This window comes from Diplotaxodon limnothrissa, linkage group LG9 (genome assembly GCF_057381915.1).
Source record: "Diplotaxodon limnothrissa isolate DT_005_m linkage group LG9, D_limnothrissa_male_GT1.1, whole genome shotgun sequence".
NCBI lineage: Eukaryota > Metazoa > Chordata > Actinopteri > Cichliformes > Cichlidae > Diplotaxodon > Diplotaxodon limnothrissa.
In genome coordinates, this window is record NC_140604.1 from 5,659,000 (window position 1) to 5,731,088 (window position 72,089).

A 72,089-nucleotide genomic window follows, 5' to 3' on the forward strand; every position below is an offset into this window, starting at 1 on the left:
TATCATTTAAGGCGACTGGCAAGAGTGAAATCTTTTCTTTCTAGGCAGCACTTTGAAACCGTGATCTAGGGCTGCTCGATTATGGCAAAAATGATAATCACGATTATTTTCACTGAAATTGAGATCTCGATTATTTGACGATATTTATTTAACCCTTTAAGACCTACCATAGAACCAAGTCCGCCAGAGCTTATATTATTTTTTTACATGTTGTAGTGCCATTTGTGGGAGCATTTCAAGTTGCTATACAACTGTTATAGCCCATATTTTAATAATATGTATGCATTAAGTCCATAGTAACTACATTAATTGCAAAAAAGTGCAATAAACTACAAAACAATTGAAAATCGTTTTTGTTTTTTTAACATATATTTCTACTTGGAGAAATTTAAGAGGTTTATCCCTCAAAACTTTAAATACAAAAAAGTTGCAAAAAATAGTTTACAACAACAGGAAATTTATTTTGAGTGTCTTCATAGTTTTATTTTGGAGATACAGCAATTTTTATATATTGCAGGAAAAACGAAAAAAACAATCATATGATGCAAATTTGCAAAGAAAACAGCAGGTGCATCAAAATAAACTATTTCCAGCAGTGCAATTCGAGTTCTAAGCATCTCAGAAACTATTCAGAAAAGTCAAACATGACCAGTATAGGTTTTTAAGGCCTACAAGTAAAAAACTACATTTCCGTGAAAATGAGTCACTTCCGGTTTCGGCCAGCAAATTGCAGACATGTGATAGTTCGCGCTGACGTCTGTTTCACTGTGGGAAGTGCTACGAACAGCTGATCGGATCGGCAAAGCGTGTTTCTGGAATATTATGTTTTTGTTCCTGCAAGCGCTTTTTATGCAATTTTTGCAAAGCTTTATGTGGAAGAAAACCGTGGCCGAGGACAAGCTGATGGCATAAGATGTAAGTACAACTCCTCCGGTTTCATATGCAAAACAAATTATTGCGCTAGCTTACACGGTTCAGGTTCTACAGGGATTTAAAAATAGTTACACAAAATGGAGCGTGCTGCTCTGACTGGCTTTAAAGGGTTAACAATGACTTTAAAAAATAATATAAAATAGTGTGCAACACCACTGAAGTTTTTTTTACCTCTCTTTTCAGCCAACGGCAGTCACTCTCCTCTCCAAACAACTTCTGCTTAGCTTTCCGAGCTTCCCTCGGGTCCTCTTAATCAGCGGTCTCCGACCTTTTTTGCGCCACGGACCGGTTTATGCCCGACAATATTTTCACGGACCGGCCTTTAAGGTGTCGCGGATAAATGAGGGAGGGGCTAATAATCGGCTCAGTCATTTCTAATGATCGTTGAAAGCCCAGATCGTAATCGTGATTAAAATTCGATTAATTGAGCAGCCCTACTGTGATCCATGCTTTTATTTCTTCCCCTGTGGACTACTGTACCGCACTTTATGTGGGGGTCAGTCAGTTGTTACTCTGACATCTGTAGCTGATTCAAAATGTATATTGACAGTGCATATATAGGTGTATCATATATAAGAGACAAATGTTGTTCCTTCAGTATGTTGGCATTACTAAATTTGGCTCATTGCTTACATATATTTATAAAAAGAAAATGTACAAGCTGTGATAACTGTTACTGATAAAATGAAGAGTAGACTGATATATGAAATATTCCTTTATTGGGTGAGAAAATCGGACCATGTCATAACTGCTTTAAGTCATACAGAATAGACATCAGAGCCTTAAACAGGCTGACTTCTGCTAAATGGGTCAGAATATATAAAGCATATAAACAATTACAGCAATATGATGCAACAAACACAGCAGTGCTACTAATCCAAAATACTCAAAGCTTCATAGAACTGAAACAAACATTTATTTTTAGCTCCATTCTGCTGCTGATACATACTTTATTTTTCTGAACATTAAACTTGTTGCTGCCTTTCATAGTGTGTAACTTGAAGGCCCTGAGTACTTTCTCCCACACTGAAAACACTGGAATGATACAATTATTTGAACATTACCTAATAAGACTGATTCAGGACAGACAGTTATGTTAAACTTTCCTAGCAGTCCTTCACAAACAGGGAACAGTCTGTCTATTCTCTCCATCTGTCAGCTGCTGCTGGCTCTTCCTCCTCCTCTTCCTCACACACTGTTGAGTTTGTCCTGGTGGATCATCAGGGCTGCAAAGCCTCACAGATGATGTGCAGCAGTGGGTCCCTCAGTCTGTCCTCACTCTGGACACTTGAAGTTGTCACACATGGAAATCAAATGTGTGATAAGCTGCAGGATTCAAACACAAGTGTAACTTATAAACACATGTTCATACTTTTATTACACAATCAGAGAGAAAGAAACAGAGAGAGAGTGCAGGACAGACAGACAGGTGGAAGTCTCAGGTGTATACACTGCTACAAAACAGCACAAGAGAAGGAGGATTTAGTGTTTGTGTTACTACGAGTGCTCAACAAGAAGAGTTCCCAGTGGACACATCTGTGACTGCTGTGATTAAAGCATCTTTCTTTCAGCTTAACGAGTGAACCGTCAGCTCGTTCAAACACACGTTAAAGTCCGTTTGGCTCGACACCACCGAACAGAGGCAGCAATATAACACAGCTCACATTAACAGTGCAGTAAATCCTGCTTGTGCCGTGATATTCAGGACTGCAAACCGAGCAGCATCACTGACTTTCAGCTTGTTGTGTTTGTGGATATATGACTGACTTTAATTATCCATAAAATCATCACAATCTCTGTAAGATTAAAGTCAACTATTGAACGGCGTATATTTTGAAGTAAAGGCTTTAAAACCAAGTTAGTACAAACATCGCTAATGTCACATAACTTTCCAGACATGTGGCCAACAGTAATGTTTTAATGTTCTTCCTTATTAATCATTTGCGCATAAATAAGTAACACAATATTCAGTACTTACTTCTGAAAGTTTACTCTTCCTCCGCTCCGCTTCCGCCGTTTTTTTTCGGCAAAATTATCCACACCACCACCGCACTATGAAGTCTGGGATATGTTGGGCCATGAAGGCCCATCCTTAAAATTCAGGGAAATTTAGGACACATTTGAGGGCCGCATGTAGAGCAGCTTTTGAATTGGGACAGCCTTCGTCGTGTCGCTGTGACGTAATCGGCGTCCTGGAGCACTTCCGTTGTGTTTTGGAGTTTGCACGTGTTTTGGAGTTTGCACGTGTTTTGGAGTTTGTACATGCTTTGTCTCTAGGGGCCACCGTAGAGGACCATTGTTGTGCCATTTATCCATGACCATTCAGGAACTTTGCACAGCTATTGAAGAGGAGTGGACCAGCATTCCACAGCCCACAATCAACAACCTGATCAACTCTATGCAATGGAGGTGTGTTGCACTGCGTGAGGCAAATGGCGGCCACACCAGATACTGACTGGTTTTGCAACATCTGTAGCATTGTGCTGTGTGATTAAACTGCATATTTCAGAGTGGTCTTTTATTGTGGGCAGTCTAACCTGAGCAATATTCATGCTGTCTAATCAGCACCTTGACATGCCACACCTGTGAGGTGGGATGGATTATCTCAGCAAAGGAGAAGTTTTCACTAACACCGATTTAGACAGATTTGTGAACAATATTTGAGAGTAATGGGTCCTTCAGATCTTTAAGTTCATCTCTTGAAAAATGGGAGCAAAAACAAAAGCGTTCTTTACATTTTTGTTCGGTGTATTTTGAATGTTTTTAAGGTATAATATCCTAGTTCATATCATAGTTCACTGGGTGCAGTTTTAAAGAAATCTAGAGTTCTGTTCAGTTCAGTTCAACAGACATTATTGCAAGCTAAACTCTAATTACATTTCAGTTCTGTTGGCTGTTGGATTTTTCTCAGTGCACTATTCAGTCTTTGACCACTTCATTAGTAGCACCTGTCTAGAAAAGCAAACAGCCTGCATCTTCAAACATCCCATTATGTGGCTGCGGCTCAACACAACCAGCAACCACACAGAGTGAAGAGGTTCATTTACTGTTTTACTCAAAAAGAGCCAGATGTCTCATCTATTGGACTTTGAATAGCATATGATTGCTAAAGTCAAATCGAGGGGCTTTTAATGTCATAAAAACACTGAATCTTCTGGAATTTTCATCCCTGTATGCTCAGCTTCTGGGAAATTATATGGTATACAAAAACAAATAAGCAAGCAGTTGCTTATGTGGCCAAAACTCTTTGTCCAAAGGAGGTCAGGGCATACTGGCCATGGAAACATCAAGGGCCAGAAGCACCCACTAAAGCAGTTAATTTCAAGTGTTCACTGGGGAACACGAAACTCTACAGTGTTCACCCGAATGAACGCACCAAACATGACAAAATCACAGTTGGCATGTGAGTGCTACAGGTAGATTAGAAGGTCTATCTATCCATCCGGGTCTGGGGCCAGGTCATGGGGTAGTTCTTTTCCCTCCTGAGTAACCTGATGGTTTACCAGAATTACTTAGAAGCTGACCAGAGGTCATAGATCAATGATCAATTTGTAAGCCTATTATCAGATTTGTGGCCATATGTTCTGGATACTCAGGTAAAGAGATGAGCTACGCTGTCAGCTGATCAGTGGTGGTGAGTTGGGCCAGGTGTCGGGGGATTCTGCAAAGGCCTGATGTGCCCACAGAGTCTGGAAAAGATCCCATCGTATCTTCAACTCGACAGCATTCAGAGGAACGCTGGGGAAATCGAGTTTGAATGGACTTACATTTTACACCTTCTTAAAGTGGCTGCACGGAGTGGCATCAGCAAGGTGCTTGATACCTGCTGGTAAGGTAAGGTACCAGCAGGCCGAGCAGAGTACAGCTGTACCTGAAGCAAAAACTCATGTGTGGGTGGAGTTCAGTGAGTCTATGGAAGAAGACTTTCAGCCAACATTAGAAGTTCAAACTGGCCTAACATCATTAAGCCCTAACATTTAGATTGCACTTTTACAAGTCCAATCTCAAGTGTAACAAATAAGTTTATTCGCAATAAAACATAGAAAACCGAAAATGTTTAAACTGAGAGATTTAGTACTTTATGAACTTTTTACAGCTAATTTCATTAACTAGTAACAGGCCTATAACATGATGGGTATAAATAGATCTTTTTAGAGTGGCAGACATTCTCAGCAGTAAAGATGGGTTCACCAATCTGCCAAAAAAAAAAAACTGTATCGGTGGTTGCACTGGTTAGTGGTTAAACTATGTACATTTATTCAACCAAATTATTTCTGAAAGATACTAATCTGAAAATACTGGCTAAGCTTGCATGATTTCAACTTGCCTACTTTATCAAACCTGACAGAGGAGTTGACCTTCCTTCTCAATATCAAGGATTTCTTTGCTACATGTAGCATGTACCGCCGTTATGTATTTAAAATACAAAATATGAGTAACTGTATTACGTTACAGTTATCATTTTAAAAGGTGGTATTTAGAATACAGTTACTTTGTTGAAATGAATGAATTACACGGCGGTATTTTCCTGTGTCATAAGGCTATGCCCTCTCTATTTTTGGTTTCCACGCCGGTGGAAACCCAAACAAAACATTAAGAGGCTCTAATATCTGTGTCTCAATCTTGTGGCTCATGTCACCCCTACTTGCGGCCGCATAATGACGTGAAGAAATGTTTGTAACAATTATTCACAAAAATGATTTAATATGAAGGCAACAGGCAGACTGTTACAGACATAGCCCTAAAGAATGTAGATTCATGGGCAGTGTAGTCCGTGCAGGGAGAATGGACTGCCATACCGGTTATGTGTCTGAGTGTGAGGAGAGAGAAAAAGGAGAGTAGAAAAGTAGAGTTATCATCGAGCAGAAACGGGAGCTGGGAGCATGTAAATATAATAATAACCACTGCAGCCAAAAAGAGTGCCTGACGAGCCCAGCTGTAAGTACGCTATTAAGACTCGACTGTACACTGTGTTCGTGTCTTCCTCCGAAATAAGTTCCTCTCTCTGTCTCTCGCTAACAAAGTTGACCCAGACAACAAAGTTTTCAGCTACGAGCCCGACACGAACCCGACGTATTTGTCATGATTCGGCTGTGTGGCAGGCAGGAATTGGACCCAAACGCAAACTCACGGGCACACGGGGGATAAACTCAAAAAGCACAGCTTTATTGCTGGAAAAACAGATCACAAGTTATAGAAAACTAAACTGGGAAAAACTAAATATACAGCGCACCAGGAAACAAAGGGAGACTCACACACAGCATGAGGGAGAACACAACACTGACACAGAGAAACACAGGGCTTAAATACACTGGGAAATAACGAGGGGAATGAGACACAGAAGGGGAGCACAGCTGGGAGAAACCGGACATAACGAGACCCGAGGGAAGCGAAACTCAATACATTCACGTAGGACACAGACCTTCAGAGTAAAACAGGAAATGTAACATAGACGCAGACTTGACTAGGGGGGGCAGAGCAACTAAAAAACACAGAACAATAACAGGGAGACACAGAGGGCGGCTAACTAAATACTCAGAAAACTAAAGAGAATACAGGAAAGCCGAACTAAGACACTAGACTAAAGAATAAACTGGGGCAACAAAGAGAACTAAGATCATAATACAAAAACTCAGACACAAGAAACTCAAAACACTGGGTCACCGACCCAGGACCGTGACAGTATTAGCCAGAGGTCACTTTACTATGGTTCGGAGCCACGGACCCGTTTTATATGCGCGCGGAATAGTTTTCCATACGAGATCACTGCAAAAAGTGCAGCCTTACCCAATGTCCACCTACTCTTACTCATTTTATACTAAGATTTAAATCTAGTTGGTACTGCTATGGCAAATAACCTTCTGTAAAAGTAATAAATCACACAGCAATAGTACATTCATGTAGTTGTAAAAAGCATGATAACATATTAAGTAATCCGAAGTATTCAGAATACGTTTCTCTCACTGAGTAACGTAATCGAATACGTTACAAAATACATTTTGGGGCATGTAATCTGTAGTGGAATACATTTTAAAGGTAACCTTCCCAACACTGTATATTACTGTATGATGATAAATCACGAGCCTTATCTACTTACTAGCGCTCAGTGTCCACACAAAGTAGTAACTGGTTTCAGGGCAGTGAACCCAGAGGCAGAGGCAACTTGCCTAGCGTGCAAATTTCCCAGCAGTCTCCTGTTTTATTTCTTGTAGGTTTATTCATTTTGCATTTGCATAAACAAGCAGAAAAATCCTGCTGGTCTGTCAGCTTGTCAAGATCAAGCCTTTGTTAACGGGACATGGATATACACTGAGATTAATCGAGATTATTGACTTTTACTTTGGTTTTAATTCATGTCTATTTTTAGGTTTCAGTAGGCAAGCACTGCTTGCCTTGCTTGTCCTGACAGAATGCTACTGGCTGAAAGAAACCTTGGCATTTTCATCACCTTTACAGACTATATTTAACACAAACCACAACGTTGTACCTTAATGAAACAGATTATCACCCCTCTAAAATATCAGCCTGATTGGCCAGCAATCCTTTCATCCCACAGAAGATCTACTTGCCTTTTGTCTCAGCAGTCTTCTTGTCCTGCCTGCAGAACTCACTTCACATGAAGACATTCCCAGCATATAGCTGATTTCCAGCTGAGAAGTACAAATTCTACCCTTTCTCTGTCTCTACATGGGCTGTTTATATGTTTATTTCTTTATCACTACAGGCTCCATATCTAACGGAGTTCTACTTTGCCTAATAAAAATCACTCAGGCCAAAAATGTTGTATTTATGACCAGTCTGCACAGCAAAATCTCCAGTGTTAAATTAACACTGGAGAGTGTCTATATGGGTCCACACCTCTGAGTGTTAAATACAACACTGTTGAGTGTTAAATTAACACTTTTGACAGTGTTATATGTTTAAAAGTAACCTAGTCCGTTTTGAACACTCAACAGTGTTGCATTTAACACTCAGAGGTGTGGACCCATATAGACACTCTCCAGTGTTAATTTAAGACTGGAGATTTTGCTGTGTGCAGTATGACAGTCAAAATGACTTTAACCAACCCGGAAACAAGAGGTGGTTTAACATCCTCATGTAAGCATCATTATAAACATCATTATCGCCCCATCATTACTATCTCCATCCATTAATATCATGAATGTTTCAAGAAAAAGGGCAGCTACTGCTGTGTACTCATAATATGTCAAAACTAATCACTGCTCATTTACTATCTCATGCAGTGAATTCTAAGTGACTCCAGTATGTAGTAAATACCCTTACACAAGATTCCACAACGGGGAAAAACAGCAGTGTCCCAAGGAGTATTTCCTCTGTTAGGGAGCAGCTCTTATACTTACCTCAGCTGTAGAAGTGACTGCATGCCTGCATTAGAGGATGGCCTTAAATGCTCTAATGTTTGACAAGAATAAGTATGTAGTTATCTACATGTAAATTACAAGATCAATGGGAGTGAAAGAAGAAGCCATAATATGTCAATAGATACTCTTTATCTCATGAGAGGGCTTTTGTTGTGAAATATTTACAGGCATTTATTTTGTGACTCCTGTTTATTTTAGGATATGAAACATACCATTTTTGTTTGCATTAAAAAGAAAGCACAATCCTCTTTAACTATCAGATTTGCACAAACAACATAAGTGAAAAGTCATCTGGGTCTGACTAGGTTCTAAGATTATTTAAATTAAACCTCAGGTGAAGAACAGGGCATAACACTGTGTCATTATTTATTAAACAAAAATTAATTGAAATGGTAGAAGCAGAGTGTGAAAAAGCAGGTGCATCCATGATTGAACAGCTGAGCACTCAAAGCACAACTTGCCTGATTCACAAAAGCACTTTTTCCTATGATTTTTCTGTGTAAGTGCTTTCTATCTAACATTCACACGCACTCCGATCAATGCATTGGAGAGCAACTTGGGCCCAGTATTTTGCCCAAGGCTACTTGGCATGCTGACTGGAGGATCAGGGATCAAACTGGCAACCAGTGGGCCAACAAACAGCCTTTTAATAAGTAGATGGCCTAAAGTATTAAATAGAACAAGAGTATTAAAATTAGCTGTATGTAATGATACATACAACTAATTTTATGTGAGATGGTTATGAATATTTTTTTCACTAATGGTTAAAATGTTTTTGTTTTTTTTAAGAAATTCATAAAGTCATTACTAGTTAAGGTTAAAGGAATGCTCGGCTCAGCAGAGCTCTAACTCTTAAGAAGCTTGGCTACATTGCTGAAGAGAACACTGGGGGTTGTTCTCTTTGTAATCCTTTATAAGAAGCCATACTTGTTTACTCTTTTTCTATTTGTACTATCATTCAATTCAATTTTATTTATATAGCGCCAAATCACAACAACAGTCGCCTCAAGGTGCCTTATATTGTACAGTAAATCGTACAATAATAGATACAGAGAAAAATCCAACAATCATATAGGGAGTGCAGAATTAGAATAGAAGAATAGAATAGAATAGAATAGAATAGAATAGAATAGAATAGCCTTTATTGTCATTGTACAGAGTACAACGAAATTGGAGTGCCACTCCCTTGGTGCAAGTTTCAATAATAAATATAAATGTAAAATATAAAAAGTACAAAAAAAACAATCGTAAGTACTCAAACAATAGTATGTACAATATATACAGGATAGCAGCATTAATATAATGACAGTATGAATAGCAGCATAATATAATGACAGTGACGGTATGGAATAGGTTCAATTGTTTTTGTGCTTATTTACTACGGTGATAGCTCTGGGAAAGAAGCTATCCCTGAATCTGTTTGTCCTGGTTTTATGTTACCTGTACCGTCGGCCTGACGGTAATAGTTCAAACAGTTGGTTGCTGGGGTGAGAGTGGTCCTTGATGATATTGCCAGCTCTGCTGAGGTACCGAGAGTTTGCAGTGACCTCCAGGCTGGGCAGAGAGCAGCCAGTGATCTTCTGGGCTGTGTTGATGACCCTCTGCAGTACTTTCCTGTCTGCAGCTGAGCACCCTGCATACCATGTTGTTATGCCTTACGTTAGGATGCTCTCTATGGTGGCTCTGTAAAATGTCACCAGCAGCCTCTCCTCCAGGTTGTTCCTCCTGAGCACTCTCAGAAAGTGGAGACACTGCTGGGCCTTTTTAACCACCGCTGTAGTATTTGCAGTCCAGGAGAGGTCATCAGAGATCTGCACGCCCAGAAACCTCATGGAGTGTACCCTCTCCACACAGCTCCCGTGAATGTAAAGTGGGGCCGTGTCTGCTCTGCCCTTCCTGAAGTCCAAGATAAGTTCTTTAGTTTTCGTGGTGTTCAGTTGGAGGTTGTTAACTGAACACCACTCAGTCAGTCTGTTGACCTCATCTCTGTAGTCCGACTCATCCCCCCTTGAGATGAGTCCAACCACTGTGGTGTCATCTGCGAACTTTATGATGGTGTTTTATTATTATTAGGCAAGTTGTATTTTTGTTGTATTTCAAGTTGTATTATTAGGCAAGTTGTATTTTTGAGGAATAGTTTTATTATTGAACAACAACCATGTTCTCAATGAACCCAAAAAACTCATTAATATCAAAGCTGAATGTTTTTCGAAGTAGTTTTTAGTTTGTTTTTAGTTTTAGCTATTTTAGGGGGATATCTGTGTGTGCGGGTGACTATTACTGTGCATAATTATTAGGCAACTTAACAAAAAACAACTACAGTTGGGCAAAAAAGTATTTAGTCAGCCACCGATTGTGCAAGTTCCCCCACCTAAAATGATGACAGAGGTCAGTAATTTGCACCAGAGGTACACTTCAACTGTGAGAGACAGAATGTGAAAAAAAATGCATGAATTCACATGGTAGGATTTGTAAAGAATTTATTCGTAAATCAGGGTGGAAAATAAGTATTTGGTCAATAACAAAAACACAACTCAATACTTTGTAACATAACCTTTGTTGGCAATAACAGAGGTCAAACGTTTACTATAGGTCTTTACCAGGTTTGCACACAGTAGCTGGTATTTTGGCCCATTCCTCCATGCAGATCTTCTCGAGAGCAGTGATGTTTTGGGGCTGTCGCCGAGCAACACGGACTTTCAACTCCCGCCACAGATTTTCTATGGGGTTGAGGTCTGGAGACTGGCTAGGCCACTCCAGGACTTTCAAATGCTTCTTACGGAGCCACTCCTTTGTTGCCCGGGCAGTGTGTTTTGGATCATTGTCATGTTGGAAGACCCAGCCTCGTTTCATCTTCAAAGTTCTCACTGATGGAAGGAGGTTTTGGCTCAAAATCTCACGATACATGGCCCCATTCATTCTGTCCTTAACACGGATCAGTCGTCCTGTCCCCTTGGCAGAAAAACAGCCCCATAGCATGATGTTTCCACCCCCATGCTTCACAGTAGGTATGGTGTTCTTGGGATGCAACTCAGTATTCTTCTTCCTCCAAACACGACGAGTTGAGTTTATACCAAAAAGTTCTACTTTGGTTTCATCTGACCACATGACATTCTCCCAATCCTCTGCTGTATCATCCATGTGCTCTCTGGCAAACTTCAGACGGGCCTGGACATGCACTGGCTTCAGCAGCGGAACACGTCTGGCACTGCGGGATTTGATTCCCTGCCGTTGTAGTGTGTTACTGATGGTGACCTTTGTTACTTTGGTCCCAGCTCTCTGCGGGTCATTCACCAGGTCCCCCCGTGTGGTTCTGGGATCTTTGCTCACCGTTCTCATGATCATTTTGACCCCACGGGATGAGATCTTGCGTGGAGCCCCAGATCGAGGGAGATTATCAGTGGTCTTGTATGTCTTCCATTTTCTGATGATTGCTCCCACAGTTGATTTTTTCACACCAAGCTGCTTGCCTATTGTAGATTCACTCTTCCCAGTCTGGTGCAGGTCTACAATACTTTTCCTGGTGTCCTTCGAAAGCTCTTTGGTCTTGGCCATGGCGGAGTTTGGAGTCTGACTGTTTGAGGCTATGGACAGGTGTCTTTTATACAGATGATGAGTTCAAACAGGTGCCATTCATACAGGTAACGAGTGGGGAACAGAAAAGCTTCTTACAGAAGACGTTACAGGTCTGTGAGAGCCAGAGATTTTCCTTGTTTGAGGTGACCAAATACTTATTTTCCACCCTAATTTATGAATAAATTCTTTACAAATCCTACCATGTGGATTCATGGATTTTTTTTTCACATTCTGTCTCTCACAGTTGAAGTGTACCTCTGGTGCAAATTACTGACCTCTGTCATCATTTTAAGTGGGGGAACTTGCACAATCGGTGGCTGACTAAATACTTTTTTGCCCCACTGTATGTACCCATTTCAATTATTTATTTTTACCAGTGACACCAATATAACATCTCCACATTCACAAATATACATTTCTGACATTCAAAAACAAAACAAAAACAAATCAGCGACCAATATAGCCACCTTTCTTTGCAAGGACACTCAAAAGCCATCCATGGATTCTGCCAGTGTTTTGATCTGTTCACCATCAACATTGCGTGCAGCAGCAACCACAGCCTCCCAGACACTGTTCAGAGAGGTGTACTGTTTTCCCTCCTTGTAAATCTCACATTTGATGATGGACCACAGGTTCTCAATGGGGTTCAGATCAGGTGAACAAGGAGGCCATGTCATTAGTTTTTCTTCTTTTATACCCTTTCTTGCCAGCCACGCTGTGGAGTACTTGGACGCGTGTGATGGAGCATTGTCCTGCATGAAAATCATGTTTTTCTTGAAGGATGCAGACTTCTTCCTGTACCACTGCTTGAAGAAGGTGTCTTCCAGAAACTGGCAGTAGGACTGGGAGTTGAGCTTGACTCCATCCTCAACCCGAAAAGGCCCCACAAGCTCATCTTTGATGATACCAGCCCAAACCAGTACTCCACCTCCACCTTGCTGGCGTCTGAGTCGGACTGGAGCTCTCTGCCCTTTACCAATCCAGCCACGGGCCCATCCATCTGGCCCATCAAGACTCACTCTCATTTCATCAGTCCATAAAACCTTAGAAAAACCAGTCTTGAGATATTTCTTGGCCCAGTCTTGACGTTTCAGCTTGTGTGTCTTGTTCAGTGGTGGTCGTCTTTCAGCCTTTCTTACCTTGGCCATATCTCTGAGTATTGCACACCTTGTGCTTTTGGGCACTCCAGTGATGTTGCAGCTCTGAAATATGGCCAAACTGGTGGCAAGTGGCATCTTGGCAGCTGCACGCTTGACTTTTCTCAGTTCATGGGCAGTTATTTTGCACCTTGGTTTTTCCACACGCTTCTTGCGACCCTGTTGACTATTTTGAATGAAACGCTTGATTGTTCGATGATCACGCTTCAGAAGCTTGTCTGTGTCTTGTCTGTGTTGTGTGTGTAAGGTCGGGGGGCGGGTTCATTCCACTGCAGGGCAACCTGCCACTGCATGTGGCGAATAAAATTTGAACTTGAACTTGAAATTCTTGAGACCACTTTATTCACTATAAATGACTTGTTGGCTATAGAATGATCATTCGTGAATTTCATATGCTTGTGGGTGGATAATCCACAGTAGAAGGCTGGGGCAGACAGTGCAGAAGCTACAAGTACACTCCAGATCATTGAACACAAAGGCTAGTCTCACATTTACAAACAAACATCACAATGCTCTCCGAGAACTGAGGATTGACAAGAATATGGACAAGAATCTACCAGAAAATCCTGGAGAAAAATGTCAGCCATCAGTTTATGCTCTGAAGCTCAAGCACACTCGGCTCAAATGGCTCAAATGAACATTGTCATGAATCGCTGTGTGGCAGGCAGGATAAAGGATCCAAAGGCAGGATTCAGAACACGGAAGAATAAACGGAAAGAGGCAGCTTTATTGTGCTATAAAAACTCGGATGCCAAAATGCAGGGAACAGAGCACATAAACTGGGAACTAGGGAACTAACTTGGAAACGGAGACCTAAGAGACTAGAGACCAAGAAACTAACAAATTACACTTTAACCGGGAACACAGAATCAAACCCTAAGAACTAGAACTCAGAAAATACTAAAGAACTAAGGAGCTATCTCCAAAGGTTGATTCTGATCATCTGGACGTAGCGTTTTCAGTAGGAGAAACGTTTCATCACTTATCTAAGTGACTTCTTCAGTCTCAGCTGACTGCAGGTTTTCCCAATCTTATAAACAGTACATTTGCACAATGACTGAAACCAGCCCACTGAAGGAACAACTAAGGAGCTAGGAATACTTGAGACAGAAACCAAAACTAAATAGCAATGACACATCATGAAATCAATGATTAATAACAAAAACCACAAAACATGACAAATATGGCTCGAAAAAATAACCAAACAAAATGAATGCTCTAGAAAGGGCTATTCAAAGTCCAGAATTAAATCTGATTGAGATGCTTTGGCATGACCTTAAATAGAACATTCATACTGAGTTAAATAAATTCTACAAAGAAAAATGGGCCAAAATTCCTCTACATCGATGTGAAAGACTGATGTGAGTTATTGCAACATGCTTGATTGCACTTCTTATTGTTAAAGATGGCATAGCCAGGTATTCGATTCGGGGGGAAACCTTTTCACACAGGGCCAGAAAGAGTTGACCTTTTGTCCATTAATCAGTGAAATTATCAGTTAAAACTCACCTGCTCTTCAGCAACATACACTTTTATCATGGCCAATGCAAAACATGCATAAACCTTCACTGAGTACATCCATGACAAAACACCTAACTCTAAACACATATGTTTTCTATTCATTTCTGTTATGTATTTAGTAAAATCAGTTTATAGTTTGTGGTACTACTTTCTGTTACAAAGTAGAGAACACAAAGTGTGGTGTATGTGCGCATTGATATGCCTGCGCTTTTCCTTAGACTGGTTATTAAAGTAAATTACTACAACTAAAGAAGGCGTCGTTACTTACCAGTTAAGTTATAAGAGAGAATATAACAGACTGGCGACGAGGATTAAAACGGATCCCCGATGTGCATTGGACGACAGAGAGGGGGAAATCCTTGTGAAAGTGGCCAAAAAGACACGAAAAAGGTTAGGGCCAAAACAACTAACCCTCCGTGTGGATGCTAGCTCACCTGCCTGGCTAAAGAGAGGACGTGAGTAACATCAATTCTTTTAAGTGAAGGACGCTTATAAAAATACCGAGAAAATGTCAGGAGGCGTTGGACAAATGGACGTTTTTGATAATGGCACAGAGGATTGGACAACATATGTAGAGAGAGTTGAACAGTATTGTCGGGCTAACAAAGTAGAGGATGAGAGGAAAGTTTCTGTGTTACTGAGTGTGATGGGAGCGAAAACATACAACTTGTTGCACAGCCTCATCACACCGACCAAACCAGCTGACAAAAGTTTCAAGGAGATCACAGAAGTGCTCCAAAAACATTTCCAACCGAAGCCACTGGTTATAGCCGAACGTTTCCGATTTCATAAACGAAATCAACTAAAGAATGAGTCCACATCGGAGTACATCGCGGAACTCCGGCGGCTGTCGGAACACTGTCAGTTCGGGGAGGGGCTGTCAGATGCGCTGAGAGACCGTTTCGTCTGCGGCATGAACAAATGAAAGCACACAGAAACGACTTCTCACAGAGGATAACCTCACTTTGCACCGTGCATTAGAGATAGCGATATCGATGGAGACAGCAGCAAAAGATGCCGGAGAGCTTCAGGGAAAATGCACGGAGCCGTGTTCTGTAAATAAAATACATCCACAGCGCAATAATAAATTACCGATGTGCTTCAGATGCGGCAAAAAGTCACATGACGCTGCTAATTGCTGGTTTAAAGAGAAAGAATGCCTGCAATGTAACAAAAAGGGGCATATACAGAAAATGTGTAAATCAAAGCAGTATGATAAAAAGAAAAACAAAATGTGGAAAAGAGACAGAAAGCTGCATGAAGTAAATGAGACAGAGTCAAATGATTCTGAGGAGGATTTGGCATGCCTGGAACTGTACACAATGCAAGAGAAAGATAATGATGCAATATGGCTCACACCTAAAATACAAGGGATTGAGTTACAGATGGAACTGGACACTGGGTCTGCTCTCTCACTGGTTTCATATGAAGATTACAGAAACAAATTCCCCAATCTGAAACTGAAGCACACCTCAGTGAAACTGAAAACGTACACAGGTGAAAGAATAACTCCTCTGGGAAAACTAAAAGTGAAAGTGGAATATGAGAAAAAGAAATGCAACCTGGAACTTTATGTTCTGAAAAATGGAGGTGTGCCATTATTTGGGCGTGACTGGTTGAAAAACAGTTACATGGAAATGCAGATGGACTTTCACGTCTTCCACACATGCAACCCACTGAAGAACTGACTGATCCAGCTACTGTGTTTCACGTTACACAAATGGAACCCCTACCTGTCACAAGTGCTCAGGTGAAAAGAGAAACGAGCCGAGACACAATCTTGTCCAAAGTATACGATTTTACTGTGAATGGTTGGCCGTCCTGCACTGACACTCAGTTCTCTGCGTACTCCACCCGCAAAGACCAACTATCCGTTTACCAAGGATGTGTTATGTGGGGAACTCGTGTCATCCTGCCACCCAAACTACGTACAACGGTACTGGACTCACTGCACAATGGACATTTAGGTGTGGTTAAGATGAAATCTCTTGCTAGAAGCTATGTTTGGTGGCCAGGCCTTGACTGTGAAATAGAGAACATGGCTAAATCCTGCACTGGTTGTCAGCAGACGCTGCGTCAGCCTCAAACAGCACCTGTACACGCGTGGGAGTGGCCATCCGCTCCATGGCAACGTATTCATATAGACTGTGCTGGCCCATTTATGGACCAAATGTTCCTGGTTGTGGTTGATGCTCACTCAAAATGGCCAGAAATCTTCCCCGTAAAGCAAGCAACAGCTGCCAGCACAATCAATAGCCTTCGGTCACTGTTTGCACGCACAGGTCTGCCACAACAGCTCGTAAGCGACAATGGTCGTCAGTTTACTGGAGAGGAGTTCCAGTGTTTCCTTCGGAGTAACGGCATACGACATATCACTTCAGCTCCCCATCATCCTGCAACAAATGGACAAGCCGAACGGTTCATCCAGTCCTTCAAGCGGTCAATGAAAGCCAGTCGCACAGAGGGGAAGCCGCTACAACAGAAAATAGACAATTTCTTACTGGCTTACAGGAACGCCACTCATGCAACAACTGGACACACACCTGCAATGCTCTTCATGGGACGGAATCTGAGATCACGTCTAGATTTGCTGAAACCAGACATTCGCAAGGATGTCCAAGATAAACAGTCTTCCATGGTGGAAACAACAAGAAACAAAACTAGATTCTTCAATGTTGGACAAAAAGTTCTCGCCAGGGACTACAGAGACCCAAGTCAGAAATGGCAGCCTGGCACGATTCTGTCACGGACCGGACCACTGACATACACTGTAAATGTTGGAGCCAACTTAGTCTGGCGTAGACATGTTGATCAGATTGTAGATGCGGAAAGTCACATGGTTCCACAGCAACCTGAGAGCACATCTACACCTCAAGATTCAGAAGAGTTTGCCCTCGCTTCACCACCTGAGGTTCAGGATTTATGTGAAACTACCAATGCTCAAACACCTGAACTTCCCACACAGAGCACTATGGAGTCTGACCAAACAGGCAGACGGTACCCTGAGAGAAATCGCAGAGCACCTCAGAGACTGAACTTATAGGTTTCAAGTTAATTTTGTAGGAAAGCAGTTCAAGTTAAATTATTGGTTTACAGCATTTATCTGAAAATATTTTGATTGTTTGGTACCTATTGTGTTCATCAAAGTTGGATGGGAGGAACTGTTATGTATTTAGTGAAATCAGTTTATAGTTTGTGGTACTACTTTCTGTTACAAAGTAGAGAACACAAAGTGTGGTGTCTGTGCGCATTGATATGCCTGCGCTTTTCCTTAGACTGGTTATTAAAGTAAATTACTACAACTAAAGAAGGCGTCGTTACTTACCAGTTACGTTATAAGAGAGAATATAACAATTTCCATTGATATAGAAGAAAATAGATGTATTATCCCAAATTAGCCCAATATATGCTGTGGTCTTTATTGGGAGCAATAAAAGGTACTATGCTGGTTTTTCTCAACTAACAAACAAACAAACAAACAAACAAACATAAATATATAATGTGAGGAAGTAGCAGATTACAATCTTACATATATATAGAAGGCTTTTTTATCATGTATGCGCAAGGCCTACATCAGCCAAGACTGAGTGTAAAGAACTTCCAAAGCATTGGTTCAGCTTTGCTGATATTGCCAAGGGGCGTCCTTGACAACTGCAGGCAAGGCAAAGAGCTATGGACAGATAGCTAACACTCTGGTGAAGAGCTACAAGAGCTTTCTGAAGCCAGAAAAAAAGAAAAGCAAAACAAAAGAAAACAGACCAGAGGGTGCAGTGTTAAGTTCCTAGCTAGTTTTAGTTACATTGGTTAGAAAGCTGCTTCCATAAATTGTAAAGGTGTAATGGTAAAAACAGTCAGTAAGTGCTAAGTAATAAAATACTAGCCCTTCACTCACCAAAGCTTTGTTGGACAGTCTGTCCCAAAAAGTACAGGTGTGTCAGAAAACTCATTTAACAATACTCCGAGCAGAACGAACTGCAAAGAAATGTAGGGTGATCTTGTCAAAAGGCTTCCTGTATTTTGCTACGTAAACAGGCAAAATACCCAAGAGTTAATGTATCTTTTTGTCTCTTTCAGTGACCTGTGCAGTCACACATTTTGCTCACTCCTCTCAAAGCACATTCACTATTGCTGACTAATGTTGATAAGCGGCCCAGCTGACACTGCTTGTTTGGCTCCTGCCTCTAATTAAAAAACATCTGTGTGTCTGATTTCCTTCTGCTTTTTCCCCAACTGGCTGATCCATACTGAACTCCTGCAAGATTAAAAATGTTAAGTGGCTGGCTTGAGGTTGCCCTCATCACTTCTAGTGGTGTGGTTTCATAGAAGTAATTCACTTATTGATTCACCAATCAAAGGTGATATGTGTTGGACACCTGGGAGTTGGCAAGGTTGATCTATAGATGAGGTAAAGCTAAAATAGACACAAGTGGCTAATGCAGAAAAAAATGAGATGAGAAAAAGGAAGTTTGAATAACTGAGTCACACTGGCCTTGTTATGGTGGTGACATGACACAAAACGAAAGGTGGCATGAATATCTAATCATTTTGCAGTTGCAGCAACACGCAACCTTATGCCTCAGATTTCAGATTTGGCAGTGTTGTTTTGGGTTAAAATAAATCAATCATAATAAGTAATTTGACCTCAAATGAACTGTGAAAATGAATGTTGCCTGCAAAAAGTCGCTAAAAATCCTGATAAAAGTGGGTCAACTGCAGGTTTGTATAAGAAACAGCTAAAAATAAAGAAAGCAAATCACATTTAACACACTCGTGTATTTTAGTGTTTGCCACTAAAGAAAGTGGCGAGAGAGTAAGCAGTGAAGTGCGCTCCCTGCATGTGATGGACCGTAAACAGCAGCACAGCTCAGTTCACATGGTAAGTCCTGGCAGCGGTGCAAACTGTTCAGTTCGCTATTACCAACAAGAAAAACAATGAGCCAACAGACAGAAATGTTAATATAGCAAACCAATTTACTGTATGGGAGATTGTCACAGTGCTGTAAATATACTTTTTTCTTGGCTTTATTCAAGAAAAAAAGAGACTTTTACACGTTGACACACAATGATGAAAGTTTTAACTTTAATTTTACCGTTAAAACACGGAAGAATATCAGCTTGAACAACTAAAACAGCATCAAGTCATAACTGTTTCTTTCTACCTCAGTTCTTATATTTCTCCCGTGCTACATATAAACACACATACACATACAAAAAAAAAACAGTTACGAATGACTGCATGGTTTGTTGCTACACACGCAAACATATATTAAATCATTCATCTCTTAATCAAATATTTTTAGCAAGGGAATTAGAGTTATAATGCAAGAAAGAGGAGTGTCTACAACCAAGAAAAATAAAAACAAACTAATTTTCATGATATGTGTGAATACCTTGATATGACAGTTTAATTTCAAAGCTATATGAAGCCAGACTTTTAAAATTTATGCCATTTCTGACTTTTCATAATAGGAAAATTATCATACACATGCCTATGCAACATCACAAACACAACCCCGCATGACCAAATCTCAAGCTTTAAAAGAGTAATGGTGCCCTCTTACTGCAGGGGCTAGAAGTTGTTATACTGTCCAGTGCCCATCCGTGTCCACCCTTGACAGCTGTCATCCCTCTGTCATTGATTAGGCTGTCGTTTGCTCTGCACCAGGAGCCTGTAGATCGTTATTCACGTCGAACCTGGAAACCAGCTTCTCATTCCTGGAAGTGTCCATCACTAACTAGTTTTCAAAGATCTCGCAGCGAGACTGATCACTGCAGAGTGAGTTCGGACAGAGGACCAAAAAATAACAGTTTTTATAACATTGGAGATCTGAGATTTTTATATTTCACATTGGCGTTAATATACTGGAAACACTTTATTGAAGTGCATTGAGTCCATGTTGCTCATTGTTGTCTGCACATTGAGGGCCCGTGTGCATTATTTGTAGGAATTGGTATAAGGCGCAGTTCTTATTGTTGGGATTGGTCTACAGCAAAGTTTTGTAGGGTGATAATAATGAACATAAATAAATAAAACACAATCAGAAAAAAAATATGTCAACTTCTGACAGCAACCCTGCAATTGCCACCAATTACACCAATTACGCCTGTGAGTGCACTAGGATTTACCAGGAAAACATCAATGACAGCACGTACAAATGCACAAAGCCAGATATATAAAATGATTACAATGTGATATACAATGAGTTCAAACTTAAACTAAAATATCAAAAGTAAAAGTAACAAAAGTATCAAAAACATACATTTTCGATGAGACTGGTTATGGCTACATCAGTGAATAACAGATTATGGATGTTTTTTGGACTGAGCTGGTCTCTTTCCTTCAATATCGTCCAATATTGTTAACAACACTGGTTCATACTGCCTGCTTTCCTAAAAGACAAAGAGAGACAGATATAAATGCTGTGCATGTGTATGAGGATCTTTGTGCACCTGCACTCCATGAGACTGCAGAGATAGAGTCAATCAGTGGCAGAGAGAATCACAGCTTATTTCAGGATTTTGTGGGGTCCATAAACTGCTTGCAGATTAAGTTGAATGTTCACAGCGGACCAAAATAACCCTGAAGCTACTGGGAAATGTCCCAGTGCTCCCAATCGTCAGCGTGCCCTGTCCGTGGAAACGTCCCTACTGTGCGGTAATTCATTTAGTGCGGGAAGTGGCAATAACTCTGAGCTGCATGGATGGCAAGAGGACGATCAACTGAAAGAATAGCTCAGACTACCACAAGCACAAAAGGAAACCAAAATGAACAGAAACTAGCTCAGGTACAGGACCATGAACTGTTTGATTTCTAAACTGTAAATAATTAATGTGAGCCAGCTCCTTTTAATCTGTTTGACTTTAACATTGCGCTCGTTCTTGCTGTGTCTGTTCACATCTCCTGTGGCTTTATAAACTAGCTTAGTTTGCTTTTTGATAAAGCTTATAGCTGCGATAAAGTCCAAGGTTCTGACAGACCTTCTGTAATGCACTGAACAATTCTCCATTCTTCCAACAATTGTCCCCGTGTATGCCACGATTGTGTGTGTGTGTGTGTGTGTGTGTGTGTGTGTGTGTGTGTGTGTGTGTGTGTGTGTGTGTGTGTGTGTGTGTGTGTGTGTGTCGGAGGGGAGTCATTTTTGTCATTACTTTTAATTACTTCTTTTCCCCTGATCCTCTAGGTTTTCATCACAGATGGCTGCCTTGGCCTGAGCCTGGTTCTGCCATGGGTCTTTTCTGTTAAGAGAGCTCTTTTTCTCCCTACTTCTTCTCAGTGTTTGACTTTGTCTTATTCTGTCTCTAATATGGTACTGTAGGACCCACAATAATCTTGGACAGAAAACACAATGCACAAGCAGAGATACTGCTTGTAGCTTCGATGTGGGGGCAAATTTACTCTACACAACTGCTGAGCTGCAAATTTACACCAGCCGTGGACCAGCAGTGGACCAGCAGTGTCACTGCTTTTATTGTTAGCCTGTAGCCACAGTGGAATTGGTGGGAAACACAAAGCGCAGCTTCACAAAAAATAAACAAATAAAAAATTACATTCCTCGAAATAAAATTTACATTTTTCAGACAAGGCCTTCCAAGAGCACTCCTGGCACTGTATTTATGAAATGGCACGTGAGACTGTGCTGCTGGCATCTCCATTGTTTTTCAGTGACTCACCTCTTCTCAAGGAGAGGAGGACAGATCAACGCGGAGAAAAGATACTGGTGCGACATCAGATTGAATCTCATTATATGCTCCGGGAGATCAAATGACAAATTATGGGTACAAGTTAGCATAATTATCTGGCTGTATATATAAAAGCAGGATCCAAGGAAGAGCTTTTCCCAATCTTTCCCTCTTAAAGCCTATCGGTTAATCTTTTTTGAATAATGATTCTCAGTGTTCTTAAAAAATGGCCAATTTCATTTACATTACACAAGAACCAGAAAAAACCCTCACTGTGTTCACTACATGAACTCACAAAAACACAAGAAGCATTGTCAGTAATATCGATACATACATAGTTTACATGCACTCATTATATATATATAAATTTCATGGTAAATTTGGGTTTTAAAAGATTTCCAGGGGAAATTATTGTGCAGCATACATCTTTAATTACTACAAAAAGAATTGGATGCACAAGTGTGAATGTACATCTACTGGCTGAGTGCTGATCAGCTCTTCATTCCAGAAAGTTATTGTTGCTTCTGCCTTTGTGATGTTGACTGCTTCTTGCTGTAGGAGGTTGCTGGAGCTGACTCATTATTTCCATCCTGGCACCAGCTTTGGTAGTAGCCATCTTTTACTGAAGCTTCTGCACAATCAGCTGCTTCTTGGTCAGTGTGGATATTGGCTTTTTACCCATTTATAATTCCCACATGTATTAGTAGGATTGCAGCAGTTCCATATTGTCAGTCTTCATATGCCAGTGGCCTACTCTGTGTGTATGTGTGTATCAGTAACACCCTAACAGACTAAGTAATTTATGGGTTTGAAGGTAAGCGATAGAGCTCTGGCAAGTTCAAAGAGGTTCTGCCAGAGGAGAGGATATGTTATTGTCCATTCCAGGAGGTGAGAAAAGTGTAAGTCGAGTGACCTTACTTTTTTTTTCAAGATGTGCCCTGAATGAGGAACGAGCACTGGGTCTGCAAAGTTCCAGAGGTTCCCTGGAGGAAAGCAGACGGGGAGTTTTAGGGCAGGTATAAGAGAGTTCTTAATGAGATGATGAAGCCAGAGAGGAGCAGAGCAGCAAGAGTCGTCTGTAGAAAAACAAAACAACAATGCTTCATATTAGAGCAGCTAAAACAGACTCGTAATCCTTCATTAGAGAAGAATAGTAATTTTTTTCTCATTTGAATCAAGTTCTGAGTGCTGTTAGAGTACAATGGCACAGGAGCTAACACTTTAATATTTGATTTGATTTCAAAAAGACTTCAAACTATAACACCAGCTCTGCACCTCCAGACTCTGTTTCTCATAGGAAGAATTTTTTTTTGCCTACACTTCCGATAAGATTGATCCTCTTCTGTGTGTGACTGACATCCAAACATGAGTCGGATTTCTGTGTTGGGATTATTGATCCTGTATGTCTGATAAGGAGTGGTCAGGATTTGGTTTCATGGCTCAGCACTGCCCAGCTGCTCAGCAAATGTCCAATAATGTGTGACTCCAAAGAGATTTCTGAATGATTTTAGGTAGTAGGAAGCAGCGTTTTCAGCAGATGCAACATTTAGTCCTTGGAGAATGTTTTGAACTTTCAAACAGCATTTTTATACCATTTCTGCTACAAAAACCTGGTATGCAAAAATAAAAAATAGAATTAGCATAGAGTGAAAAAAACACCACCACTTCTGTATGTACTGTTGTGGAAGTTTTCCAATAAATAAAGCTGCAGACAAGCGATGAGCGGTAGCTAACATTCTTTAATCAAAGCAAAGAACAGACAACCAAGCTTGATGAAGTCCCTGCATGACCGCGGGACAGACGGTCAGCAGAGTCTCCCTGAGCCCAGCATGGCTCTCAGTTAACATGTCTGTGAACAACCCGTTCTCACTCCCAACGCGTAAAATAATGACGATTTGTCACGTCCCTTAACTTCTCATGCTGACGCCTAAGGTACCCTTCCACGTTTTTATGTGACGCTGTGGGTTGTCAATTCATTCCAATATGAACCCGCTCGCGGCGATCAGAGACGCTTCGAGCAGAGGCTCCAGCCATCCATTTACTCCAATAATAACCCCATCACGGCGAAACATGACGCCGAGAAGCACAATCTAACTGGAGAACCGGGGACCCTCTCCGCGAACGGGTTTTTCTCCCTAATTTAATGCTTTCTTTTAATGACATCGTTAACATTTCTCAACAAAAACACGAAAGTATCACTGATAATTCAACAATAAAATCGCTTCATGTTGTGGCCATCACACAGTGTTTTCCAAACTGATTCACGATCTGAAAGTGCGCAGATTTAACATACATAATCCTTCGTTAGGTTTATTATTTTCATTTCACACGTAAAACACATTTATAGATGCATTCACCACTCCTGCTAGTTTTGGATGCGCTCGGCTCCAACCAATCAGACCAATTTACGCAGACGCACTAATCCCGTAACTGCACACTACCCATAATCCTCAACCGCCGTCGCTATGGAAATGAAGATAACAACAGCTTGGTGCTACCCGTTATTCCTTTATTTACTCTAAAATAATAACCAGCGATAATACGAAATTAAACTGGCCCAGTGTTTAATTATGTAATTAAAAAATGCAAATTGTAGTATTTTATTTTTTACAAATTGCAATATTTATCTACAGCGCGCCTTTAGCGACACGTCAACAGATCTTAAGCAAGGCGATTGGATGGTTTTTACTGCAATGCATCTTGGGAGTCGTAGTAAATGTATCTTTCAACTCACGGTCCTGCAGCGAAGTTTTCGACTGGACACGAGGCAGATCCTAGCTAAGTAAGTTGTGATAAACTGTGGGTAATTTGCATGTTCACTGAAATATTAATTTCAGTGATATTAAACTGATATTAAACTTGAAATGTTTTCACAGAGCAGTCTGTGTACCAAGAGAACTACTTCTGCAAAAGTTTATTTAAATTTTTTTGTGATGTATTCTCATGTGTAAGACACTTGCTTGGCCACCCAGCTAATGTTAGTACTGCTCTATTTTAGCAATGTATCTTTTCTGTAATCAATTCAGGGTTTTTTTTAACCCTATTCACGTAATTAACTCAATATTAATGACTTTAATCTCGTAATTGATTTTTTTTTCTAAATATGGTGTAATACTGCCTCGTAATATAAGTTATTTCTTTGGTCATAAATTATTTTTGTAATCGTTTCACCAAAACAGACCTGAAATAATCCCTACATGTTCCATTTTCATTTGCAGAAATGACAAAGCCGAAAACCAAACCATGCCCTTCCTGTCAGGCCCCAAACACCTGCAACAGGAAGACATGCAGTGGATGCCTGGGCAGCCTGAACCTAAAGGAGGGATTGAAAAAAAAACAAGAACAGTTTAAAAACAGTAACTGGGCTGCCTCTGTTAAAAAAAACAGAAATGCGAGCAGGGTGGTTAATTCAGCCCAGTTGTCAGTAAGTTTAAAAGTTCTGATCTAATAAGTGGTTGGTCTGGTAGACAATTCTTTATTAATCACAGTTGTCAATGTTTTCTTGTATATCATGAAGTAAGAAACTAACAAGACATGTATATACACATAAAATATTAATTTATAAAAGAGCATAAATAAAAAAGTTATTCACATCAGAATAACATCATCACACTAAAGACATCCAACTAGAAAAAACTTGTTAAAAACTATTTTTATTCAAGCTACTTCTGATTTTTAATTTAATCGGCTATTAACTGAGAGACAAAACATTTCAAGATGGATTTTATCATACATTTACAGGTTTGGTCACCATAAATACTTTTTAACTATCGACAACAATAAAACAACAAAGATGTGAAACTTAAAGGTTTGTTATACATCAATTTGCTTACATGAAAGACTGGCTGCATGTTTTTCTTTGTTGTTCTTGCAGGTTTCAAAGCTACATGCCCTGGGCTACCAACCAATTCTGTTTCTTGGACAGTTTGACCGTAAGGGCCGTATAGTAGGGGACGTGATCACTCAGATCGAACCAGCGGAAGGTGCTGCACGTGACATCCTCATGAAGATGAGGAAGCTTTATGAACACCTTCTGAGAAGTAAGATATGCTTTGTCCATTATCTGTAACCAGGTGTCCTTATCAGGTAGCCTATCCTAGCTGTCTTTGGGTGATACTCATGGTACACCCTAGATAAGAAGGCAGATCATCACGGGGTACATAGAGACAAACAAGATGGTGAGGATGAGGATAGTTAACAGTCACCAGCTATTCTGTTCTACTCTACTCTATTCTGTTCTATTCTATTATTCAGCCAAGGTTCAGACCAGTAACCTTCTTGCTGTGAGGTGACAGCTGCCCTACATGTCCTGTTGCTAACATGAAAATAGTGTTATATCTGCCTTATTACCTCCCCATGTGTCGGTCACATCACCAAAGCTAGCCATACTGAACCTCTGGTGTTACCCACCTGAACAATTTTGTATGTGTGTGTGTATAGTATGGTCTTTCACACTCATGTATATACAAATGTAATTTTAAAAATCTTCACGAAAACCAGACCTGATAATTCTCTTCGAGACTTTCTAGTATAACAAATGTTATATAATGTTACCAATATGAACACCAAGATTCTTAAATAACTTATATACTTCTTAAGAGGTTACCTGATTACCTCCCTGAGGTAGTTAGCATCACCATTGTACAAAACTCCTAAGTCACAGTACTAGCTTGAAGTGTCAAATGTTATTCACTACAAAGTCAGAAAAGTAGTGTCATCAGAGGAAAAAGTCATTATCTATCTGGATTTATAGTCACACTCATTAATTTATTAATGTACAATGTAGAAAAGCACTACAGATGTCACACTACCCTAGAGGGCACTTGTACTGAATTATTTGGGTCAGTGAGTGTGCGAGATGACTTATTTGATGCCAATATTTACCAGTTGTATCTTTAGTAAAAACTTAACTGAAAACATGCAAATCACTACTTATTATGTGTTTATGTGTACTGTACATTTTTTCAACCCATTTTAATGAATGTTTAATATTTAAAATTTTTCAGAATTACAAGCTTCACCTCCTGCTAAAAGTTCTACACCAGCAGCTGGACCATCCTCTGCTGACAGTGTCGATGCTGGACCAGTCCCAGACCCAGAGGCTCTAAACGAGGAATTTATTCTTCATTTAGAGCCTGTACCAACATCTTCCCTCTGTCAGCCTCCTGCATCCTCCTCTTCATCTCTGCTTCCTCCTGCATCCTCCTCTCCATCTCTGCTTCCTCCTGCATCCTCCTCTCCATCTCTGCTTCCTCCTGCATCCTCCTCTCCGTCTCTGCTTCCTCCTGCATCCTCCTCTCCATCTCTGCTTCCTCCTGCATCCTCCTCTCCATCTCTGCTTCCTCCTGCATCCTCCTCTTCATCTCTGCTTTCTCCTGCATCCTCCTCTCCATCTCTGCTTCATCCTGCATCCTCCTCTCCATCTCTGCTTCCTCCTGCATCCTCCTCTTCATCTCTGCTTTCTCCTGCATCCTCCTCTCCATCTCCACATCCTGCATCTCCCTCAATTTCTACGGTGTACACCTCGGATGTCCCAAACAAAAAAAGGACAAGGAAAGGTTAGACGTAATGGTATTGTAAATGTACAAAACACATGACATGTTCGTTAAGTTTGTTAAGATTTCTTTTTCTTAATTTTTGCATTTTTTCCAGTTTTACAGAACTCATGTAAATATTTCATTTGTTATTTTTCAGAATGCCGAAAACACCGTACACAGAAGATTTTCAAATATGAAGAGATAGTAGACAGGAGAGTTGTAAATGTAAGTAATTTAGCCTGCTGTTGTGCAGATTTGTTTGCGTCTTTGGACTTCCCGGATTTGAACTGTGCCTGACTGAATATCCATAAGCTTTTGTATTTGATGAATCTACACTAATTCAGCCACTGAGTCAGGATTTCACTCCAAATAGGACATTAAATAAGAACAGACCACCTGATACGACCTGGTCATGCTGCCTTCCTGATGTTTACGTTCTTTAAAGTCCTCCTGACATCATGCTCAGAAGGAGTGATTGATGTGGAGGTGCTCCTTCCCATTCAGTAACATCTGCTTCAGTTAGTTTTGCTTGTGAGCCACAATGTAAGCAGTGTTGCTTTGCTGACATGCACTCGATGCTGGCAGTACAAGCATTGTAGTGGTTCTTATGTTTTTGTAAACTAATTGTATAATATATTGAGCCATTCAATAGTACACAAATGTTTATAAGCTCCTTTTTGTATGCAACTTGCATGTCTTTCTTAATTAATTGTTTGTTTATATCATGTTTTTCAGGAAAAAGAAGAAGTTAAAGTCAAGTGGAAGCCTTGCTCAACATGGTATGTAGTAACAACTTTGTTGGACGGGAACAGACATTCATATTGTTGATAAATAGTTATCACCCCAATTTGAATTCATGTATTTGGACTAAAGTAAATTGGGAGCTTTTAGCTATCGAGCTCCTCTTCTGTGAGGAGCTTGATAGCTGTCCACCTCCAAAGTCCATTATGAGTTTTGGAGGTGGACATGGTCAACACTTTTAAGAGTAGGCATAAGACTTTACTTCTTTATAGAGCTTATAGTTAGGGCTGGTTCAGCTCAGCCCTTAGTTATGCTGTAATAGGACCAGACTGCTGGGGGTTAGTGTCCCCCCCCTCTCTCTCTGTCTCTTTCAGGGTTATGCAGGCTCAGTATTGGTTGAAGATGCAGTCACGTCTCCTTTTACTGAAAACTCTCCCCCTCTCCCTCACCACCATCTGTAAACATACATGTCTCAGTAATGCAGTTCATGCATGTTACTAACTAAACTTCTTCCCTGGAGTTTCTGTGCTCTCTCATCCAGCAGGTTCCAATGGATCGTGGCTGCTGCTGTGGTCCTGCTTGACATCTACTACATATATTATTACTCTCTGACTTGATTTGATTAATTTATATTACAATGAAGGTGTATAAAGCATGACATGAATATAGAAGATATTTCATCCTAAAAAATTGTCATATGTCACAACCTAAATTGTCCTATTTTGTGTGTGGTTGTTGTTTGTTATGTTTTTCTCCTGACAGTGGCAAAGTGTGGGATGACACATGGGAACCTGCGCAGTTTTACACACAGTAAACCAGGCACCACAGGTCGCAGAGATCGCACAGTTCACAGCTTGTAGTTCAGCATAAAAGTTCAAAATAAAATATTTACTATACATTTCAACCAGTGTCAGTCTCTGTTTCACTCTCTAATTGTGGCTTAAGTACCTAACATATTCATGAATCTGATCGATCAATAATATCTTCCCTGCACTCGATATCTCATAGTTTTACATACTGTATCAGCCAACATTATTGTCTACATCCTCATAAATATAGAAGTGACTTGCTTATTATAACATATTACAAGGTAAAGTAATACTGCACTGCACGTATAGTAAGTAACACCTACTGTGTATGGGAGCCTAAAGCAAAGTTAACTGCACCAGTACCAGCTTCAGAACATATTGTATATTATATGTTTCTACCTTTTTGTAATATGTCATGTTTAGATGCAGTGACAATTGCACATTTGGAGTTGTGGTCATATGTGGTCTTTATATACAGGGTATTAAAAAAAATTGACATTTTTTGCTATTTTTCTTGTTTGTTTGCACAATATTATTGTGTACATATTACATATGTAACATTATTGTTAATATTATTATTAGATATCAAAGATACAATTTGATTGAGGGTTTTCCTGTCATAATTTCAATAAAAATGCAATTACACACGTAAACAATAGGATCAAAATAAACTTTTAAAAAGTCTGTTGATCAAATGCTGATTTTCAAAACATTCTAGAGGAAAACAGAGATAAAATAATCTGAACAGTAACAGTGATCGTGGATGATGATGGAGGCTTCAATGGATTATTCTGTTTCAATCAATAGGTTTGTATCTATGACAATAATTTGATAAGTTTAACAGGTTGGTTTAGGCCTGGCAATACAGCAAATATTCACAAACTTTTGTTTTTGAAGAATGTTTATCTTTTTTGAAGCTATCTGGCAAAATGAGACAACCCTTTTAACCTCATCTTTATGTCTTTTTTGTGGCTATGATACTGGATTTTGGTTTGATGCATATGCAGGTTACAGCTGGGGAATGGCAGTATGTTGTGGATTGATTTGGCATGTTCAACCACTGTTACACCAAACTCTCTCACTTATAACATGATAAAGGCCTCTTACTCAGTGTCATGGATTTTCTATACTTTTGGGGACACAGGGCCAAAGTCTGAGGCAATAAGTCAGATCAAAGAAGGCAATGATTCTAAAATGGGAGTTTACTTATGTCATTATATATATCCAGGAATATGTGCCAGAGGATAGTTGTCATGAAATCAATATTAAATCAAAGTATTCCTTAATTACCACAGCTGACACGAGTTCTCCATAGCTGCCTGCTGTCTCAGGATCTGTCTCCAAAAAGGACCAGGGAGCGCTAACATGTTATGTTCTAAACTGATGAAGAAAATGCACATTAAACATAGTATAAACTTACTGAGTGAAGTAATGTCAAGAGGATTCCTTTAGCTCCTATTGGGTTGGTTCCTTGATCAATGCAATACAGAATCATTAATCTGGTTTTATGTAATGTCCTCAAAACATGTCAAAATGAGGCTCACTAGTCTGTGTGGCCTCCACATGCCTGTATGACCTCCCTACAACACCTGGGCATGCTCCTGATGAAGTGGCAGATGCTCTCCTGATGGATCTCCTCCCAGACTCCAGGACTAAAGCATCTGCCCACTCCTGGACATTTTGTGGTGCAGTTGGTGGATGGAGCGAGACATAATGTCCCAGATGTCCTCAATTGGATTCAGTTCTGGGGAATGGGCGGGCCAGTCCACAGCATCAATGCCTTCGTCTTGCAGGAACTGCTGACACACTCCAGCCACATGAGGTCTAGGATTGTCTTGCATTAGGAGGAACCCGGGGCCAACCGCACCAGCATATGGTCTCACAAGGGGTCTGAGGATCTCATCTCAGTACCTAATGGCAGTCAGGCTACCTCTGCCGAACACATGGAGGGCTGTGCAGCTCCCCAAAGAAATGCCACCCCACACCAAAACTGACCCACTGCCAAACTCATGCTGGAGGATGTTGCAGGAAGCAGAAGGTTCTCCACGGCGTCTCCAGACTGTCACAAGTGCTCAGTGTGAACCTGCTTTCATCTGTGAGGAGCACAGGGCGCCAGTGGCAAAGTTGCCAATCTTTGTGTTGTCTGGCAAATGCCAAACATACGGCACTGTGTTGGGCTGTAAGCACAACCCCACCTGTGGACGTCGGGCCCTCATACCACCCTCATGGAGTCCATTTCTGACCGTTTGAGCAGACGTGCACATTTGTGGCCTGCTGGAGGTCATTTTGCACAGCTCTGGCCTTTCTTTCCTACCCCACAGTACCTTCCCTTACCATTTGTTTCCTACTCTTTTACTTCTTCTTTGATGACTGTTGTCTTTCTAGATAAGCAATTTCATTTGCTCTGGGGCGAGTCAATGGCTCGGGTGCATTCTGGGACTGTCAGTTCACCAGTGTGCTGGCATGCTTCTTAACAAACACACCACTACAGCAAACATCTCAGTTGTACTTGTTGATTTCTTCGACAAAACACTGAACAAAAAATTTACTTGTGAGTGTGCTGCCTGGTGCTTTTAAATTTTGTGATTATTTGAGCAGCCCAGAAAGCATCCCATAAATTAAATTATGTTATCGTATCTGAACATGTACACTAGTCATTAAATTAGATGGGAAATAATGATTCAGGGTAAACAACTGCACCAAGGAAATTCCATTTTTCTTCTCAAAATGTAAAATGTCTGTTGAAAAATCACATTGAACAGAGATGTGATTAACTTTTTATTTTACCAAACATAACATCAATGATGACACAATCAGTCTTCATCAGAAGTGCTCAAATCACTCTCAGTGGCATCGTCTGGAATGTCCTCCTCCTCCTCCGAGTCCATTTCCAGGAGTGGTTGGTGGCTGAGGATTCTCTTGTACACGTCCTTTACTTTGAGCATTTCAGCTTTCAGTTCACTTTGTTTTTTTAAAACCAGGCTACAGAGTCCCTTCTGTGCATCCTCCGACATGCCAACAAAGGAGGCTGTAAAAAGAACAAAACAAATAAATATGAGAAAAGTAAAAAAAACAAACAACAAAAAAACATCACCTCATAAACACAAGGAATTAGGATGCTGTAATTAAACATTTTTTTTAAAAGGGAGAAGGCAGTGTTAGCTAGCAATCTAGATATAGGTAAAAGATCCAGTAAGACTTTAGCATCTGCTCTTATTTTCAATCGATTCATCAAAAAATTAATAAATAAATAAAGTGCTTACAGTCTGAGGAGATTGTCCCCAACACCACAGAACGCATTCGCAACACAGTCCAGTGATGCTGCATCTCCCTGCAAAGGATCATCTCCTCCTCTCTCAGGCGCCTCACAGCCATCACCTTCTCAAAGACCTTTCTCTTTGTCCGGAGGTCAGCAGCAGCTACAGTTTAACAACATCAGATGGGAAAACATAGCAGCATATTATGATTCAAGAACAAAACATTCAACTACTGCTCAGATACTGGGAGCTTGTTTAAAAAGGATATTTATAAATCAAGAGCTTATGTTCACTTGTGCTCTGCCAGGGCCAAATATCGGTCTGCATGAGGGCATCACTGGATACGATTTGCTTTGTTGGTTCAGCGAGCTTGTTGTAGTCGTCAACAGCAGCCGCCAAGCGTTTCTTCTCAACTAAGATGACCTTGCGAATTCTGTGTCGCCTCTTGTTGCTATCTGTAAATAATCATAAAAAATTCACACCTTCACATAATGTATATAGTTTCATTTTAATCTACACTCATCAATTTGTTTGCTAGAACAAATCACATCCAGCTTAAACAAACCTGGATCTGATTTGATTCTGTTTACAAAGTAGCTGCACAAGCTGTACAAACTCAGCATCAAACCGTCCGTTTCAAAGAAACTGGGACGTACCATTTTGTCTGTAAAGACTTTGTGTTCGCACTCTGATGATGACGACAAGCTCCTCTATTCGTGCCTGCAACGCTCCAAGGCTGCCATCAGTTTGATCACTTTCTAAGTGAGAGGAATATTAATCAGAATACAGGATGAGTAACAGTCACCAAACTACAGTGGACTCTGTAATCACTGACTTGATGACATTCATTATAAGACATCTGGAGCCTTCATGTGCTGCTATCTCATGATAATCATGAGATAACAAGTATGTTGGTGTTCAGGTTTATAAAACCAACTAGTACGACATCATTTCAACCCAGGTTCTATCCAATTTGATGAAACGCAACAACTCTGCCATAAATTTGCTTTTACAAGGCTTATTTTTCATTGTTTGTTGACACTGTCAGAAAGATCTTAACTCTAAGTTCTTTAATGAGGCCATGGTGGGTCCTATTGTTATACATGAGTGCATTATATTGAGACTCACCTTCAGCCCATTTCTGCACATCGGCCACCCATTGCTGCAGTGTGTCGTCATCCACACCCAGCTCATTTCTGGTCGCATTCAGGCTCTCCACTTGTTCTCTAAGGATCCTTATGATCTAAGAATGCATTCATAAATGTCATTCATATTGACATTAAAAGAGTACTGGTGTTTTCCCCCCATTACCACACACATTAAAATGGGTGTTGAAAAAATGACCTTTAGATATCGCTGGCTCAAAGTGCGGCCCAGTTGTTCCACTTTCCTTTTGTTCCACCCCAAAGCCAGGAGGGTCAGCATGTTTGTTCGCCCTGCATTTCAGTTAGTATACAAATTAGAATTAATGAGCAGGAGACTGAGTGGAATCTCAGACACGGACACATACCTAATTTAGACATGTACTTCGTTGTGATGGCCGCCCTAGACAGGAAACTGTTTACTTGTTCCACCTCTTCTCCAACTGTTGAACCGGCCCCATCCTGAAACGCACCTCCCCATTTGATCTATAGAAAGGAGGTCACAATACATGACTGCTGAATTCATTCAACCTTATAACAAAATGTCTCAAATCCAAAACTACAAGCTGCAGTATACCTCGCATTTCCAAGTGTGAGCCTTTGCATGCATGACGGAGAGAAAAGGACGCATTGACAAGAGGTTCCTCAGCTCAGGGCACTGCTGAGCCACCTTGGTTAAATAGGGGAAATATTTACAGGCCACATCGGAGCAAAGGAACGTAATATGTCCTGGGACGCTAGCTGCCAACTTCCTCTGGAGAAAAAGGGGGTAAGCAAAGATCTCCCCTCGAAACATGTTCAATGCAGCTAAGAGGACTCCGTGGCGACAACCAGCTATTTCCATGCCCTCTTCATCCAACTTCCCAGTGGACTTTTTGGACGACTCCTTTGCTGCAGTCCAACCCTTTCCCCGGGACCTATACACTCAAAGATTTTAACATAAAAGACATGACATGATTAAGCCCTATCAGGGACAAACTTTTTAAAACAAATGCATAACAATTAGCTGAATTAGCCTCGAGTCACACAAGACCTCATATCTCCCCAGGACAGCACTGATAACACAAAATAAAAATCATGTTGTTTTTTTTAAATACACATGGTGACAAAATTAAGTACACATTAAGATAAAGTAAAGTAAATAGTATTACGACAACACCAAGAGAAAAATAAAAAAATATCGACCCATCCATATATGTCCACACACACACGTATTTGTATATGGTTACGGCATTAACGTCATTTTAACAAGATTAACGCTAACAGCACTAATATATATATGTGTATCTTACATGATTTGTGTGTCTCTGGATGTATTTCACAAACTCAGCAACTTCCTCATCTTTTTCAATGAAGACACCTTCAAAGTTCCCCTGCTCTGAAGTGCTGAACGAACACAGTGACAGTTGTTTGAAAAGAAACATTAAAATACATTTTTCTACAAATCCATATTTGACTTATGTACACAATGCATAACGTACCTTGCATTAGACTGAAAGCGATAAAGCTTGCGGTTTCCATCAACTGAGACGGCAAGCATGTCTGCAGTGCAGGCAGGGCAGCTAAAGCATGGCTCCTTGCACATCCTGTCCACCTCAAACTTTACAGCACTCCACTCCAAGAAACTTTTACTGAAGGCATCAGCTGATATTCGGCCATTCTTTTACATAGAGGACATACAACAGAATATTCAAGGACAGTCATCATAAACATTGATTTGCACAATTTCCTTAAACTTAGCAAATTTAGAAACTCACCCTTCCGAAATGGGCTGTTCGTTCATCCAGCATTTTGACAAATGCCTTAAGTGACATCCCTGGTGCAGCCTTCTTAATGTCATAGAAAGACTGAAAGGCATCCATTGAAAACAGGGTGCAGAAATTTAAGGTGCCAGGCCAATATCCACTACCCAGGATGTCCTTAACTGAGGGGGACCACATTAGGCCACAGCTGGTGCAGCTCACCACTGGCAGTGCAAGGTTATAACGGCCTTTAGAAAGGATAAGGATAAATTCAGTCATGGCTCAAAGCATTCATTTTTTTCATGTTGTTTTCAAATCGGTCTGGTAAATCCAAATGACCTTTGACAGGTGCCCACATATACTGCGGGCCGAGGGTAATTAAAACCAAGATAGCAATGCACAATTTGCAATAAAACCTCCAAACACATCTATTGTGTATATAGTGTGTGACAAAAGGGCAACTTACCATTTATGGTTACAAGAGCCACAATTGCGCCGGGTGAAACCTCAACGTTACCTGCTGGGCAGTCACACACATGGTCTGGCCTTTGCACAGGCAACAGCCGAACTAACATTAAAACACACAATATATATAAAAAGAATTAGAAATTAACTGATACACAATAAATATACAATAACAGCACCCACTCATACTCATACATAGCAAGAAATGCATAAGACTTAAAAACTGTACCTATTGGCTTGTGAAACTCTGATGAAGGCTGCAAAAACCCTCCTGTTACTGCCTCTCTGTTGTGCAGGACAAAGCGTGTGTGAACTGCAATATCACAGTCAGCACAAAGGAATGGAAGAGGCAGGCAGTCCAGACACCTCACAACTACTTGTTTGCCACACTGACACACACGGTGTGACTGTGGATCCAGAGTAGCTAACATATTGTCTATAAGACAAGGCCTGGCCTCTTTCCACTTTTGCGAGGACACCATATTTCTGATCGCCCAGTGAGTAGCAGCTGACTCAGACGACGTCTCACAAGTCATGGCTGTGTCCTCTTCTCCATCCTCCAACAACTGAAGGAGCTCCTGACGAAGCACCTCAGTTCCACACACTAACAGAAAAAAAATAAAGAAAGGAAGAAACTCTTCCACAAAGTGAAAAACACTCTAGGCAGTATGTTTCTTAGGACTGCACAAAAGCCCTGCATAACTCAACTATAACAACAAATATAAAAGTAAACAGAAATCACAACATATACAAGAAGGTAAAGTACCTTTTGTTGGGTTGACACTGGCAACATAACTAGGTTCTTCACGTGGACATTGATGCTGCTCTCTGGACACTTGGGGGGGGGGGGGGGGGGGGGGGGGGGGGATGAAGAATATTTACTTACTGAAATTCTTTGGTGAAAACAAGTTGTGAGATAAAATCAATGGTTGTGTGAACACTGACCACGTGGCATGCAACTAGTACTTCGACTGGTTGATGGTCTTTGAGGAATAAAATCTCCCTGTCTGTCACGTTTTTTCCAGCGCACTGGTCTTGGCTGAGGTTCACTCTGTGCATCATTCTACGCAATTAACAAGGAAAAAAGGGAACACCTAAAATACAGTCTATGATTAAAGCAAAGATTATCAAACATCTTAAGTTAACCAACTTAATTTGACATAAACTTATACACATATATAAAAATTTATTTAAAAAAAATTTCAAATAATATAACGTTTACTCCGTACAAAATATTAGACAAGCGTGTTCCCTCTTTAACAACTGTTTCCACTAAAAATGTTACCTGCATATCTTGAAGGAGTTCGTCAGCAGCCTGAAGCTCTTCCTCCAGCTCGGGATCCTCTGAATCACTCATTTTCAAGCTAAAGAGGAAAGAGATTTTTGCAGAACTCAGTGACATAAACACATAACTAACGCAATTCAAATGATTTTCAGTCTTGGCGCTCCAGTTAACGTTAGCAATTAACGTTAGCATCATCAGTTTGTAAAGAGCTAGCAGAACTCTTAGCGCAAAAACTGCTTTACGCACCATGTGAGGGTATTTTGCAGCAAACAAGTCCTTTAACGTTTGTAATAGATTTAATCCATCATCGTTGGATTAAATGGCTAATGCTGCAGTAGCCACGTGTAGTCGTTACCTAGCAAGCATGCTGACGGTAGCTGTAGCCATTTTTAAATACATTACACCGTTTCCGAGATCAGTCACCTCTGTTTGTTTGAAGCTTTTATGAAAAAACTAACTTTGAAACACACATCAAGGTATTACTTTAAATATATGTATTTTTTACATACCTGCATTAGAATCAATCAGTTCCGCCTCATTTTCTTATTCTTATAAATGGGTCTCTCCGTTCTCCCATCAGCCTTTGCTTACACAGGTTGCGTCTGATTGGCTGGAGCCGAGCGCATCCAAAACTAACAGGAGTGGTGAATGAATCTATAAATGTGTTTTACGTGTGAAATGAAAATAATAAACCTAACAAAGGATTATGTACGTTAAATCTGCGCACTTTCAGATCGTGAATCAGTTTGGAAAACACTGTGTGATGGCCACAACATGAAGCGATTTTATTGTTGAATTATCAGTGATACTTTCACGTGTTTTTGTTGAGAAATGTTAACGATGTCATTAAAAGAAAACATTAAATTAGGGAGAAAAACCCGTTCGCGGAGAGGGTCCCCGGTTCTCCAGTTAGATTGTGCTTCACGTCATGTTTCGCTGTGATGGGGTTATTATTGGAGTAAATGGATGGCTGGAGCCTCTGCTCGAAGCGTCTCTGATCGCCGAGAGCAGGTTCATATTGGAATGAATTGACAACCCACAGCGTCGCATAAAAACGTGGAAGGGTACCTTAGGCGTCAGCATGAGAAGTTAAGGGACGTGACAAATCGTCATTATTTTGCGTGTCGGGAGTGAGAACGGGTTGCTGTGAAGGTTCTCAGTCATCCAGGTCATCGTAGTCAAAGGAGCTTGCAAAGAAAAGCGTCTGGACTTCTTTAAGTTACTTGAAGATGTTTCACCTCTCATCCGAGAAGCTTCTTCAGTTCTAAGGTCAAATGGTGGAGAGTCCCAGATATAAACCTAGTGGGAGTTTCCCCCACAGAGGGACAAAAGGACCCCCTGATGATCCTCTAATCGCCTGAGCCAAGGTGTGAAACTGGGTGTGGGTCCCAATCAGCCAGAGTTTCGGGTGTGTTCATTGTGAAACCTGGCCCCACCTTATCATGCGAATTTCTGAGGTCAGATGGCCCAGGATGTGAGTGGGCGTTAAGGCGTCTGGGAAGGGATCTCAAAACTGGATTATAGATGGCAGACAGTTGGTGTCGTAAACCACCGCCTCTGTTCAAAGATGGTCGCTCACAGTGGACATAGATGGCTTCTTTCACTCCTCTTTCAAACCATCTGTCCTCTCTGTCCAAAATGTGAACATCCTCGAAAGAGTGTCCTTTATCCTTTAGATGCAGATGGACTGCTGAGTCTTGTCCTGTGGAGGTGGCTCTTCTGTGTTGTGCCATGCGCTTGTGAAGTGGCTGTTTGGTCTCTCCAATGTAGAGGTCTGGGCATTGGAGAGACCAAACAGCCACTTCACAAGCTCAGGCGATTAGAGGATCATCAGGGGGTCCTTTTGTCCCTCTGTGGGGGGTTACTCCCACTAGGTTTATATCTGGGACTCTCCACCATTTGACCTTAGAACTGAAGAAGCTTCTCGGATGAGAGGTGAAACGTCTTCAAGTAACTTAAAGAAGTCCAGACGCTTTTCTTTGCAAGCTCCTTTGACTTCTCCAGGAACAAAAGGCAGTACACAGCTGTTTCACACCCTAAGGTTCACACTCCCTTGCTACCTCCCGGAGTTCTTGAAGAGACAAAAGACTCTCTTCATAGCACTTTATATGGAGGAGCAGTTTGTGGCAGCTCTTCTCTGAATACTACTCTTCCGGCGCCCCCCGTGTGCGGCAGCCTGTTACAGCAGCTCTGCTCATTCTGAGTTTCTTTCTTTCTTATCTTTTTTCTCGTAATTTTTTTATAACTAACGTATTAGTAATTAGACTCTGCAACCATGTTCTACCGTTTTGTGCTAGTCCTGGTCGTTTTTTTCAGTTTATTTCTACTTTTTTCACCCGTGTCTGGGGACCCAGAGCAGAGATCCTTTGTTTACAGTAAGGATCAGCTGTTAGCGCTGCGTCCTGCAGCGGTACTGCCGGCGGACAGACTCGATATTCCCAGCGAGCTGAGGAGGAAAAGACGGGGGTGTCGTGCTGGGAAGGAGCGCCGTCGCCCGAGAAGGAGATGTTATCGACCATCTCTTCCTTCTGTAATTATTGGAAACGTAAGATCTTTGCCCAATAAGATGGATGAGCTCACGTCGCTAACCTGGTCACAGAGGGAGTACCGGCAATGTAGCATCATGATGCTAACGGAGTCGTGGCTAACATCGCTAACTCCGGACACAAGCGTGACACTACTGGGATTCCAGCTGCTGCGAGCGGACAGGACCAGAGACAGCGGTAAGAGGAAAGGAGGGGGACTTGCAGTTTTTGTGAACGACAGATGGTGTAACCCTGGGCACATCACTGTAAAAGAGCAACTCTGCAGCAGAGACATTGAGCTGTTAGCCGTTAGCATGCGTCCGTACTACCTGCCCCGGGAGTTCTCGCATGTTATCGCGATAACAGCGTATGTCCCCCCCTCGGCCAACGCGGATGCAGCCTGTGACTCTCTCCACTCTGTGGTCAGCAGACTGCAAACACAATCACCGAGAGCCCTTCTCATAATATCAGGGGACTTCAATCATGCCTCACTGGACTCCACACTGCCCACCTTCACCCAGTATGTGACCTGCCCAACCAGAGTCAATAAAACACTGGACTTACTGTATGCCAATGCAGAAGAGGCATACAGTTCATCACCTCTCCCTCCCCTGGGCAGATCTGATCACAACCTGGTGCACCTTGTCCCTGTGTATGAGCCCTTAGTGCGCAGGGAGCCACCAGCCACCCGCACAGTACAGAGATGGTCAGAGGAGAGCGAGGAGGCTCTTAAGGATTGTTTTGAGTCGACTGTGTGGGAGGTGATTTGTGATGACCACGGAGAGGACATCGACAGCCTTACTACATGCATTACTGACTATATAAACTTCTGTGTGGATAACACTGTACCTACCAGGACTGTACGGTGTTTCTCCAACAACAAACCTTGGATTACCCCAGAAATTAAAACCGTCCTCAAGCAGAAGAGGAGGGCCTTCAAATCCAGAGACAAAGAGGAGTTGAAAAGGGTGCAGAGAGAGCTGAGGGGACTGATAAGGAATGGGAAGGAGAGCTACAGGCAGAAGATGGAGAACCAGCTTCAACAAAACAACGTTGGTGAAGTCTGGAGAGGCCTCAGAACCATCTCGGGCCACAAACAGCAGAACTCTCTGCCTGGGAGGGATGTGAGATGGGCAAATGAACTGAATCATTTCTTCAACAGATTTGACTCAGCCATGAGGCAGTCTGCAACATCGGCTGCAGACTCGCCCACCCCCACTGCTGCTGTTCCACCTCTGACACCTCAGACACTTCACACCTCCTCTATTCACCCTGCTCACTCCCCCCCCACCCCCAACTGCAGCATCCAATACACACTCAACACAAGGCTCCAGCCTGTCTCTCTCAACCACCCAGGTTAGGAGGGAAGTGAGGAGGATTAATGGCAAGAAGGCAGCGGGTCCAGATGGCATCAGCTCGAGGGTCGTCAGGTCCTGCGCGGACCAACTGTGTGGGGTGATGGAGCACCTCTTCAACCTGAGCCTGAGGTTGGGAAGAGTCCCACAGCTCTGGAAAACCTCCTGTGTTGTACCAGTGCCAAAGACTTCACGCCCCAAGGACCTCAACAGCTACAGGCCGGTGGCTCTGACATCCCACCTGATGAAGACCCTGGAGCGGTTGGTCCTGGCTCAGCTTCGGCGCCTAATAAGCTCATCACTGGACCCACTTCAGTTTGCCTACCAGCCTGGCATTGGAGCGGATGATGCCGTCATTCACCTCCTACATCGTTCCCTCGCTCACCTGGAGACCGCTGGAAGCACTGTGAGAATCATGTTCTTTGATTTCTCCAGTGCCTTCAACACCATTCTTCCCTCGGTTCTAAAGGACAAGCTGGTGAACTCTGGAGTGGACCATCACCTCACTACCTGGATCCTGGACTACCTCACCGACCGACCACAGTATGTGAGGACTCAGGGCTGTGTGTCGGACAGGGTCGTCTGCAGTACGGGGGCCCCACAGGGAACGGTTCTGGCTCCGTTCCTCTTCACCATCTACACTGCAGACTTCTCCCACAATTCCACCCAGTGCTTCCTGCAGAAGTTCTCTGATGACTCTGCAATAGTCGGCCTCATCACTGATGGGGACGACAAGGAGTACAGAGGTCTGACCCAAGACTTTGTGGACTGGTGCCAGCTGAACTACCTCCAGATCAACGCCAGTAAAACCAAGGAACTGGTGGTAGACTTCCGCAGGCACAAGCATTCTCCACTGCAACCACTGAACATCCAAGGTATGGACATTGAGGCTGTGGACAGCTACAGGTACCTTGGTGTTCATCTGAACAACAGACTGGACTGGACTCATAACTCAGACGCCCTCTACAGGAAAGGGCAGAGCAGGCTGTACCTGCTGCGGAGACTCAGGTCGTTTGGAGTGGAGGGCCCACTCCTGAAGACCTTCTATGACTCTGTTGTTGCTTCTGCTATCTTTTATGGTGTGGTCTGCTGGGGCGGCAGCATCTCTGCTGGGGACAGGAAGAGACTGAACAGGGTGATCCGAAGGGCCAGCTCTGTTCTAGGATGCCCTCTGGACCCAGTGGAGGTGGTGAGTGACAGGAGAACGGCGGCTAAGCTGTCATCCCTGTTGGACAACATCTCCCACCCCATGCAGCAGACTGTGACAGCACTGAGCAGCTCCTTCAGTGGGAGACTGCGGCACCCACGGTGTGGGACGGAGAGATTTCGCAGGTCTTTCCTCCCCACTGCTGTCAGACTCCATAATAAAGACTTTAACTGATCAAGCACACACATCCATACATATGCAATAATACTAAGTGCAATAATCCTTTCTGTCATCGTTGTATTTTTACTCAGTTGTATATAGTATTTGTATTTGTATTCTATTTTTATCTTATTGTATATTTATTTTATTTTATTCTACTGTATATAGTATTTTATTCTATTCTGTACAGTTGTGTACTGTATTTATTCTTATTGTATTCTAATTTTTGCCTCATAACTTTTGCACTGTCCACTTCCTGCTGTGACAAAACAAATTTCCCACGTGTGGGACTAATAAAGGTTATCTTATCTTATCTTATAAATCCTGTGCATCACCTGTGTGTCTCTAGGGTCTTACATACACTCCCCAGCAATTTCTAACAAGAGTTCACCCTCATATCATAGACATATTGATTCTTCTGGAGCCTCCTGTCATTTATCCTCCTTTGTTTGTTTATAAATGTATAAATTTGCAGAGTGTGTAGTTGAGAGAGTTGAGCCTGACGTGTGGATTCTGTGAGGTCCGCTGACAGCAAGTCCACCCCTGGTTTCTAGAAAGCACAGGACCTCTGATGTAGCTGCATCACAAACAGATTCCAAGCAAATGCAAACTCGAGCCAGTTGAGTTGAAAACTAAGATGAGACAGACTCAATCTTGTCGTCATCTTGACCCTGTTTTATTGCTGTCTTGATGCAGTTGGTGCTCCCTCCTACAAGCATTAATACAACTCTGCAGCAGATGTCCTAACAACCCACCTACAAGAATTTTATTAATGTTATCTCTAAAGTCTTTTGGGCAACAGTCACACTGGAGCTCAAAATGGCCCAGTTCTCAATCCCCTCACATGTGAGCCAGATTGGATGTTTTTTATTCCATCTTGACCACACAGATATGTAACACATGGTGCTAAGAGTAATCCCCAGTCAAGTGACCTAAATGCAACTTGCAGTTGGAAAACTCAAAACATAATTTGTCAGTGTTACCATGACAATACGTAATTATTACATCATTCACTCGAGGCACCTGGCACATTTTGACAGCTTGACTGAGCGAGCGTTAAGGACAAGGAGACAAATCAGAGGAAAAAGCAAATACATAAAAGAGGCTGCCTTTTCCAGACACACCCCCATTCATTTGGAAATTTTACTTACATTTTTCAAACATGAAATGTCTATTATGTTTACCTGCATACAGAGCACCCTTTAGAGGCTTTTTCACCCTGACAGGAATACTAATTCTTGGGGAAATACTGGTGCAGTGATGGCATCTGTGAGCAGGAGGACTTGTGTGTATGACCATATGTGTCTACAATACAACCAATGTAAGGCAGGCAGCCAAGCTAGGGCAGTGCTCAGCCCACAGCAGCTGTTTGGCAAAAAAGCAAAATGCCACCATGAAGCAAATAAATAATCCATGCCTTTAATTAGCACCCCTACCACCGCCGCCGCCTCCTCTTGGTCTCTTGCCTCTTTTTTGATGTCGAGGGCCGGGGACAGGATTTAGTTTCAAAGAGAATATGAGAGCTGCCACCTCAAGAGTTCAAGGGCGAGCATAACCCAAAGCGCTTAGCGTGTTTGCATCCAACATGGAAGGAAAAAGTGTTGAGGACTGTCAAGTGTTGCAGAGGCAAAGTAGCAAGAGACAACAGCCTGAGGAGAAACGCATTGTAAATAATTTCAGCTGACAGCCTTGTGACAAATGATGGTGTTAACATTTTTATAGCCACAATGACACTGCTGCTGTGTGTTTGGGACTGAAAATCAGACCTAGTTTCATGGTTGTAAGTAAAAGCAAAAAACAACACAAGAAGAAATATTATTAAGGAGAGACATACAATCTTTGAGTTGAAATAGAATGTATTGAATTTTTTATCAGTGGTCATGAGAACGAGTTACATTTATTTTCTATGTCAAGCAGAGATGGGCAGTAACTAGTGATGTGTCGGTCGTGAACAAAACGGTTCTTTGAGCCGACTCTTTGAAGTGAACGAGCCAGCTCCTTATCGCGAGCCGTGGGGTTTTTTTTCTCTTCTCTCTCTCTCTCTCTCTCTCGCACTTTTTTTCCACTTCACTCCACATGCGAGCCTTGTGCTTTGCGCTGGGAAGAAGGGGGAGGGGCGGTAGTTACACTCAGTAGCACAGGAACAGAGCAGGAGGGAGAGCGAGAGAAAGAGAGCCAGGGACAACAACGTCACATTAGAAAGGTATAGTAATCATCCACAACTATTTTCAGTTGCGAATGATAAAGGATTCAGAAAGTTTATTCATGCAGGTCCATATGACAGAGAATATGCATGTTCTTTTTGTTTTCATATTTTTTCATATTTATATTTAATTGTGTTGTGGTTTGCAGTGTTTTGTGTTGTTTCACTTTAAATTTGTTTAAAAGGAAAAAACTGAAAATTTAAATAGTTAAAAGTTGAAATGTAAATAGTTGGTTTTTGTATTATATGATTTATTTATTACATTTTATGTGGAGTGAATAAATAAAGGTATATTTACAGTGGCCCCTACAGACAAAGCACCTACAAAATACTTCAGAAGTGCTCCAGGATGCTAGGGGGCAGTGTTGAGCTTTTGTTACCTAGTGGCTTCACAAGCCAGGAAGGACTGGATTTGGTGTGTGGTAGTAACAGGTAAATGAACATTTTTTAAAATTATTTCAATATATATGAGTGCTTGTGTATAAATACACAAACAATACACGCATGCTTTCATGCTTTCAATTGTGTAAGTTAAGTGATCTAGGTAGCTCTGTTTTGGAAGTTCAGTTAACGCTAGAAATGTGTTTTGGAGCTTGTACGTGTTTTGTCTCTAGGGGCCACCGCATATATTTATATGTAAACATATATAAATAAAACCACTTTTTTTTTACATTAGTAAGTCCTTTTGTGCATAATTTTATATTATTGTTAATAATAAATTAATTAAAGCAACAAAACAACCTGAAGAGCCGGTTCTCTAAAAAGAGCCGGAAATCCCATCACTAGCAGTAGCGTGTAATCCGATTACTTTTTTCAAGTAATGAGGAAAGTAAGGGATTACTATTGCAATAAAGTAATTAGATTACTGTTGCATTACTGTGTTACTATTTTGTTTGTCTCATGACAATGACATACGAGTGTGTGATGTCCATGGGAGCAACCGATGTGTGCAAATCAACAATAGATAATTTGGAGTGCGGGAGACAGTACGACCATGTAGCGTTAAAAGCTTGGAAGTACTGACATTACTTTGAGTTTGATTTGACCTAAGTGCCTTCTTGGAGACTGCATCATCTCAATCCAGTATTCTCTGGGTGAAATTCCCAGGCTGGTGTTGTCGCTTTTCTATTAAATTGTGAAGAGTATCCATTCTTCCCCACCTCGTGCTGCCACATTAGCTTAATCATTCTCAACCACCCTTGGAACCATTTTGACTTTTGAGATTTCCAGGCCATAGTCAGCATAGACGTTCCAGTATACTATTTCAGCCACTTAGCTATGGCATTCCATGTATACCCTACAGTGCCTGCTAGCATCTTGCACCCTGCTATTATGTGCTGTTGTCTCAGGGGCACACTTCTTTGCAGACCCTGCATCCTACATCACATCTTGCCTGATGTGGTAGACCCCAGTCTCCATGGATCCTGTGCACAGAGCTTGTTCCTGTGCTGCTATGATTAGTGCCTCTGTGCTGTCTTTCAGTCCAGCTTTCTACAGTTGTTTACATCTTCCTGATGTAATCATGGATTTTTTGTTCATCCTGGATAGTGATGCTCCAGAGGCTCACTCTCTTCTGTTGTTCTATCTGCCAGAAACTTTCCCCATGTAAATACTTCAGTGTTTCAAAATCTGTGCTGCTTGTGTATAATCAAGATTCTCAATTTGCACTAATTGTTCGCTGCCTAGGCCCGAGTTAGAGTCTGTTTTTAGTATATTTTTGACACTTGCTGCATGACAGTATAGTACAATACACTATTTCTAATAGTTAGATTAAAGACATTCTCACCAGTGGTCTACTAGAGGTCATTAGCTAGGGCTCTGGGATTGCTCATCCTTTCATTTTTGCACACACAAGAGCAGGTACCTTTTAAATGGCAGAACCAAGCCTCCGCCCAACGTCAACCAGTCAGGGCAGGCATTTTGCCACGACTGGCTGGGGGTGGGAGATTGTATTTTGTTTGCAGTTTTTAAAATGCATATAAACATGTGCAAACACACTTGATTTACTGAGCCTTTTCTTTTTCTTTCCTTATCTTTCTTCTTTTTCATGATTGCAAACCAGTCATGACAGATGGCTGCCCCTCCTTGAGCCTGGTTCTTCCTGTTAGAAGATAGTTTTTCCTTCCCACTGCCACACAGTGTTTCCTCATAAGGGTTGTGAATTGGCATTATATACATTAACCTGAATTTAAATGGAATTAAATTAAAAATAGTTGACAAAAAATATGCCAATTCAAAATATGAATGTTCTGAATACATATTAACATATCAATGGTGGCTATAAAGCAACTGAAAAGAGAGTGTATGTTATTTTCAGCATAACACACTTGGAGAGACTGAACATTTTTTGCAGTAATTCACAGTAAAGTATAAAAAGGATTTGATTAACAGTGTTACATAACAAATGCTAGTCTGCAGTCGTTTTAGAAATTAGTTACATTTTTATTTGATATATCACTTGAACTCTTTTGATTAGCAACCTTACACAAGTGAAGCAAATTCTTCAATCAGGCACTTCCACAGAATACAAATTGACACACTGCAACGCCTCCAGACAGCACGTTCATCATTTGAAGGGAGCAGACTTTTCCTGGCTGCACTTCAGTGAGTATTTATTTTTCCAATCCGTTCACAAATTAGCCATCAATTATCTGAAAATGAAATTAAAGTGATACATTTTCCCAATCCACTATATATCAGAAGAGGATTTAAAAAAAATAGTGCTTCCAAGGAAAGGACAAAATCAAGTCTGTGTCACATACACATACTAGCTAATAGCGATCACTGTGTACAGAAGACATGACAGGGCCTTTTAATTGACGCTAGATAATTTGCCACCGTCTCTAAAATCCCTGGTGGCACAAAGATTTAGCTCCTTCTACTTGGATCCAAAACATATCCACCATTCCTCTCAGGATCCATTTCTCCAGGTCTCACCATGTGTGAGTCTGCACCTGATTTATTATTCTAACTCACCAGCGTCAACTCCTAGTCAGCTGCTCTAGAGGGACGATTTGATGATCAATGGGAGCCCAGAGGTCACACAAGGCTGAGGTGCCAAAGAGATGCTTGGTATTCAACAGACCCCCTTAAACCACCTTGATACTTGTGAAATTTGTGAGGGACCTGTAATAGCCTCTGATGGCGAAGAGAGATTCTGTTTTCACCTGTGTGTTTGTCCAGACTAAGAAACAGCAGGAGACACTGCGGTGACTTGAGGCTGAAGACGTCTAAAAACCAGTATGGTGTGCAAAACGTCTCATTTTAGCTGATTGGTGTCATGTGAGACTTTTATTGTGTGAAAGATTCCTGACTGACCTGCTGTGCCGTGTTGTGTGTGACCAAAAGCTGCGATTCAGGTCTGCTTTAATAATTACATTTTATCCACACAACTTGAAAAAAATGTCTGCACAGACTCAGTTACCAGGTAAAAGACAAGTTGAAGTTTAATTGGGTCCCATTTTCAATTTTTCTTGGTCTTACAAAGTGCTGTAATTTTATTACTGGAGTCAAGAATATTTCAAAAGAGTCCAGCATAAAGAAGAACGAAAAACAACAATGTAGTCCCAGAGGATAAATATTCCTGTAAAGAAGCATTGTCTGCTGTTGCAGTTAAATGGCCTGTACTATTTTTCTTTCTGTTAGGATTGGCGCCATGCTGCTGTTCTGATACCAAATAAAAAGAGCTACTTTAGCAACGAGCATTAGCTCATCTCTGTCACAGGCTTACAGGCTTCTATGGCTAAAAGGTGAAGGCAATGCATTCTTTTTTATGAACTGTCAATCGCTGCACGTGGCTGCTAAAAGATGGTTGCATAAAAACATAATGGGAAATTGGTCTTGGCCTCCCTTGCTGTGTTTCCTCAGTAAACAAGAACAATCACTCGTTTCATTTTGTAGATTACAGTCATTATTAGAACAGTCATTATACCGTGTTTTTCTAAGTATGTTTATTGAGATTTTTTGATATAAGGAAGAAAAGAGACACAAAAAAAGACAGACAACACAACAGCAAGGGCTAAAACGCACAAATAAGACAAAAGATTACACTGCAAAGACAAAAATACTACTTCAACACTGGCAATAAACAGAAATAAAACGCCAAGGTGGTAGGCTGAGTTATTGGTGATCGATCAAACAGGACTTTGTTTTAAGAAAGGGAAGTTCAGAACCAGAGAGAGGAGATGTGTTGTTTAAGCATTCAGAAGAATGATCAAAATGTCTCAGTGTGTCACTTGCAGGTGAAGAGCAGACCTGGATCAATTTTCCACGTGCAGCACTCGGAAGAAAATTATAGGTTAACACCATTAGAAACACTCAAGCCAGGTTTTGGCTGAATTATTTTACAGCTTAACTTCCATGTGTTTGTCACCCTGAGAACACAAGCTCCAAGAATCTCTCCCTGAAGACAAGAAATGCAGTTCCAGAACAACGAGATGGATCTCAAGAGCTCCCAGCAGCATCCTGAGCAGTGAAGAAAAGGTCCAGCAGCAGCAGCTGTGCAAGACAGCGGTAGCAAGGAGAAAATTGCATCATCATGACTGGATGGATGGAGATGTGCATTTCCAACGAGCTGCAACTTCACTGTGTGTGAATGGACCTTTGAAAAGACTGCCTGAGTTGGACATTTACCACTTTTGGAGAAAATGGCAAGAAGAGACAGTGAAAAAAACAGGACAACTGACTCTCACTGGACTGCTGCAAGGGGGGGAGATGAGATGAGACCACAGTGGAAGGAGCAGGGAGGACATGGAGGAAGGCTGTTTTAGTGTGGGAAATGAAATTTGGGTTTAGGAAACTGGGGAAGAAAAAACAACTGCCTTACGTGGAGAATTGAAAAGTGTCTGGAGCACCGCAAAGAGGAGAGGTACACAAAAATTACACAAACAGAAAAATGCATTAATCCTACTAACACAAACACACATGCAATGAAGCTCATGAAGATCAAACAGTATTTTAAGCATGCATTGCTGTTACCATCATCTTGTCCGGTTCACTTAGCAGGTTAAGAAGTGATACACAGACTAGTGAACTAGTATTATTTTTGGGGAAGGATGATTGAATCATAGCAGGGGTGAACAGAATGCTGCAGGGGGTCAGATGAGTGGAGACTAATAGATTATTGAGTTTCTTGTTCCTGATGTGTGGGGGAGGTCTTATCATGACACACATCTGGTTACATGGGAAGAAACTCATCATCTAATAGAATATTGCTGTTGTGTGAGGTGTGACTGGTGGATGAAAGTTTTGGGGATTTACTTGGCTGATGCATTTTCTTTTGGTATCACTTTGAACCTGCCAGTTTTGATCTATCATTCTAAGAGAGTACGCTTAGACAAGCCCTAAAACTAGGCCTTCATATTTTTGGATTTTAACAGTGCACTGAGATTTTGTGTTTGGCAATTTTCTCTTTTTCAAGCAGGCCTGCAAGATCGGAATTGAAAGCGCTACACAACATGTTGAACAAACGTAAGTGAGCTTCTCTAAAATTAAAATGGGCTCGGGAGAAAGCCACTTATTTGGGACAATCAGAAAACAAGTCCCTGTCAAAAAGGATTCAGCGAAGTGATCCAGTCTAAATTTTTTTTTCCTTTTTTGAAATGGCGTCATTGCTGGCAGTAGAAACTTATTGCGTCACGAGAGGTTCTACTGTCAGCAAATAACAAATGGGGACTGACTGGACTGACTTGACACCAGTATGCAAGATTGCACCTCCACCTAGACAGTGACAAAAGGGTGGATGCATGTTTCTTTTTACAGGAGCAGAAAGGTGACAGCAACATGTTGCATGGGCTTTTGGGCCATGCTGACTTAACCTTTTAATTGCCACTTTCTGTGTCTTTGTGAATTTACCAGCAGTGTGTTATTCATGACCTTGTATTGTTTACAATGCAAATGTCACTGTGAGAAAGTGTGTATACAGATGCGCTGCGCTAACATCTACATCACGTTTTCCACAGCAAAGGGTTAATCGTGGGATCTAATCACATGATTCACAGCAGGACACACCGCTGGCTAATGTTTTTTTCTTATGACAGGGTTACAGGGCCTGGAGTGAAGCTACTCCAGGGGAGAGGCCCTGGGAATTTTTAAGAGACAATGCACAACTTTATTGTGCATGTCTAATTGACATAAGCTGACATAGGGCAAAAGAGGGTTTTCCGGGGGAGCTTTAATTTTTAAATTGCAGAGACCGTGACATGAGGGATATGGAAGGATTGACTGAGGCGCAGATGCAGACCATGACCAGGAGAGAGGGCTTCAAGAGGACCAGTGAGAAGCAGGGACCATCTCCAGGACAACTGACAAACGACAGTGGACTGCACCACTGGGCTTCCAGGAGATTGTGAACAGCAAAATCTTAAAATAAAGTGAAAGAGATTCGGCGTTGACGTTGAGGAAGACAACTAAGGTGTACGACATGCTCTGCCTTAAATCGTCCGCAGCGTTGGAACAGAAACTGAGGAATGAAGAGAGCGTGCCAAGCTCCAAAGGTGACAGCGCAGAGGGAGACCAGCGTTGGAATTATGACTCTGTAAATGGCACAGACACCAGGAGCCATGACCGTGACTGGGAATGTCCACCTAATGCTGTTTCACTCTGCCATGCAAAGTACTCTGACACTCTGGAGAAGGCCTTTCCTCTGTGTCATTGTTGTTGCCATTTGCATGTGAGAGCTTAGATTGTGGGGAAGATTAAAGATGAACAAAGGGTGGTGGGAGAACAGTGACGTGAGGATACACAGTGTGAAACTCCTTTAACCCTCCTGCCATCCTTTAAAAAACTCACACCCATCACCCTAGGGACCATTCTCAGCCACGCCATAAAAAGACCATATATCCATATTTTATTCCACTTTAAATTAGCCAACCTTGTAAAACTACTTCTCCCTGAAATATTCATGTAAAGTTTTAATTATATTTTCGTTGTTTTAACCCTTCAAATCCCAGTGTTATTACATGAGCGCCCTGTGTTATAAGCCCCAAAAACCAAAAAACGAAACTAAATATTTCCACAAAAAACCAGTTGAAGTAATATGTGATTGTCATTATAAGTAGGCCTTTAGATGGACCAAAGATTGGCACCAACATACATTTTGACCTGCCATTATTTATTTTGCATTTTTTTTGCAATTTAAAAATTAAAACTTCAAGGCCCTGAGTCTTCATTGACATCCAAGAAAAGAAGAAAAAATAAAATCATATGATGATAATTTGGGGTTGAAAAATAGCGTTTATAATGGAAGTCAATGGGCAGAAAATGGTCCCCAGGGTGATGGGTGTGGGGATTTCTGCTGCTCAGCCATTTTAGGCTGATTTAAGGAATTCACACTGGAATATTAACATTGACAGGTAAAAACTATCCTGTGGCAAGTTTGGTTATATTCCACTGAACACAGTGGAAATGGCAGCCATTTAACACATAGCAGTGGCACAAAAAGGTCCCAAGAAGGCAGGAAGGTTAAGTGAACAATAATGTTGATGTGATCAACAGAATGTCAGGAAAGAAATTTTGGTATTAATGTGATTCTTTGATTTAAGAATCAAAGGGTGGGATTGTATAGGAATTTCTTTTACTTATGTATTAATCAGATTATTTTATTGTATGATACCTTGGTGCCACTGGATTTAAACATGTCTCACACTCATACAGTAAGACAGATGGTGGGGGTGTAGTAAGGAAGTTGGGGGGAAGCAGACAACTCCACAGGAAGAGTCTTTTGTCTCTTCGAGGACTCTGGGAGGTAACAAGGGAGTGTGAACCTTAAAGTGTGAAACAGCTGTGTACTGCCTTTTGTTCCTGGAGAAGGTATTTAACTGAGAGCCATGCTGGGCTCAGGGAGACTCTGCTGACCGTCTGTCCCGCGGTCATGCAGGGACTTCATCAAGCTTGGTTGTCTGTTCTTTGTGTGTTTGATTAAAGAATGTTAGCTACCGCTCACCGCTCGTCTGCAGCTTTATTTAATGGAAAACTTCCACAACAGGCAAAAAAAAAGCTTTTTGCTAAAAAAAAGATTCAGAGCAGAAGATTTTTGCTCTGCATCTTAAAATGAAAACATTGCATTTATTTACAATTAAAGACACAGAGCAGGAAGTGTGTTACTGTTTTACATCCACAGACACACAAGAAAAGAAGCAGGCAACATGAGGTCAAGTTATGGCAATTTTATTTGTGTGTTTCAGTACATGTATTTAGATTAGAGTTTTTAAAAAACAAGCAAACGTCCCAAGAAGAAGGATGGGGAGAAAGAAAGGTGGAGAGAGGAGGAAGAAACTATTGAGATGCTGCTGGGTCAGTTCTTCCTCAGCAGTCTGCTCCAGAATCCCCTCCTGTCCTCGCCTTGCTTTTCTTTTGCCTTCAGTTCTTTTAAGGTCTTGTTGAGCTGCTCCTCGGCATCTTTAAATGTTTCTTTCAGCTGCTGTTTGGCCAGTTTCCCTTTGTGTTTGAGGAGCTCTTTAGCTTCCTTTTTGTGCTTTCGTAGTTCTTTCAGTGCGTCTTTGCAGCCTTTCTTGGTCACCGTCATTTCTTTCTTCAATACCTTCACCTCAATTTTCTCTTCTGCAAGTTCTTCTTGCACTTTCATCAGTTCCTTCTTCATGTTTTCATTGTGACTCTTTGTATCTTCCATTTCTTTCTTTGCTTCCTCTATTTTCATTTTCTCTTCCTCCAACACTTTTTGAGCTTCCAACAATTCTTTCTTCATATTTTCAATCTCATTTTCTGCCTCGTGTTTACGTTTTTTCTCCTCTTCAAGTTGTTGCTTCACATGCAGTAATTCCTTCCTTAGTGTTTCAGCTTCAGCCGTTACATTTGCAGCTTCTTGAGTTGCCAACTGCATTTTCCTTCTTTCCTCTTCAAAAGCTTCCTGCACCTCCTGTAATTCCTGCAGCACATTTCCTGCCTCCTTCTTTGCAGTTTGATATTTATTTTTGGCTTCTTGTGCTGTGCTTTTCTCTTCCTCCAATGCTTTTTGAGCTTCCAACAGTTCTTTCTTCATCTTTTCATTCTCCTTTTCTGCCTGTTGTTTTCCCATCTTCTCTCCTTTAAGTTTGAGGCCCACATGCAGTAATTCCTGCAATACTACTTCAGTTTCAAACTGTGAATTTTTAGCTTCTCCTCTTGATTTTTCTGCCTCTTCTTTTAATTTGACATTTTCAGCCTGTATCATTTGAAGTTCTTCTTGCAGGTTAATCAGCTGTACTGAATTGTGAGGTGAAGCACTCGCCGATCCTCTTCTCGTTCTCCCTCGATTCATTTTGGCCTTTTAAACAAAGGAGCCAACGTTTTGTAGAGGAGTGAAGTGAAGTTTTCGATGTTTCTTCGTCAACTGTCGTTTGTCCTGCACAGAGATGCTGCTGTAGATGTGTCTCTAGCTGTGTCTGGATACAATGAAACATGCTGGAACTAAGTGCTTGTGTTGCACAGTTCTACTGAACATTCCATTTCATGCATGCTCCGCCCACATGGTCAGGAATGTCAGGTGCTGCATGACCAAATGCTGCTCCCGTTGCCTAGCAATAACAGCTGTTTACTTTTGGGGTCTGGTTCATTATTTAATAAAGAAAACATGTCCAAGTATTGGGTGCTGAGGCTCAGCACATATTCTAGCCTGCTGTGTGGGTGGGCAGCTAGAAATCACTGGTGGGCAACATGAGTGAGGAGAAAACTGGAGCAGCCAAGCAGGGAGCTGCAGGTTGCTGGTTTGAGTCTCTGTTCAGATGCTGGTGTCTCCTCTCTCTGAGATGTCTGCAAACAGTCCCAGATAAAACAATAAGGATAATAAACAACGTGACTAAAATAACAATTATGACTCTGATGTGTTTCATGTGTAGCAGGATGGCCTCTATACAGCAGTCGCTGCAAGCATCCACATCGCCACACTCACTTTTCTTTAAGCAGGCGTGCTGGGCTCCTCCTAAGGAAAGTTTGAAACTTCATTTCCTTCATGCTGGTGAACTTTTTACCAAATATTTTCATCAAAGCTTCTCCATCACTGACAGGGATTGTTTGGATCTTCACACTCATCTCCACCAACCCTAAAAAATGAGTCTCACTTTGCTCATATAATGCCAGGAGTGTCTCCATATTCCACAAAAGTCTATGCAAACATGTAACAGTATCCCATATTCATATGAATATTATTGATATTATAACAAAAGCTGTCACCAACACAATTGTCCCAAGTGCTTTTTTATTAGTTATTGCAAATGCTTGATCGCAGTTCTTGCTAGATGACAAAACCACTTATTAGGTTTAGAAGGAAATGACTTTTTCTACATGAGGTAAAGTTGGAGCTGTTTCCCCAAACTAAATGAAACCATCATTTAAAAAACTACAATCTGTATTTACTCTGAACATCTGTGTTAACATTTGAAACTGGAAACATGTAAGTGTAACAAACATGTTAAAACATAAGAAATCAGGAAGGGGCATGTATAGGAATTTCTTTTACTTATGTATTAATCAGATTATTTTATTGTATGATACCTTGGTGCCACTGGATTTAAACATGTCTCACACTCATACAGTAAGACAGATGGTGGGGGTGTAGTAAGGAAGTTGGGGGGAAGCAGACAACTCCACAGGAAGAGTCTTTTGTCTCTTCGAGGACTCTGGGAGGTAACAAGGGAGTGTGAACCTTAAAGTGTGAAACAGCTGTGTACTGCCTTTTGTTCCTGGAGAAGGTATTTAACTGAGAGCCATGCTGGGCTCAGGGAGACTCTGCTGACCGTCTGTCCCGCGGTCATGCAGGGACTTCATCAAGCTTGGTTGTCTGTTCTTTGTGTGTTTGATTAAAGAATGTTAGCTACCGCTCACCGCTCGTCTGCAGGCTTTATTTAATGGAAAACTTCCACAACAGGCAAAAAAAAAGCTTTTTGCTAAAAAAAAGATTTAAATGCTTTTTGAGCTTCCAACAGTTCTTTCTTCATCTTTTCATTCTCCTTTTCTGCCTGTTGTTTTCCCATCTTCTCTCCTTTAAGTTTGAGGCCCACATGCAGTAATTCCTGCAATACTACTTCAGTTTCAAACTGTGAATTTTTAGCTTCTCCTCTTGATTTTTCTGCCTCTTCTTTTAATTTGATATTTTCAGCCTGTATCATTTGAAGTTCTTCTTGCAGGTTAATCAGCTGTACTGAATTGTGAGGTGAAGCACTCGCCGATCCTCTTCTCGTTCTCCCTCGATTCATTTTGGCCTTTTAAACAAAGGAGCCAACGTTTTGTAGAGGAGTGAAGTGAAGTTTTCGATGTTTCTTCGTCAACTGTCGTTTGTCCTGCACAGAGATGCTGCTGTAGATGTGTCTCTAGCTGTGTCTGGATACAATGAAACATGCTGGAACTAAGTGCTTGTGTTGCACAGTTCTACTGAACATTCCATTTCATGCATGCTCCGCCCACATGGTCAGGAATGTCAGGTGCTGCATGACCAAATGCTGCTCCCGTTGCCTAGCAATAACAGCTGTTTACTTTTGGGGTCTGGTTCATTGTTTAATAAAGAAAACATGTCCAAGTATTGGGTGCTGAGGCTCAGCACATATTCTAGCCTGCTGTGTGGGTGGGCAGCTAGAAATCACTGGTGGGCAACATGAGTGAGGAGAAAACTGGAGCAGCCAAGCAGGGAGCTGCAGGTTGCTGGTTTGAGTCTCTGTTCAGATGCTGGTGTCTCCTCTCTCTGAGATGTCTGCAAACAGTCCCAGATAAAACAATAAGGATAATAAACAAACACGTGACTAAAATAACAATTATGACTCTGATGTGTTTCATGTGTAGCAGGATGGCCTCTATACAGCAGTCGCTGCAAGCATCCACATCGCCACACTCACTTTTCTTTAAGCAGGCGTGCTGGGCTCCTCCTAAGGAAAGTTTGAAACTTCATTTCCTTCATGCTGGTGAACTTTTTACCAAATATTTCCATCAAAGCTTCTCCATCACTGACAGGGATTGTTTGGATCTTCACACTCATCTCCACCAACCCTAAAAAATGAGTCTCACTTTGCTCATATAATAAGGGAGTGTGAACCTTAAAGTGTGAAACAGCTGTGTACTGCCTTTTGTTCCTGGAGAAGGTATTTAACTGAGAGCCATGCTGGGCTCAGGGAGACTCTGCTGACCGTCTGTCCCGCGGTCATGCAGGGACTTCATCAAGCTTGGTTGTCTGTTCTTTGTGTGTTTGATTAAAGAATGTTAGCTACCGCTCACCGCTCGTCTGCAGGCTTTATTTAATGGAAAACTTCCACAACAGGCAAAAAAAAAGCTTTTTGCTAAAAAAAAGATTTAGAGCAGAAGATTTTTGCACTGCATCTTAAAATGAAAACATTGCATTTATTTACAATTAAAGACACAGAGCAGGAAGTGTGTTACTGTTTTACATCCACAGACACACAAGAAAAGAAGCAGGCAACATGAGGTCAAGTTATGGCAATTTTATTTGTGTGTTTCAGTACATGTATTTAGATTAGAGTTTTTAAAAAACAAGCAAACGTCCCAAGAAGAAGGATGGGGAGAAAGAAAGGTGGAGAGAGGAGGAAGAAACTATTGAGATGCTGCTGGGTCAGTTCTTCCTCAGCAGTCTGCTCCAGAATCCCCTCCTGTCCTCGCCTTGCTTTTCTTTTGCCTTCAGTTCTTTTAAGGTCTTGTTGAGCTGCTCCTCGGCATCTTTAAATGTTTCTTTCAGCTGCTGTTTGGCCAGTTTCCCTTTGTGTTTGAGGAGCTCTTTAGCTTCCTTTTTGTGCTTTCGTAGTTCTTTCAGTGCGTCTTTGCAGCCTTTCTTGGTCACCGTCATTTCTTTCTTCAATACCTTCACCTCAATTTTCTCTTCTGCAAGTTCTTCTTGCACTTTCATCAGTTCCTTCTTCATGTTTTCATTGTGACTCTTTGTATCTTCCATTTCTTTCTTTGCTTCCTGTATTTTCATTTTCTCTTCCTCCAACACTTTTTGAGCTTCCAACAATTCTTTCTTCATATTTTCAATCTCATTTTCTGCCTCGTGTTTACGTTTTTTCTCCTCTTCAAGTTGTTGCTTCACATGCAGTAATTCCTTCCTTAGTGTTTCAGCTTCAGCCGTTACATTTGCAGCTTCTTGAGTTGCCAACTGCATTTTCCTTCTTTCCTCTTCAAAAGCTTCCTGCACCTCCTGTAATTCCTGCAGCACATTTCCTGCCTCCTTCTTTGCAGTTTGATATTTATTTTTGGCTTCTTGTGCTGTGCTTTTCTCTTCCTCCAATGCTTTTTGAGCTTCCAACAGTTCTTTCTTCATCTTTTCATTCTCCTTTTCTGCCTGTTGTTTTCCCATCTTCTCTCCTTTAAGTTTGAGGCCCACATGCAGTAATTCCTGCAATACTACTTCAGTTTCAAACTGTGAATTTTTAGCTTCTCCTCTTGATTTTTCTGCCTCTTCTTTTAATTTGATATTTTCAGCCTGTATCATTTGAAGTTCTTCTTGCAGGTTAATCAGCTGTACTGAATTGTGAGGTGAAGCACTCGCCGATCCTCTTCTCGTTCTCCCTCGATTCATTTTGGCCTTTTAAACAAAGGAGCCAACGTTTTGTAGAGGAGTGAAGTGAAGTTTTCGATGTTTCTTCGTCAACTGTCGTTTGTCCTGCACAGAGATGCTGCTGTAGATGTGTCTCTAGCTGTGTCTGGATACAATGAAACATGCTGGAACTAAGTGCTTGTGTTGCACAGTTCTACTGAACATTCCATTTCATGCATGCTCCGCCCACATGGTCAGGAATGTCAGGTGCTGCATGACCAAATGCTGCTCCCGTTGCCTAGCAATAACAGCTGTTTACTTTTGGGGTCTGGTTCATTGTTTAATAAAGAAAACATGTCCAAGTATTGGGTGCTGAGGCTCAGCACATATTCTAGCCTGCTGTGTGGGTGGGCAGCTAGAAATCACTGGTGGGCAACATGAGTGAGGAGAAAACTGGAGCAGCCAAGCAGGGAGCTGCAGGTTGCTGGTTTGAGTCTCTGTTCAGATGCTGGTGTCTCCTCTCTCTGAGATGTCTGCAAACAGTCCCAGATAAAACAATAAGGATAATAAACAAACACGTGACTAAAATAACAATTATGACTCTGATGTGTTTCATGTGTAGCAGGATGGCCTCTATACAGCAGTCGCTGCAAGCATCCACATCGCCACACTCACTTTTCTTTAAGCAGGCGTGCTGGGCTCCTCCTAAGGAAAGTTTGAAACTTCATTTCCTTCATGCTGGTGAACTTTTTACCAAATATTTCCATCAAAGCTTCTCCATCACTGACAGGGATTGTTTGGATCTTCACACTCATCTCCACCAACCCTAAAAAATGAGTCTCACTTTGCTCATATAATGCCAGGAGTGTCTCCATATTCCACAAAAGTCTATGCAAACATGTAACAGTATCCCATATTCATATGAATATTATTGATATTATAACAAAAGCTGTCACCAACACAATTGTCCCAAGTGCTTTTTTATTAGTTATTGCAAATGCTTGATCGCAGTTCTTGCTAGATGACAAAACCACTTATTAGGTTTAGAAGGAAATGACTTTTTCTACATGAGGTAAAGTTGGAGCTGTTTCCCCAAACTAAATGAAACCATCATTTAAAAAACTACAATCTGTATTTACTCTGAACATCTGTGTTAACATTTGAAACTGGAAACATGTAAGTGTAACAAACATGTTAAAACATAAGAAATCAGGAAGGGGCATGTATAGGAATTTCTTTTACTTATGTATTAATCAGATTATTTTATTGTATGATACCTTGGTGCCACTGGATTTAAACATGTCTCACACTCATACAGTAAGACAGATGGTGGGGGTGTAGTAAGGAAGTTGGGGGGAAGCAGACAACTCCACAGGAAGAGTCTTTTGTCTCTTCGAGGACTCTGGGAGGTAACAAGGGAGTGTGAACCTTAAAGTGTGAAACAGCTGTGTACTGCCTTTTGTTCCTGGAGAAGGTATTTAACTGAGAGCCATGCTGGGCTCAGGGAGACTCTGCTGACCGTCTGTCCCGCGGTCATGCAGGGACTTCATCAAGCTTGGTTGTCTGTTCTTTGTGTGTTTGATTAAAGAATGTTAGCTACCGCTCACCGCTCGTCTGCAGGCTTTATTTAATGGAAAACTTCCACAACAGGCAAAAAAAAAGCTTTTTGCTAAAAAAAAGATTTAGAGCAGAAGATTTTTGCTCTGCATCTTAAAATGAAAACATTGCATTTATTTACAATTAAAGACACAGAGCAGGAAGTGTGTTACTGTTTTACATCCACAGACACACAAGAAAAGAAGCAGGCAACATGAGGTCAAGTTATGGCAATTTTATTTGTGTGTTTCAGTACATGTATTTAGATTAGAGTTTTTAAAAAACAAGCAAACGTCCCAAGAAGAAGGATGGGGAGAAAGAAAGGTGGAGAGAGGAGGAAGAAACTATTGAGATGCTGCTGGGTCAGTTCTTCCTCAGCAGTCTGCTCCAGAATCCCCTCCTGTCCTCGCCTTGCTTTTCTTTTGCCTTCAGTTCTTTTAAGGTCTTGTTGAGCTGCTCCTCGGCATCTTTAAATGTTTCTTTCAGCTGCTGTTTGGCCAGTTTCCCTTTGTGTTTGAGGAGCTCTTTAGCTTCCTTTTTGTGCTTTCGTAGTTCTTTCAGTGCGTCTTTGCAGCCTTTCTTGGTCACCGTCATTTCTTTCTTCAATACCTTCACCTCAATTTTCTCTTCTGCAAGTTCTTCTTGCACTTTCATCAGTTCCTTCTTCATGTTTTCATTGTGACTCTTTGTATCTTCCATTTCTTTCTTTGCTTCCTCTATTTTCATTTTCTCTTCCTCCAACACTTTTTGAGCTTCCAACAATTCTTTCTTCATATTTTCAATCTCATTTTCTGCCTCGTGTTTACGTTTTTTCTCCTCTTCAAGTTGTTGCTTCACATGCAGTAATTCCTTCCTTAGTGTTTCAGCTTCAGCCGTTACATTTGCAGCTTCTTGAGTTGCCAACTGCATTTTCCTTCTTTCCTCTTCAAAAGCTTCCTGCACCTCCTGTAATTCCTGCAGCACATTTCCTGCCTCCTTCTTTGCAGTTTGATATTTATTTTTGGCTTCTTGTGCTGTGCTTTTCTCTTCCTCCAATGCTTTTTGAGCTTCCAACAGTTCTTTCTTCATCTTTTCATTCTCCTTTTCTGCCTGTTGTTTTCCCATCTTCTCTCCTTTAAGTTTGAGGCCCACATGCAGTAATTCCTGCAATACTACTTCAGTTTCAAACTGTGAATTTTTAGCTTCTCCTCTTGATTTTTCTGCCTCTTCTTTTAATTTGACATTTTCAGCCTGTATCATTTGAAGTTCTTCTTGCAGGTTAATCAGCTGTACTGAATTGTGAGGTGAAGCACTCGCCGATCCTCTTCTCGTTCTCCCTCGATTCATTTTGGCCTTTTAAACAAAGGAGCCAACGTTTTGTAGAGGAGTGAAGTGAAGTTTTCGATGTTTCTTCGTCAACTGTCGTTTGTCCTGCACAGAGATGCTGCTGTAGATGTGTCTCTAGCTGTGTCTGGATACAATGAAACATGCTGGAACTAAGTGCTTGTGTTGCACAGTTCTACTGAACATTCCATTTCATGCATGCTCCGCCCACATGGTCAGGAATGTCAGGTGCTGCATGACCAAATGCTGCTCCCGTTGCCTAGCAATAACAGCTGTTTACTTTTGGGGTCTGGTTCATTATTTAATAAAGAAAACATGTCCAAGTATTGGGTGCTGAGGCTCAGCGCATATTCTAGCCTGCTGTGTGGGTGGGCAGCTAGAAATCACTGGTGGGCAACATGAGTGAGGAGAAAACTGGAGCAGCCAAGCAGGGAGCTGCAGGTTGCTGGTTTGAGTCTCTGTTCAGATGCTGGTGTCTCCTCTCTCTGAGATGTCTGCAAACAGTCCCAGATAAAACAATAAGGATAATAAACAAACACGTGACTAAAATAACAATTATGACTCTGATGTGTTTCATGTGTAGCAGGATGGCCTCTATACAGCAGTCGCTGCAAGCATCCACATCGCCACACTCACTTTTCTTTAAGCAGGCGTGCTGGGCTCCTCCTAAGGAAAGTTTGAAACTTCATTTCCTTCATGCTGGTGAACTTTTTACCAAATATTTTCATCAAAGCTTCTCCATCACTGACAGGGATTGTTTGGATCTTCACACTCATCTCCACCAACCCTAAAAAATGAGTCTCACTTTGCTCATATAATGCCAGGAGTGTCTCCATATTCCACAAAAGTCTATGCAAACATGTAACAGTATCCCATATTCATATGAATATTATTGATATTATAACAAAAGCTGTCACCAACACAATTGTCCCAAGTGCTTTTTTATTAGTTATTGCAAATGCTTGATCGCAGTTCTTGCTAGATGACAAAACCACTTATTAGGTTTAGAAGGAAATGACTTTTTCTACATGAGGTAAAGTTGGAGCTGTTTCCCCAAACTAAATGAAACCATCATTTAAAAAACTACAATCTGTATTTACTCTGAACATCTGTGTTAACATTTGAAACTGGAAACATGTAAGTGTAACAAACATGTTAAAACATAAGAAATCAGGAAGGGGCATGTATAGGAATTTCTTTTACTTATGTATTAATCAGATTATTTTATTGTATGATACCTTGGTGCCACTGGATTTTAACATGTCTCACACTCATACAGTAAGACAGATGGTGGGGGTGTAGTAAGGAAGTTGGGGGGAAGCAGACAACTCCACAGGAAGAGTCTTTTGTCTCTTCGAGGACTCTGGGAGGTAACAAGGGAGTGTGAACCTTAAAGTGTGAAACAGCTGTGTACTGCCTTTTGTTCCTGGAGAAGGTATTTAACTGAGAGCCATGCTGGGCTCAGGGAGACTCTGCTGACCGTCTGTCCCGCGGTCATGCAGGGACTTCATCAAGCTTGGTTGTCTGTTCTTTGTGTGTTTGATTAAAGAATGTTAGCTACCGCTCACCGCTCGTCTGCAGGCTTTATTTAATGGAAAACTTCCACAACAGGCAAAAAAAAAGCTTTTTGCTAAAAAAAAGATTTAGAGCAGAAGATTTTTGCACTGCATCTTAAAATGAAAACATTGCATTTATTTACAATTAAAGACACAGAGCAGGAAGTGTGTTACTGTTTTACATCCACAGACACACAAGAAAAGAAGCAGGCAACATGAGGTCAAGTTATGGCAATTTTATTTGTGTGTTTCAGTACATGTATTTAGATTAGAGTTTTTAAAAAACAAGCAAACGTCCCAAGAAGAAGGATGGGGAGAAAGAAAGGTGGAGAGAGGAGGAAGAAACTATTGAGATGCTGCTGGGTCAGTTCTTCCTCAGCAGTCTGCTCCAGAATCCCCTCCTGTCCTCGCCTTGCTTTTCTTTTGCCTTCAGTTCTTTTAAGGTCTTGTTGAGCTGCTCCTCGGCATCTTTAAATGTTTCTTTCAGCTGCTGTTTGGCCAGTTTCCCTTTGTGTTTGAGGAGCTCTTTAGCTTCCTTTTTGTGCTTTCGTAGTTCTTTCAGTGCGTCTTTGCAGCCTTTCTTGGTCACCGTCATTTCTTTCTTCAATACCTTCACCTCAATTTTCTCTTCTGCAAGTTCTTCTTGCACTTTCATCAGTTCCTTCTTCATGTTTTCATTGTGACTCTTTGTATCTTCCATTTCTTTCTTTGCTTCCTCTATTTTCATTTTCTCTTCCTCCAACACTTTTTGAGCTTCCAACAATTCTTTCTTCATATTTTCAATCTCATTTTCTGCCTCGTGTTTACGTTTTTTCTCCTCTTCAAGTTGTTGCTTCACATGCAGTAATTCCTTCCTTAGTGTTTCAGCTTCAGCCGTTACATTTGCAGCTTCTTGAGTTGCCAACTGCATTTTCCTTCTTTCCTCTTCAAAAGCTTCCTGCACCTCCTGTAATTCCTGCAGCACATTTCCTGCCTCCTTCTTTGCAGTTTGATATTTATTTTTGGCTTCTTGTGCTGTGCTTTTCTCTTCCTCCAATGCTTTTTGAGCTTCCAACAGTTCTTTCTTCATCTTTTCATTCTCCTTTTCTGCCTGTTGTTTTCCCATCTTCTCTCCTTTAAGTTTGAGGCCCACATGCAGTAATTCCTGCAATACTACTTCAGTTTCAAACTGTGAATTTTTAGCTTCTCCTCTTGATTTTTCTGCCTCTTCTTTTAATTTGACATTTTCAGCCTGTATCATTTGAAGTTCTTCTTGCAGGTTAATCAGCTGTACTGAATTGTGAGGTGAAGCACTCGCCGATCCTCTTCTCGTTCTCCCCTGATTCATTTTGGCCTTTTAAACAAAGGAGCCAACGTTTTGTAGAGGAGTGAAGTGAAGTTTTCGATGTTTCTTCGTCAACTGTCGTTTGTCCTGCACAGAGATGCTGCTGTAGATGTGTCTCTAGCTGTGTCTGGATACAATGAAACATGCTGGAACTAAGTGCTTGTGTTGCACAGTTCTACTGAACATTCCATTTCATGCATGCTCCGCCCACATGGTCAGGAATGTCAGGTGCTGCATGACCAAATGCTGCTCCCGTTGCCTAGCAATAACAGCTGTTTACTTTTGGGGTCTGGTTCATTATTTAATAAAGAAAACATGTCCAAGTATTGGGTGCTGAGGCTCAGCGCATATTCTAGCCTGCTGTGTGGGTGGGCAGCTAGAAATCACTGGTGGGCAACATGAGTGAGGAGAAAACTGGAGCAGCCAAGCAGGGAGCTGCAGGTTGCTGGTTTGAGTCTCTGTTCAGATGCTGGTGTCTCCTCTCTCTGAGATGTCTGCAAACAGTCCCAGATAAAACAATAAGGATAATAAACAAACACGTGACTAAAATAACAATTATGACTCTGATGTGTTTCATGTGTAGCAGGATGGCCTCTATACAGCAGTCGCTGCAAGCATCCACATCGCCACACTCACTTTTCTTTAAGCAGGCGTGCTGGGCTCCTCCTAAGGAAAGTTTGAAACTTCATTTCCTTCATGCTGGTGAACTTTTTACCAAATATTTTCATCAAAGCTTCTCCATCACTGACAGGGATTGTTTGGATCTTCACACTCATCTCCACCAACCCTAAAAAATGAGTCTCACTTTGCTCATATAATGCCAGGAGTGTCTCCATATTCCACAAAAGTCTATGCAAACATGTAACAGTATCCCATATTCATATGAATATTATTGATATTATAACAAAAGCTGTCACCAACACAATTGTCCCAAGTGCTTTTTTATTAGTTATTGCAAATGCTTGATCGCAGTTCTTGCTAGATGACAAAACCACTTATTAGGTTTAGAAGGAAATGACTTTTTCTACATGAGGTAAAGTTGGAGCTGTTTCCCCAAACTAAATGAAACCATCATTTAAAAAACTACAATCTGTATTTACTCTGAACATCTGTGTTAACATTTGAAACTGGAAACATGTAAGTGTAACAAACATGTTAAAACATAAGAAATCAGGAAGGGGCATGTATAGGAATTTCTTTTACTTATGTATTAATCAGATTATTTTATTGTATGATACCTTGGTGCCACTGGATTTTAACATGTCTCACACTCATACAGTAAGACAGATGGTGGGGGTGTAGTAAGGAAGTTGGGGGGAAGCAGACAACTCCACAGGAAGAGTCTTTTGTCTCTTCGAGGACTCTGGGAGGTAACAAGGGAGTGTGAACCTTAAAGTGTGAAACAGCTGTGTACTGCCTTTTGTTCCTGGAGAAGGTATTTAACTGAGAGCCATGCTGGGCTCAGGGAGACTCTGCTGACCGTCTGTCCCGCGGTCATGCAGGGACTTCATCAAGCTTGGTTGTCTGTTCTTTGTGTGTTTGATTAAAGAATGTTAGCTACCGCTCACCGCTCGTCTGCAGGCTTTATTTAATGGAAAACTTCCACAACAGGCAAAAAAAAAGCTTTTTGCTAAAAAAAAGATTTAGAGCAGAAGATTTTTGCACTGCATCTTAAAATGAAAACATTGCATTTATTTACAATTAAAGACACAGAGCAGGAAGTGTGTTACTGTTTTACATCCACAGACACACAAGAAAAGAAGCAGGCAACATGAGGTCAAGTTATGGCAATTTTATTTGTGTGTTTCAGTACATGTATTTAGATTAGAGTTTTTAAAAAACAAGCAAACGTCCCAAGAAGAAGGATGGGGAGAAAGAAAGGTGGAGAGAGGAGGAAGAAACTATTGAGATGCTGCTGGGTCAGTTCTTCCTCAGCAGTCTGCTCCAGAATCCCCTCCTGTCCTCGCCTTGCTTTTCTTTTGCCTTCAGTTCTTTTAAGGTCTTGTTGAGCTGCTCCTCGGCATCTTTAAATGTTTCTTTCAGCTGCTGTTTGGCCAGTTTCCCTTTGTGTTTGAGGAGCTCTTTAGCTTCCTTTTTGTGCTTTCGTAGTTCTTTCAGTGCGTCTTTGCAGCCTTTCTTGGTCACCGTCATTTCTTTCTTCAATACCTTCACCTCAATTTTCTCTTCTGCAAGTTCTTCTTGCACTTTCATCAGTTCCTTCTTCATGTTTTCATTGTGACTCTTTGTATCTTCCATTTCTTTCTTTGCTTCCTCTATTTTCATTTTCTCTTCCTCCAACACTTTTTGAGCTTCCAACAATTCTTTCTTCATATTTTCAATCTCATTTTCTGCCTCGTGTTTACGTTTTTTCTCCTCTTCAAGTTGTTGCTTCACATGCAGTAATTCCTTCCTTAGTGTTTCAGCTTCAGCCGTTACATTTGCAGCTTCTTGAGTTGCCAACTGCATTTTCCTTCTTTCCTCTTCAAAAGCTTCCTGCACCTCCTGTAATTCCTGCAGCACATTTCCTGCCTCCTTCTTTGCAGTTTGATATTTATTTTTGGCTTCTTGTGCTGTGCTTTTCTCTTCCTCCAATGCTTTTTGAGCTTCCAACAGTTCTTTCTTCATCTTTTCATTCTCCTTTTCTGCCTGTTGTTTTCCCATCTTCTCTCCTTTAAGTTTGAGGCCCACATGCAGTAATTCCTGCAATACTACTTCAGTTTCAAACTGTGAATTTTTAGCTTCTCCTCTTGATTTTTCTGCCTCTTCTTTTAATTTGACATTTTCAGCCTGTATCATTTGAAGTTCTTCTTGCAGGTTAATCAGCTGTACTGAATTGTGAGGTGAAGCACTCGCCGATCCTCTTCTCGTTCTCCCCTGATTCATTTTGGCCTTTTAAACAAAGGAGCCAACGTTTTGTAGAGGAGTGAAGTGAAGTTTTCGATGTTTCTTCGTCAACTGTCGTTTGTCCTGCACAGAGATGCTGCTGTAGATGTGTCTCTAGCTGTGTCTGGATACAATGAAACATGCTGGAACTAAGTGCTTGTGTTGCACAGTTCTACTGAACATTCCATTTCATGCATGCTCCGCCCACATGGTCAGGAATGTCAGGTGCTGCATGACCAAATGCTGCTCCCGTTGCCTAGCAATAACAGCTGTTTACTTTTGGGGTCTGGTTCATTATTTAATAAAGAAAACATGTCCAAGTATTGGGTGCTGAGGCTCAGCGCATATTCTAGCCTGCTGTGTGGGTGGGCAGCTAGAAATCACTGGTGGGCAACATGAGTGAGGAGAAAACTGGAGCAGCCAAGCAGGGAGCTGCAGGTTGCTGGTTTGAGTCTCTGTTCAGATGCTGGTGTCTCCTCTCTCTGAGATGTCTGCAAACAGTCCCAGATAAAACAATAAGGATAATAAACAAACACGTGACTAAAATAACAATTATGACTCTGATGTGTTTCATGTGTAGCAGGATGGCCTCTATACAGCAGTCGCTGCAAGCATCCACATCGCCACACTCACTTTTCTTTAAGCAGGCGTGCTGGGCTCCTCCTAAGGAAAGTTTGAAACTTCATTTCCTTCATGCTGGTGAACTTTTTACCAAATATTTTCATCAAAGCTTCTCCATCACTGACAGGGATTGTTTGGATCTTCACACTCATCTCCACCAACCCTAAAAAATGAGTCTCACTTTGCTCATATAATGCCAGGAGTGTCTCCATATTCCACAAAAGTCTATGCAAACATGTAACAGTATCCCATATTCATATGAATATTATTGATATTATAACAAAAGCTGTCACCAACACAATTGTCCCAAGTGCTTTTTTATTAGTTATTGCAAATGCTTGATCGCAGTTCTTGCTAGATGACAAAACCACTTATTAGGTTTAGAAGGAAATGACTTTTTCTACATGAGGTAAAGTTGGAGCTGTTTCCCCAAACTAAATGAAACCATCATTTAAAAAACTACAATCTGTATTTACTCTGAACATCTGTGTTAACATTTGAAACTGGAAACATGTAAGTGTAACAAACATGTTAAAACATAAGAAATCAGGAAGGGGCATGTATAGGAATTTCTTTTACTTATGTATTAATCAGATTATTTTATTGTATGATACCTTGGTGCCACTGGATTTTAACATGTCTCACACTCATACAGTAAGACAGATGGTGGGGGTGTAGTAAGGAAGTTGGGGGGAAGCAGACAACTCCACAGGAAGAGTCTTTTGTCTCTTCGAGGACTCTGGGAGGTAACAAGGGAGTGTGAACCTTAAAGTGTGAAACAGCTGTGTACTGCCTTTTGTTCCTGGAGAAGGTATTTAACTGAGAGCCATGCTGGGCTCAGGGAGACTCTGCTGACCGTCTGTCCCGCGGTCATGCAGGGACTTCATCAAGCTTGGTTGTCTGTTCTTTGTGTGTTTGATTAAAGAATGTTAGCTACCGCTCACCGCTCGTCTGCAGGCTTTATTTAATGGAAAACTTCCACAACAGGCAAAAAAAAAGCTTTTTGCTAAAAAAAAGATTTAGAGCAGAAGATTTTTGCACTGCATCTTAAAATGAAAACATTGCATTTATTTACAATTAAAGACACAGAGCAGGAAGTGTGTTACTGTTTTACATCCACAGACACACAAGAAAAGAAGCAGGCAACATGAGGTCAAGTTATGGCAATTTTATTTGTGTGTTTCAGTACATGTATTTAGATTAGAGTTTTTAAAAAACAAGCAAACGTCCCAAGAAGAAGGATGGGGAGAAAGAAAGGTGGAGAGAGGAGGAAGAAACTATTGAGATGCTGCTGGGTCAGTTCTTCCTCAGCAGTCTGCTCCAGAATCCCCTCCTGTCCTCGCCTTGCTTTTCTTTTGCCTTCAGTTCTTTTAAGGTCTTGTTGAGCTGCTCCTCGGCATCTTTAAATGTTTCTTTCAGCTGCTGTTTGGCCAGTTTCCCTTTGTGTTTGAGGAGCTCTTTAGCTTCCTTTTTGTGCTTTCGTAGTTCTTTCAGTGCGTCTTTGCAGCCTTTCTTGGTCACCGTCATTTCTTTCTTCAATACCTTCACCTCAATTTTCTCTTCTGCAAGTTCTTCTTGCACTTTCATCAGTTCCTTCTTCATGTTTTCATTGTGACTCTTTGTATCTTCCATTTCTTTCTTTGCTTCCTCTATTTTCATTTTCTCTTCCTCCAACACTTTTTGAGCTTCCAACAATTCTTTCTTCATATTTTCAATCTCATTTTCTGCCTCGTGTTTACGTTTTTTCTCCTCTTCAAGTTGTTGCTTCACATGCAGTAATTCCTTCCTTAGTGTTTCAGCTTCAGCCGTTACATTTGCAGCTTCTTGAGTTGCCAACTGCATTTTCCTTCTTTCCTCTTCAAAAGCTTCCTGCACCTCCTGTAATTCCTGCAGCACATTTCCTGCCTCCTTCTTTGCAGTTTGATATTTATTTTTGGCTTCTTGTGCTGTGCTTTTCTCTTCCTCCAATGCTTTTTGAGCTTCCAACAGTTCTTTCTTCATCTTTTCATTCTCCTTTTCTGCCTGTTGTTTTCCCATCTTCTCTCCTTTAAGTTTGAGGCCCACATGCAGTAATTCCTGCAATACTACTTCAGTTTCAAACTGTGAATTTTTAGCTTCTCCTCTTGATTTTTCTGCCTCTTCTTTTAATTTGACATTTTCAGCCTGTATCATTTGAAGTTCTTCTTGCAGGTTAATCAGCTGTACTGAATTGTGAGGTGAAGCACTCGCCGATCCTCTTCTCGTTCTCCCTCGATTCATTTTGGCCTTTTAAACAAAGGAACCAACGTTTTGTAGAGGAGTGAAGTGAAGTTTTCGATGTTTCTTCGTCAACTGTCGTTTGTCCTGCACAGAGATGCTGCTGTAGATGTGTCTCTAGCTGTGTCTGGATACAATGAAACATGCTGGAACTAAGTGCTTGTGTTGCACAGTTCTACTAAACATTCCATTTCATGCATGCTCCGCCCACATGGTCAGGAATGTCAGGTGCTGCATGACCAAATGCTGCTCCCGTTGCCTAGCAATAACAGCTGTTTACTTTTGGGGTCTGGTTCATTATTTAATAAAGAAAACATGTCCAAGTATTGGGTGCTGAGGCTCAGCGCATATTCTAGCCTGCTGTGTGGGTGGGCAGCTAGAAATCACTGGTGGGCAACATGAGTGAGGAGAAAACTGGAGCAGCCAAGCAGGGAGCTGCAGGTTGCTGGTTTGAGTCTCTGTTCAGATGCTGGTGTCTCCTCTCTCTGAGATGTCTGCAAACAGTCCCAGATAAAACAATAAGGATAATAAACAACGTGACTAAAATAACAATTATGACTCTGATGTGTTTCATGTGTAGCAGGATGGCCTCTATACAGCAGTCGCTGCAAGCATCCACATCGCCACACTCACTTTTCTTTAAGCAGGCGTGCTGGGCTCCTCCTAAGGAAAGTTTGAAACTTCATTTCCTTCATGCTGGTGAACTTTTTACCAAATATTTTCATCAAAGCTTCTCCATCACTGACAGGGATTGTTTGGATCTTCACACTCATCTCCACCAACCCTAATAAATGAGTCTCACTTTGCTCATATAATGCCAGGAGTGTCTCCATATTCCACAAAAGTCTATGCAAACATGTAACAGTATCCCATATTCATATGAATATTATTGATATTATAACAAAAGCTGTCACCAACACAATTGTCCCAAGTGCTTTTTTATTAGTTATTGCAAATGCTTGATCGCAGTTCTTGCTAGATGACAAAACCACTTATTAGGTTTAGAAGGAAATGACTTTTTCTACATGAGGTAAAGTTGGAGCTGTTTCCCCAAACTAAATGAAACCATCATTTAAAAAACTACAATCTGTATTTACTCTGAACATCTGTGTTAACATTTGAAACTGGAAACATGTAAGTGTAACAAACATGTTAAAACATAAGAAATCAGGAAGGGGCATGTATAGGAATTTCTTTTACTTATGTATTAATCAGATTATTTTATTGTATGATACCTTGGTGCCACTGGATTTAAACATGTCTCACACTCATACAGTAAGACAGATGGTGGGGGTGTAGTAAGGAAGTTGGGGGGAAGCAGACAACTCCACAGGAAGAGTCTTTTGTCTCTTCGAGGACTCTGGGAGGTAACAAGGGAGTGTGAACCTTAAAGTGTGAAACAGCTGTGTACTGCCTTTTGTTCCTGGAGAAGGTATTTAACTGAGAGCCATGCTGGGCTCAGGGAGACTCTGCTGACCGTCTGTCCCGCGGTCATGCAGGGACTTCATCAAGCTTGGTTGTCTGTTCTTTGTGTGTTTGATTAAAGAATGTTAGCTACCGCTCACCGCTCGTCTGCAGGCTTTATTTAATGGAAAACTTCCACAACAGGCAAAAAAAAAGCTTTTTGCTAAAAAAAAGATTTAGAGCAGAAGTTTTTTGCACTGCATCTTAAAATGAAAACATTGCATTTATTTACAATTAAAGACACAGAGCAGGAAGTGTGTTACTGTTTTACATCCACAGACACACAAGAAAAGAAGCAGGCAACATGAGGTCAAGTTATGGTAATTTTATTTGTGTGTTTCAGTACATGTATTTAGATTAGAGTTTTTAAAAAACAAGCAAACGTCCCAAGAAGAAGGATGGGGAGAAAGAAAGGTGGAGAGAGGAGGAAGAAACTATTGAGATGCTGCTGGGTCAGTTCTTCCTCAGCAGTCTGCTCCAGAATCCCCTCCTGTCCTCGCCTTGCTTTTCTTTTGCCTTCAGTTCTTTTAAGGTCTTGTTGAGCTGCTCCTCGGCATCTTTAAATGTTTCTTTCAGCTGCTGTTTGGCCAGTTTCCCTTTGTGTTTGAGGAGCTCTTTAGCTTCCTTTTTGTGCTTTCGTAGTTCTTTCAGTGCGTCTTTGCAGCCTTTCTTGGTCACCGTCATTTCTTTCTTCAATACCTTCACCTCAATTTTCTCTTCTGCAAGTTCTTCTTGCACTTTCATCAGTTCCTTCTTCATGTTTTCATTGTGACTCTTTGTATCTTCCATTTCTTTCTTTGCTTCCTCTATTTTCATTTTCTCTTCCTCCAACACTTTTTGAGCTTCCAACAATTCTTTCTTCATATTTTCAATCTCATTTTCTGCCTCGTGTTTACGTTTTTTCTCCTCTTCAAGTTGT

The 72,089-nt window shown here is 41.2% G+C and overlaps 2 protein-coding genes across 2 annotated transcripts; one reads left to right on the plus strand and one right to left on the minus strand.

Annotated features, from left to right (window-relative positions):
• Nucleotides 1–26,252: 26,252 nt before the first annotated feature.
• On the plus strand, nucleotides 26,253–29,341 carry LOC146625025 (uncharacterized). The gene is made up of 5 exons (XM_085361894.1): nucleotides 26,253–26,289; nucleotides 27,256–27,807; nucleotides 27,944–28,011; nucleotides 28,522–28,565; nucleotides 29,290–29,341. Exons 1-5 carry the CDS (start codon nucleotides 26,253–26,255, stop codon nucleotides 29,339–29,341), a joined length of 753 nt encoding a protein of 250 aa, XP_085218020.1.
• A 2,808-nt stretch (nucleotides 29,342–32,149) lies between these two features.
• Nucleotides 32,150–37,243, minus strand: LOC146625026 (uncharacterized). The gene is made up of 16 exons (XM_085361895.1): nucleotides 37,228–37,243; nucleotides 36,888–37,005; nucleotides 36,709–36,777; nucleotides 35,944–36,045; nucleotides 35,493–35,725; nucleotides 35,217–35,395; nucleotides 35,028–35,121; nucleotides 34,764–34,768; nucleotides 34,313–34,652; nucleotides 34,104–34,221; nucleotides 33,938–34,029; nucleotides 33,722–33,836; nucleotides 33,250–33,351; nucleotides 32,881–33,048; nucleotides 32,600–32,755; nucleotides 32,150–32,364 (listed from the first exon to the last, which is right to left on the minus strand). Exons 1-16 carry the CDS (start codon nucleotides 37,231–37,233, stop codon nucleotides 32,150–32,152), a joined length of 2,112 nt encoding a protein of 703 aa, XP_085218021.1. The 5' UTR covers nucleotides 37,234–37,243.
• Between the last annotated feature and the right edge of the window lie 34,846 nt (nucleotides 37,244–72,089).

Bases quoted from the DNA above. Each gene is read 5' to 3' on its own strand.
- LOC146625026 (XM_085361895.1), bottom strand. The intron at 34,222-34,312 runs GTATACTGCAGC...TCCTTTCTATAG, and splicing joins CTCACACTTGGAAATGCGAG to ATCAAATGGGGAGGTGCGTT. The intron at 33,049-33,249 runs GTACGTCCCAGT...GATTATTTACAG, and splicing joins AAGTCTTTACAGACAAAATG to ATAGCAACAAGAGGCGACAC.
- LOC146625025 (XM_085361894.1), top strand. From the start codon at position 26,253: ATGAAGATGAGGAAGCTTTATGAACACCTTCTGAGAA. The intron at 26,290-27,255 runs GTAAGATATGCT...AAAATTTTTCAG, and splicing joins TTATGAACACCTTCTGAGAA to AATTACAAGCTTCACCTCCT. The intron at 27,808-27,943 runs GTTAGACGTAAT...GTTATTTTTCAG, and splicing joins CAAAAAAAGGACAAGGAAAG to AATGCCGAAAACACCGTACA.